General features: G+C 36.0%; 2 protein-coding genes across 4 annotated transcripts; one reads left to right on the top strand and one right to left on the bottom strand.

Annotated features, from left to right (window-relative positions):
• Positions 1-23,760: 23,760 nt before the first annotated feature.
• On the bottom strand, positions 23,761-34,489 carry LOC132626415 (protein argonaute 4-like). Of its 3 annotated transcripts, none has more exons than XM_060341276.1 (23): positions 34,332-34,489; positions 31,292-31,530; positions 30,996-31,201; positions 30,686-30,910; positions 30,468-30,604; positions 30,276-30,373; positions 30,099-30,196; positions 29,801-29,969; positions 29,597-29,713; positions 29,410-29,517; positions 29,263-29,322; positions 29,046-29,159; positions 28,782-28,947; positions 28,583-28,695; positions 28,337-28,474; positions 28,007-28,137; positions 27,385-27,450; positions 26,690-26,753; positions 26,475-26,586; positions 26,321-26,394; positions 24,466-24,560; positions 24,332-24,363; positions 23,761-24,198 (listed from the first exon to the last, which is right to left on the bottom strand). In XM_060341276.1, the coding sequence occupies exons 2-23, from the start codon at positions 31,517-31,519 to the stop codon at positions 24,023-24,025; spliced, it is 2,727 nt and encodes a 908-aa protein (XP_060197259.1). In that variant the 5' UTR covers positions 31,520-31,530; positions 34,332-34,489; the 3' UTR covers positions 23,761-24,022. The 3 variants fall into 3 exon arrangements, with proteins under 3 accessions (XP_060197259.1, XP_060197260.1, XP_060197261.1); XM_060341277.1 differs by having other exon boundaries at positions 31,292-31,562; positions 34,332-34,469; XM_060341278.1 differs by having other exon boundaries at positions 31,292-31,546; positions 34,332-34,438.
• A 22,465-nt stretch (positions 34,490-56,954) lies between these two features.
• LOC132628500 (uncharacterized) lies at positions 56,955-58,524 on the top strand. The gene is made up of 2 exons (XM_060344276.1): positions 56,955-57,980; positions 58,078-58,524. Exons 1-2 carry the CDS (start codon positions 56,955-56,957, stop codon positions 58,522-58,524), a joined length of 1,473 nt encoding a protein of 490 aa, XP_060200259.1.
• Positions 58,525-72,089: the final 13,565 nt, after the last annotated feature.

Raw genomic sequence — 72,089 nt, 5'->3', positions numbered from 1 at the left:
CATGGTTCTTGGCCAAATTTCTAATTCCTCTATATGAGTATGTTGTATCCAAGTGATTGACATTCCGAGCTCATAAGCTCACGATCCTTAACATGTATTACGATTGTACTACGCCCCTCATATGACGAGTAAGCCTAAGATATGGATGTAGCAATAATGACGAAGATAGTAATGACGATAATAATAATAATGATGCCAAAGGTGCCTACGGGCTATTATACTTATATGTGCCTATGAAAGGCTATAATGACACCCCGAGCTTATAACGCCGGGTAGGATATATGTATATGAATATGTATAAAGTATGTATACGATTACGAAACGCGCGCACACCTCTGCAGATGGTACGGATAACCCTGAAGCCTTGGTAGGGTCAGGTATGAGTAACCTTGAGCCTTGGTTGGCCAAGTATGTATGAAACACCGATCCTATGAGGTCGGGTATGCTATGTAAATGCTATGTATATGAAATGACTATGTATATAATATGAATATGAATATGAATGTGATAAGACTATGTATAAGAATACGAATAAGGATATGTATACGAATATGAGCACAAGTATGGTACGAGTACCTATTATGGAATACGGATGATGACGTAGGTGTACTAATACGTATGAAAAATGGAAAGTCCTACGAAAGGCAGGTAAGTACTATGACGATGATATTATTGTCTCCCCTCCTACGCTATTTCATATGTTGTTCATTATGCTAATATATCGATGTTGATCATGCTTTACATACTCAGTACATTCTTCGTACTGACGTCCTTTTGGTTGCGGACGCTGCATCATGCCCGCAGGTGCACAGGGAGACAGACTTGATCCATAGCTGCCTATTCGGAGATTACATAGAGAGCTCCATTTCCTCCGGAGCCGTATCTTTTGGGTACTCATTCTTTTGTGTATATAATTATGGGCATAGCGGGGTCCTGTCCCGCTAATGCGATATGTCATACACTTAGAGGCTCGTAGTCATGTATATGTGGGTAGAGATGTTCTCCATGTCGGCCCATGTTTTGTATATTTTCTTTTTGTTGGCCTCGTCGGCCTTGTACTTATGATGTGGCATAGATGTCTATGATATGTTAAATGATGATGGTCGTCTAATGGGATCAATATGATTAACGATAAGAAAAGCACGAATTGACTTATGGTTCACCTAGATGTTATGTTATGTACGATAAGGGGGTGCCCGGGTGGGGTAGCACCGGGTGCTCGTCGCGGCCCCCTAGCCGGGTCATGACATAGCCTTAAGAACTTCCTATCATACTTAAGCTTGCTTTGGTCCATTCACTACATGACGACATGAAATTTCCAAGGTTTAACACTCTTCCCCCCTTTTTGGAACATTCGTCCTCGAATGTTAAGCACTCGGGAATTCTACGAAAATTTTGCAAGACTTTCCCCTGTAATATGGCACTACTATCCTGTCACAACAACCCATAATAACATTTCCTCACAGGTCCACAACACAATAGCAATATAATTTTGCCATACACGACCAATATGCATAAAAAGAAGTACACATACCTCATAATCCTGACGTTTCATCGTGGATCTCTTCTGGGGGTTGGAACAAATGCGGGTATGCGGATTTCATTTTCTCTTCCGCCTCCCAAGTCATTTCTTCCCAGTTGTTGTTCGCCACAAGACTTTGGCTTAAGCTACTTCCTTATTTCGAAGTCTCCGTACTTGCCTATCTAATATTGCAATAGGCACTTCTTCATAGGCCAGCTTTTCCGTCACTTGAACATCATCTATCAGAACAATCCTTTTAGGATCTCCAACACACTTGCGGAGCATTGAGACATGGAAGACTGGATGGACTAATTCAAGCTCTGAAGGCAAGTCCAATTCATAAGCTACATGACACACCTTGCGGATAATTTTAGATAGTCCAATGTATCGAGGATTTAACTTCCCTTTCTTGCCAAATCTCATCACCCCTTTCAGTGGCGACACCTTCAAAAATACCCAATCATCAACCTGAAATTCCAAGTCTCGCCAGTAATTGTCCGCATGAGATTTTTGGCGACTTTGGGCCGTCAATAATCGGTCTCGGATCACCTTGACTTTTCCTACTGCTTGCTGAATCAGCTCAGGGCCTATTAGCTGCACTTCTCCTATCTAAAACTATCCAATTGATGATCTGCACTTCCTTCCATATAGAGCTTCATACGGGGCCATTTGGATACTGGAATGGTAGTTATTGTTGTATGCAAACTCGATTAGAGGTAAGTGGTCATCCCAACTACCACCAAAATCTAGAACACATGCTCGTAGCATATCTTCCTAAGTCTGAATAGTGCGTTCGGCTTGCCGATCAGTCTGCGGATGAAATGCCATGCTAAGCTTCACTCGAGTACCTAGACCTTCTTGGAAAGATTTCCAGAACTTGGTTGTAAATTGCGCTCCTCTATCTGTGATAATGGATATCGAAATACCATGGATTCGCACAATTTCTTTGAGATACAACCTTGCATAATCTTCTGCTGAGTATGTGGTTCTGACTAAGAGAAAATGAGCTGCTTTTTTTAATCTGTCCATAATCACCCATATAGAATCACACTTGCCTCGGGAACGAGGTAATCCCACAATGAAATCCATGTGGATCACTTCCCATTTCCAAGTAACGATTTCCATTGCTTGCAATAATCCTCCTGGCTTTTGATGTTCGATTTTCACTTGTTGGGAATTTGGACATTGGGCTACAAATTCTGCTATGTCTCTCTTCATGCCATCCCACCAATATATCAATTTGAGATCGTGATACATCTTTGTTGCACCTGGGTGAATAGAACACCGAGAATAATGGGCTTCTTCTAGAATTCGACGGTGCAATTTTGCGACATTCGGAACACATAGCCTGACTCGGTATCTAAGAATTCCATCCATAGCAATTTGGACTTCTCTTTTTCATGAGATGTGTCTCTATAATGGATCAACTGAGGATCTTCGTATTGTCGCTCTTTCACTTCCATATTCAGGGACGAAACTGTAGGATCATTAATACCGATTCCTGCATTACCTAAATCAATTAAACGTACTCTAAGATTAGCTAATTGATGAAGCTCATGAATCATCTCTTTCTTTTCCCGGAGGAACTTCACATAGGCTGCCCATTGATCGGCGGCTAAGCGCATCAGCTACTACATTTGTTTTTCCGGGGTGGTATAAAATGCACACATCATAATCCATCAATAACTCTAACCTCCGCTTCTGCTAGAAATTTAACTCCTTCTGCTTGAAAATGTATTGAAGACTGTTGTGATCTGTATAAATATCGACATGCACCCCATACAAGTAATGTCTCCACATTTTTAATGCATGAATGACTGCAGCTAATTCGAGATCGTGAGTTGGGTAGTTCTTTTCAAGTTTCTGCAGCTGTCTCAAATCATAAGAAATGACTCTACCGTGCTGCATTAGCACACATCCTAGTCTAATACCGGAAGCATCAAAGTATACGACATAGCCATCTGGCCCTTCTGGGAGCATTAAGACCGGAGCTAAAGTTAATCTGTCCTTCAACTCTTGAAAACTGCGTTCACAAGCATCATTCCACTAAAACATAGCTGACTTTTGGGTTAGCTTCGTCAACGGGGCTGAAATAGTGGAAAATCCTTCTACGAACCTTCTGTAGTACCCTACCAATCCCAGAAAACTACGAACTTTTGTAGGCGTCGTAGGCCTTGGCCAAGTCTTCACAGCTTCAATTTTCAAAGTGTCGACTCGAATGCCATCATCTGAAATAACATGGCCCAGAAATGTCACAGAATTCAGCCAAAACTCGCACTTTGAAAAGTTTGCATATAATTCTCGGGGGTTCGAAGAATGCCAAGAACAATTCGTAAATGATCTGCTTGTTCTGATTCTGTGCGAGAGTATACTAGAATATCGTCAATGAATACTATCACAAATAAATCCAAGAGAGGCCTGAATACATTATTCATCAAATTCATGACCACTGCCGGAGCATTAGTCAACCCAAACGACATCACCCATAATTCATAATGGCCATATCTCATTCTGAAAGCTATTTTGGGAATATCTTCTTCTCTGACTGTCACCTGATGATAACCCGACCTCAAGTCTATTTTAGAAAACCACTTGGCACCCTGTAGTTGATCAAACAAATCATAAATCCTTGGGAGAGGATATTTGTTCTTTATTGTCACCTTGTTCAACTGCCTATAATCGATGCACATTCGTAGGGAACCATCTTTCTTTCTCACGGATAAGACTGGTGCTCCCCACGGTGATGAACTGGGTCTAATAAATCCCTTCTCAAGCAAATCTTTCAACTGTGCCTTTAGCTCTTTTAATTCTGCCGAAGCCATTCGATAAGGAGGAATGGAAATAGGCTTGGTGTCCGGCAACACATCGATAGCGAAATCAATCTCTCTTTCTGGAGGAAGGCTTGGAAGCTCATCTGGAAATACATTCGGAAATTCATTCACTACCGGAACGAATTGGAGAGTTGGTGACTTTGCTTCGGTATCATGAACTCGGACTTAGTGATAAATACAGCCCTTAAATATCATCTTTCTTGACTTGAGGTAGGAAATAAACCTACCTTTTGGAGATGTTGTATTACCCTTCCATTCAAGCACGGGCTCTCCCGGAAATTGGAATTGAACTACTTTCATTCGACAATCCACACTGGCATAACATGAGGCCAACCAATCCATACCCATAATTACATCAAAATCTAGCATTTCCAGCTCAATTAAATCAGCTTCAGTCTGGCGGTCGCATATCACAACTACACAATTTTTATACACTTGTCTAGCTATCAGGGGATCACCAACCGGAGTAGATACCTCAAAAGGTTTTATTGGGTCTGGTTTCACCCCAATACGACCAGCAACATACGGAGTAATATAAGACAAGGTAGAACTCGGATATATAAATGCATACACATCATGGGAAAATACGGCTAATGTACCTGTAACCACATCCGGGGAGGACTCAAGATCCTATCGTCCGGCTAAAGCATGCACACGGGGCTGAGTGGCGCCTGAAGTAGATGCTCCCCCTCTGCCTCTACCTCGACCTGCTGGAATCTGGGGAGTCTGCCCTACCGGGCATACCGAATAACCAGCCGCTGATCCTGTGGGCTGAACCCCAGCTATACCACTCATCGACGGGCACTCTCGCATCATGTGCCCAACCTGACCGCAGGCATAGCAAGCATCCGAACCTTGGCAACACTGTCCAGAATGCAATCTACCGCACTGGCTGTATCGTGATACTGGGGGTCTCCTCTGGCTATAATCTCCCCCAAACTAAGAATCTGAGGCCCTCGAACTCTGACTCTATCCTGAACGAAATGAGCGATCAAATCTCCTACTTATAAATCAAGGAGGTGCACTAGTCACCAACTGGCCTGAGTGTCTAGAATGTGTCTGCCTTGATCCCCCTCTATAATCACTGCCTGCCCCCATAGATATGTCCCTCTTGCTTTACGTTCTATCAATATCACGATCACCCCTTTGTGGAGGTTGTTGTCCTTCTAGATTCTAGGCATGGGCTTATATTCGGGAAATACCCATCCCATCTTGCAACGAAGCCGTCAAGCAATCCTTGAATAGATGTAGCCCTAAGCCACTCATAAACCTGTGTACCCTATCTCTCATATCAGTCACCATAGTCGGGGCATATCTAGCCAATGAATTAAACTGAAGGCTATACTCCCGAGCACTTATATTTCCTTGCTTTAGATTTAAGAACCTATCGGCTCTAGCTCGGCGGACCTCGGGTGGCAAATAGTAGCGGATGAAAGCATCTAGAAATTCTTGCCACACGGGAGGAGGCGCATTTTCTTTTCTTGAAATGCGAATGCTGCGGTGGATGTGTGGGCACACTAGGAGGGATAGAATTAGGAATAAAGATATCTGAGACAACGTGGGAGTGGCATCGGTGGAAGACAAGATGCGAAAAGCGAGGCTGAGATGGTTTGGGCATGTGAAGAAGAGAGACACAGATACCCCAGTGCGGAGGTGTGAGAGGTTGGCTATGGATGGTTTCAGAAGAGGCAAAGGGAGGCCGAAGAAGTATTGGGGAGAGGTGATTAGGCAGGATATGGCACAGTTTCAGCTCACCGAGGACATGACCTTAGATAGGAGGTTGTGGAGGACTCAGATTAGTATAGAAGGCTAGGTGGCTAATCCTTTCACCATAGTAGTTGTAGTTTTTCTCATTTGTTTATTGCCATTTGATCTGCATTTGATTGCTGCTTATATTTTTTGGGTCGTTGTACTTTGGTTATCTTAGTTATCTATAGTAGTTAATGCTCCTTTCTTTCCGGACTATTCTACCATGACTTTCTCGCTTTTTTTATTCCTTGTTTTCATATTGTTTTCGATATGCTTGGTCCTATCTAACCTTTTGTCTTGTTTTTCCTCTCTTGTTCTCCTCTCTTGAGCCGAGGGTCTTTCGGAAACAGCCGCCCTACCTTTCAAGGTAGGGGTTAGGTCTGCGTACACTCTACCCTCCCCAGACCCCACATGGTGGGATTATACTGGGCTTGTTGTTGTTGTTGATGCTAGCCAATTATTGTACCACAATACTGCCACATCTCAGAGTCTATAAGATGCCAACTTCACAGATTCAGTTTCGGAGGCATGAATAATCCTCAATGTTCTCAGCATCTCATCAATGAAACCTTGCGGGTCTTCATTCGGCTTTGACCTGAAGAACTCGGAGGATTCAAACTCATAAAATCACGGGCTCTGGTACTAGCTGCCCGATCACTTGAACTCACATTCTGCCGCTGTTCCTGGGCGGCAACCAACTGTATCAATAGATGAATGGCCTCGGTCACTTGTTGACCTGAAGCGATCGGTGGAGGAACTGGAGCTGAAGATCCTCTTTGTTCTTCTACATTGGGCGGGGTAGAGGAAGTATTAGATAGAGCCTCATTATGTGACTCTACCTCTTCTATATTCATTGGCGCCTCTCTTGCTACCCGCCGTTTCATTGTAGCCTTGCCCTTCTGGGCGGCTGTAACTTTTCCCTTTGGCGGCATCTCTGAAATCATAGCACACTATTAGGGAGGAGAAAATCTTATAATACTGCTCTATCGCACGATTTCTTAAGATGAAAGATGGTCATTTTTCCTAAATGTCCTGTAGCCTCCTGTTTATTAGTGTGGCGCGCAACACACCATAAACAAGACTCGACTAGACACGGCTCGTAGACACTTCCTAGGACTGAACTGCTCTAATACCACTTTTTTTACGACCCGACTATGGGCCGTGACGGGTACCCGGGGCTAACCACCTAGCACCACTCATTCTATTACTCGTCATGCTCAAATCATAAGAAAATCATCATTTTTCATTTGAGAACATAGATACTTTTATATACATAGGCCTTTCGGCTATCAAATGATATTATATATCTATATACAGTAGTAGCATCGTGAGACCATGTAACCTACACATGCGTATCTACGAGCCTCTACTAGAGATCTAGACATAGGGACGGGACAGGACCCCGTCGTGCCCAAAATATACATATATACACAAAAGAATGATCAAAGGAACCTCCGGAACAATGGAGTGCTCTCAAATCAGCTACTAGCTCCTACGAGTCTGGATCAAGATCACCTCCCTGTCTACCTGTGGGCATGAACACAGCGTCCAAAGAAAACGGACGTCAGTATGAACATTGTACTGAGTATGAGAGGCATAAGTAATAATAATAACACGTCAATGAGATGAAGGAAGCATCAAATAAGGAGCAAATGTATCTGACTGTCAATAATAAAAGAAATAATGCATGTTGGCTTACTTCATAATCATCATCATATCATGTATGCATAAATGTATAAGCTGCCCATCCATATAGGTACGGTGTGATAATCATTAGCCTGCGTCCAGGCCTCCCGCGTCCGGGGTACCATCTCATGCAGCCCACTAGTGGTGTTTGCCTATGCCACCTAGACATGGCGTATACGCTGCCCGCCTTAGCGGTGTCTGCCCGGCCATATAGGCGCGGTGTAATGTCATCAACATTTACTCATCATAATGCATGCATAGAAACTCAAAGACAGCTATACTTTATTGAGGTGACATAAGGTCGTGAACCCCTGATTCCATTATGGAGCATTTATAAGCATTCTGCCTCACCTTGAAGGAAATAGCATATAAGGCGAGTGTATACAATAAACAACATCATATCATGAACTCTAGAATCTTTAGACTTAAGCTCATCGTCATCATTATTGGGCTTAGAATGTATCGCTTATCTCATATGTCTACTCATGAGCATGGACTCTTAATTTTTTTCCGGGATGTAGAGGATTCATGGAAAAGAAGGAAAAATCATGCCATAGGATTCATGCCATAGAAAGAAAGGACTAGCCTCACATACCTTTTTCGTTTAACTAATCTATCACTTGCTTGCTCTCTTTCAATGCCCACGTTTTTACCTTCAAGAGAATTCTCATTAACATTAGCTAATCGATTACTTAAACGTGCTTACTAAAGCTAAAGAGAATTGGGAAGCATTTCCTTTGTTTATACAACTTTTCCCCATATCGTATATCAACTCCCAAACATCAATAATAACATTTATAATATCATCATCAATGACTTTAGTCAAATTCATCATTATCCAATTCCTACAATTTCCTCTCACGGTCATCCATAGTCATAATCACACTAGCTTCTATTGTGATGACTAATTGTGGCCCCTTCTTCCTATTTAATACATGAGTTTTAATTGTTCATGGGCTTGGGCCCTTTTTAAATGGCCATGGCCGGCCACCTACTATAATGGGCCTCTTTTTTTTTCTAGCCCAATTCACTTAATGGGTCTTAATTTGTAATTCCCGAAACTAATTTCCAAAATTCCCAAATTTTGCCCTTGGTCCTCCTCCATATTTCCACATCAACATTTTTCATGAACAACACATATATTAAATAAAATCAAAATATGGCCTTATTTCTTACAAGTCAAAATTATTTCAAATTTTCCGAATATGCAAAAATACGGGATATAACAAAAATCTTAGTGTATGCATTCTAAACCACTAAATATCCGTCTTATATCCTTAAGAACTTCCTATCATCCTTAAGCTCACTTTGGTCCATTCACTACATGACAACATGGAATTTCTAAGGTTTAACAGATTAATCACGCCAAGTAAATTCTTCTTATTCCTAAGTGAATTTATTAAAACAAAGTTTAAAGCTTTGAGTCCTTGTATTTATTCTTACCAACCCTAATTATTTTCCCAAATAAATCAAGGTTTATGGCTTTAATCAATATTTGCAACCATTAACTATGAATGAAGAATGAAGAATAAATAAACCCTAATGATCCATTATGTGTATATCAATCACAAATCCATCAATTGGGTTCACAACCCTAGTACGGGAAATTAGCTACTCATAGAGGAAGAAAAACAATAAGAAATAATGGGAATCATAATGCTTACAATTGATTGCTTGGAATTGAAGAGAAATTAATTGCAATTGTTTGTAATCTCCCAAAAAGACTTTAAAACTATGAGTAACTAATGCTAAGGAAAATAAAACTGAGTTCTGTATTAATTGTCTTTACAAGAAACCTAAATAACGTATTTATAAGAGTCAAAATCGTGCAAAATAAGATTGACAAAATTTCCCCCGGCGGACCAATGTACGGATCGTACATTTTATACGGTCCATAGAATCAGTGACAGTTCTCCGTAAAATCTTCTCCAGGTACGATCCACTTTTACGAACCGTGAATATTATACGGTCCGTATAACCTGCATGTAAATCCTCTTCTCTTTAAGACTCTTCTGCAACCAACCTACGGTGAGATTTACAGATCGTAAATATTATACGGTCCGTACTTCTGCCTGACTTCCGCTTCATGGCTGAGCCCTTTCTGTTAAGCATCCATGATGGAATTTACGGACCGTGAATATTATACGGTCCGTATGTTCCTCCGTATAAATCAGGCTTCAGTTAATTTTCTTTCTTTGAACATCTTTTTACTCCATTTCCACGACTTGCTTCCGAAATACGTTAAACATCTGCAACATGTCACAAACACATCAAAAAGACCAAGACTTGCTCAAAAACAAGTAAAACTTATAGCCAAAAAGCATCGAATGTGCCATAATTTCACGGCACATCCGTTACCTCATGACAAATAAAGATGTAAAATCGAGGTTGATACGTTGAGTCCTTCTCTTGCAAGAGTTTTACTTCGACGTCAAAGATAGAAAGAGTTGTGAAAATCAAGTGGCGGACCATTTGTCTCATCTTGAAGAGGGTAGACGTCTATTGGATGGCCTAGAAGTTAATGAGTCATTCCCGGATGAGCAAGTAATGGCGGGGTCATATGATATGATTCCATGGTATGCCGACTTTCCAAATTACCATGCTAGTGACATCATACCGTAGGATTTGAACTTCCACCAAAAGATAAAGTTTTTGAGTGATGTCCGAAAATTCTATTGGGATGAGCCATATCTATTCCAGATTTGTGCCGACAACTTCATAAGGAGCTGTTGTCACGACCCAACTCGGGGCCGCGACGAGCACCCGGTGCTAGCCCACCCGGGCACCCTCTTAGCTTACTCTTATGCTTACATCTAGGTGAGCCACATAATTATACATACAATTCCATTCATTCGTCAACTAGTCCCAATTGGACAACGGTACATTTATATCACCATAGGCATCTATGCCACATCAATGTACGTGGGCCAACGTGGCCGACAAAATGATATACAAAACATAGGCCGACAAGGCCGGACATGTCTAACCATATACACATAACTACGAGCCTCTAGGAAGAGTATAACGCATCACATGAGCGGGACAGGACCCCGCTATGCCCATAATTATATACACAAAAGAATAAGTACCCAAAAGCTATGGCTCCGAAGGAAATGGAGCTCCGCTATGTAATCTCTGAATAAGCAGCTATGGATCAAGTCTGTCTCCCTGTGCACCTGCGGGCATGACGCAGCGTCCACAAACAAAAGGACGTCAGTACGAAGAATGTACTGAGTATGTAAAACATGATCAACATCAATGTAGAAGCATCATAGACAATATATGAAGTGGCATAGGAGGGAAGACAATAATATCATCATCATGGCACTTACCTGCCTTTCATAGGAACTTTCCATTTCTCATGCGTATTTCATAATAGGGCTCGTATTCGTATACATAGTCTTTTCACATTCATATTAATATTATATACATAGTCATACACTTATATACATACATAGCGTGCCCGACCATAAGGTTCGGTGTTTCATACGTACTTGGTCAACCAAGGCTCAATGTTATTTCTACCTGGCCCTACCAAGGCTTTAGGGTTATCCGTACCATCTGCAGATGTGTGCGCGCGTTACGTAATCATATACATACATATATATATACATCCATATACATATATTCTACCCGGCATTATAAGCTCGGGGTGTCATTATAGCCCTTCATAGGCACATGTGAATATAATATCCCGTAGGCACCTTTAGCGTCATTATTATCATCATCGTCATCACTATCATCATCGTTTTCGCTACATCTCTATCTTATGCTTACTCGTCAATGGGGTGCGTAGTATATTCGTAGCACATATCGAGGGTCGTGAGCTTATGAGCTCGGAGTGTCAGTCACTTGAATACAACATACTCATATAGAGGATTTAAGAGTTTGGCCAAGGAATCATGCCTTATGAAAGAAGGGTTAGCCTTACATACCTTTTCGTCTGACTATTCTACACTTGCACGCTTCCTTCCAATGCTAGCGTCTATACCTTCATTAGTATCATAACAATGGCCATTAGTCATTCACGTTATCCACATTATTTAGACTCCTTAATTTGCCTATAATTCACCCATATTCATGGTCATAACATCCAACTTCGTCCATTCGTCTAAAGTGTCTAGTTCATGTTCTTAGTAACATTTATAATGCATTCATATCACAACACAACAACATTCATGATTCAATTCAAACTATTCCTCAAAATGCCACTATTCATCATTCATGACCTACTTGACCATATTTTCTACAATCCATGTATTTCAACTCTTCAATACCTTAAACATCATGTAAAAATCATGAATCTTACCTTAGAAGTTGTAGGAACAAGCTTTGGTTAATATTACTCCACTTTGAGCAAAACCCTAGTTTTTCTCCATTTGCATTTCTTGACTTGAATGGTATTTAATGGCTTGCTTACACTTGATTCACTTGTTTATGTTGTTGGTGGCTTATAGTCCTTGAAAACTTATGAAATAAATGTAGGGAGATGATTCTAGAGAGAAGTGGTGTAGTGTTGTAATGAAATAAAACAAGTGTTGGTCCCTTTATTTAATGACTTGTGAAATCTGTGCTGAGATGAACAGTGGTCGTCCATGGAGGTTTACGACCCGTATTCCACTATACGGCTCGTCCTCCATGGGCGTATTTAACCATTTCCAGAACCAGAAGCTGGGCTGCCTTCATGGTGGTTTACGACCATGGTTTACGGGCCGTAAATCACTTTACGGTCCGTCCACCTGGTCGTATTTTACCATTTCTTGACTGGGCAGAAAGTTGAAACCTTGCATGGCAGTTTACGACTGCCAGTTTACGGACCGTATTGCACTTTACGGTCCGTATTTTGCAATTTACGACCACTGGGCAGTTGCAATTCTGCAACTTCCCATATTTCTTAGACTTCTCATTTTAATCACCCCCGTCCATGCACATGCATTGCTCACCTTGTATCTCATCTTAACTTAGCCAACTTCCTCGTCTCACATCGGATACTTTCGAAATCTCGCCTAAGGTCATCAAACGTCGTTTCTTGCTCATAGACATCATGCACTCATATTCATCACTAGTTCATCCACTTGCGTACCAATGGAAAAAATTTCGAGGTGTAACAGCTGTATACCTGAAGTAGAAATGATGCCCATCATCGAAGCATGTCACTCATCACCGGTTGGTGGACACCATAGTAGCTCAAGAATGGCAACTAAGGTTCTTCAAAGTGGCTTTTATTGGCCAACAATCTACCAAGATGCACATGACTTTGTGTCACGACCCGGCTAGGGCCGTGACAGGTACCCAGGGCTAACCACCGAGCACCGCTCATTCTATTACTCATCATACTCGTTAAGCGTACATTCATTAATCTCACACTTCTATTCATAGGAAAAATCGTTTTTCATTTGAAACATATTTACCTTTATACACATAAGCCCTTCGGCTATCAAAATAATATATATACAATAAGGACATCATAAGACCATGCTACCCACATATACGTATCTACGAGCCTCTACTAGAGTACCAGACATAAGGACGGGACAGGACCCCGTCGTGCCCAAACATATATGTACACAAAATCATAAATCAATGGCACCTCCGGAATAATGGAGTGCTCTCAAAAGTCTGCTTATCGGCTTCTATAAATCTGGGTCGCCTCCCTATCTACCTGTGGGCATGAACACAGCGTCCAAAGAAAACAGACGTTAGTACGAATATTGTACTTTGTATGTAAGGCATGAATGAAATGAACATAATAGAGAAATCATAAGACATAAGATGTAGATATAACCTGCGTCACTTTTAAGGGTGGATACCTTTCATGCCTATATCATATATAATCATAGCACATGTATCATCATAGCGCATACATCATCGTATCATATATATATGTATATATATATCATAGCACCGTATCTACTCATACACATTAAACATTATCCGTATTCGGCCACGTAGTGGCTCGACAATATCACATACATATCTCCTGGGCTTTTCATACATTTAAATACATAGTAGTATCATACCCGACTATATAGGTTCGGTGTCTTATGTACCCATCTATAATAATCCTTGGTGTTATACGTGTCTGGCCCTACCAAGGCTCAATGTTGTCCGTGCCTGGCCCCCTACCAAGGCTCAGTGATATCCGTACCCAGCCCTACCAAGGCTCAGTGGTATCCGTACCCAACTGCAGTGGTGCGCGCGCATTATATATATATATATATTCTACCCGGCCATATAAGCTCGAGGTTTCATAATAGCCACACATAGGCACATATACATAAAAGCCCATAAACATCTTTAGCATTATCACTATTATCATCGTCATCATTATCATCATCACTATCAACATCGTCATCGTTATCATCACATATATCTCATAAGCTTATCATAACCTTTCATAGAGCATGTATTTGAATTTAAAGACAATCTATGAAAATCATATCATATTCGTAGCATGGACTTTGTAAAAATATCGCATGATAGACTTTATAATCTCTAAATTTAGGCTCATCATTACCATCATCGTATCTATGGCATATCTCTTACCTTTATCTCATATGGAACCCCCTACGAACATAGACTCATAACTTTTCAGAACATTGGTCATAGGACATGCATTAGAGCTTATAGACAATCTATAACAATGTAGGGGTGGTATAAGGTCGAGATCCCCCGATTACATTATGGAGTAATCATATTCATCATATCTCACCTTGAAGGAACTAACATTTTAAGGTGAGTGTACACCATGAACCACATCAAGGGATTGTAAGTAAGATCTTTAACTTGATAGACATCATATCTTGCTTTAGAATCTCTAGGCTTAAACTCACCATCATTATTTTCGTATTCATGACATATTTCTCATCTTTATCTCATAAGAAGCTTTTTATCAATGTTGACTCATAGTTCCCGAAATGTAAGAAAGTCACGGAGAGGTAGGGAAATAATATCATAGGAATCATATAAGGATCATTAGCTTCGTAGTAATATCGTATCATGAGCTTTAGGACTTCTAGACTTAGATTCATCATCGGTATTGTCATGCTCGTAACGTATCTCTTTTCTTTATCTCGTATGAAGCTCTTTATACTTGTAGATTCATAATTCTAGATATGTAGGAAAATCATGGAAAGATAGGAAGATTCATACCATAAGAGTCATGCCTTAGAAAGAAAGGACTAGCCTTACATACCTCTTTCGTTTAACAATTTCCATTGCTTGATTGTTCTCCTTTAATGCTCACGTTTCTACCTTCAAGAGAATTCACATTCATATTAGCTAATCGATTATATGAACGTTCTTACTAAAGCTAGAGAAATTTTGGCAGCATTTCCTTTGTTTATACAACTTTTCTCATATTACATATCAACTCCCAAACGTCAATAACAATATCCATAATATCATACTCAATAATCTTCATCAACCATACCTTATTCAATTCTCCTACTTCCATTTCGAGGGCATCCACAACCACGGTCATAATACAACATTACCTTCATCCCCATATAATGTTTCTCCTATGTTCATAATATCATTTATAACATAACTATACTCGTAACATACGAAGAATCATGATTCGTATTAAGCTACAACTCAAAAATGTCACTATTCTCATATTTGTAACCCATTTTCTATTTCCTTCTATAATCCAAGTGTTTCAACTTTTCAATACCTTAAATAACATGAAAATACCATGAAACTTACCTTAGATGGTGTAGGAATAAGCCTTGAGTTGAAATACTTCACTTGAGCAAAACCCTAGTTCCACTTCCCATGAAATTTCTTAACTTGGATGAACTTAAATAGGTTTCTTACACTTGATTCACTTAGTTTGATGAAGTTGATCATAAATTTCTCTTGTGTTCTTGTAGATGAAGAGTGGAGAGGGTTTCTAGAGAGTTCTTGAAGTGTTGGATGAAAAATGAAATGAAATAATGACTTGGTCCCTTTTTAATAGCGTGAAATCTGATATGTCAGGAAAATTATACGGACACTTATACGGTCCGTATAAGTGACCGTGAAATCACCCCTTTAACCACTCGGTTCTGTGCTCATTATACGGCACATTATACGGGCCGTATAATTTTATACTGTCCGTATAAGTGATTGTAAAATCACCTCTTCAATATCTTGCCTCTGTGACCATTATACGGTATATTATACGGGTCGTATAACTTTATACGGTCCGTATAAGTGACCGTATAATCTCACCAATGAGGGACTTCAATGTGACAATTCTGCGAACCATTATACGGACCGTATAACATTATACGGACCGTATAATCGATCGTATAACTCATCTTTTCACTGATCTTGTTCTCGTCGCTTGGTGTGATCTCCAATCCTTATGGAACCTTCTTGACACTTGTTTATCACCTCATTAACAATCTAAGGGACGTTATAATTCATCTCCAAGACGCTATTTAATCATCATTAACTTGCTGCTCGTAAATCCTTTCTGATATACATCGCATGCCTTGCCCTGTCTTGGCAAACTTTCTCCTCTTACTACGAATGTCTTTGAAATCTTAATTAGGGTCATCAAATTTCATTCCTAACTCATTGAAACACCGTATATTCCGTGCTCTTCGTTAGTCTATTCACTGTGCATCAACGGGAAATTTTTCGAGGTGTAACACTTTGTGAAAGCTTGTGATCAACGTCAAAGGCATGGGGGAATCTCAAGGAGGCATGAGCTACCGATGACACTGACTCTTGAGGTTGAATTGTTCGATGTATGGGGCATTGACTTTATGTGTCCATTTGTGAGTTTCTACTACAACAAGTACATTCTTGTGGCGGTGGACTACGTGTCTAAATAGGTGAAAGCCATTATGCTCCCTAATAATGAAGGAAGAAGTGTCACCGCATTCTTGAAGAGGCATATTTTCTCAAGGTTTGGAACTCCAAAGGCAATCATTAGTGATGGGGGCTCTTATTTTTGTAACCGGTTATTCAAGACTCTTCTTGAGAAGTATGGAGTCAAGCATAAAGTGGGCACCCCGTATCATCCCCAAACAAGTGGACAAGTTGAAGTTTCAAATAGGGAGATCAAGACCATACTCTCCAAAACAGTGAATGCTAACCGAGCCGATTGGTCAAAGAAATTGGATGATTCTCTATGGGCTTACCGAACGACTTACAAGACACCACTTAGCATGTCTCCTTATCAATTAGTTTTTGGCAAAGCTTGTCACCTTCCGGTGGGCCTTGAAAAAGTTGAATCTAGATTGGGGTGATCCCTCAAACTTGAGGATGGAACAACATAATGAGCCTGATGAATTTCGATTTAGAGCTTATGTTAGCTCTTCACTTTACAAGGCCCGCATGAAGCACTTCCATGATAAGAAGATCTTGCAAAGATAATTTAGCCTCAAGGATCGTGTATTGTTGTTCAATTCAAGGCTTCGGTTGTTTTCCAGAAAATTGAAATCCAAATGGTCCAGTCCATTTGAAGTAAAGCAAGTTTTTCCGCATGGAGCAACTGGAATTGCGTGTCCAAATGGAGATCGTATCAAAATAAATGGGCAGCGGGTCAAGTAATATTTGGGCCTCCCAAATGAGTTGGAGACCAAGAGTATTGAGGAGATCTACCTCAATGAACCATGAAAGACAAGTAACTACGTCGTGCCACGATGAAAAATCGAGCGCTTCTTGGGAGGCAACCCAAGTTGTTATTTTGTTATTTTGTTTTGTATGTGTGTTTTTATTTTCATGATGTTTTGATGCTTGTTTCAGTGTTTAGAAGTAAACTGGATTTGTATAAGGAATAACAAGGAGAATATGCCCAAGTGTTGGGAGGGTGAAAAGAGTCAAGGATTCAAAAACAACTCGGGCACACTATGCTGTAACAATGCAGCTTCCCAGGTTCAACCTGCTAAGCCGCATGTGAAGTCGCGAGTGTTGCCATAAGAGAAAGAAACCAACAACACTCTGACAAGGAATGCGGTTGAACTGCAGTCACTCAAACACAGTATGCGTCACACATCCTAAGCCACAAAGTGTACCACTAGGTAAGTGAGGTGGGGTCAACTGACCCGACCCGCCCCGCGATGTTTCTTTTAAAAAGCTTTAGAAAAGAAAAAAATGGCTATTCGATCATTTTCAAAAGGGCACTAAGCCGTTCCATCTCCTTTCTCTTCCAATTACTTATTTCTCATCTATTCCACACTATAAATCTTCTTGAGTAGGTATTCCCAAAGATTGTAAAGTGCACAAGGCCTTAATCTCTTCATCATCTGTGACATTCAGGTATGCACTTTCTTACTTTTATGGTAGATGGCAAGAAAAAGAATTATGCTCTAAACTGCCTGGTAATTAGTGATGCATGCTAAGGAAACATTGATAATCATGTGAAATCACTGATTGGAAGTTTTGTTCCTAAAAAGAAAGGATTCAAAAAATGGGAAATTTGTGTCTATGGGGCCAAGAATTGGTGTTTTGCCCTTATACTTGTATGGTAGTGAATTATGGGGAAGTCTGAGTACCCATTGTGTCTGGAATTCACTTGCATTGATTTTTGCCTACTACATGCTCTATGAAATGCCCGAATGACCATTTTTCTTAGGAAATAGTCGAAGTGTTCTACATTGTTCCTTTCCACTTGAATTCCTGGCTTCTCCCAATGATAGACGGTGTGATGACCCTCTTAAGGCAACAAGTCTTGTATATGTGTGTATGGGGGATTGGATATCATATGTTTGAAGGGATAACAGTGGGTTGTCACACTTTGCGGCACAACATGCGACTCGTATGTCAGACATGCTGAGTCACAGTTGCATCGCAAAGTGTGATAGCAGTGCATACAAAGCTATACCTCCCGTTGTCACCTTCTGCGACATTACATGCAAGACGTAAGTCATGCTATGCGTCCCGCATGTTGTGCTCACAGATGGTGTCAACAACAACAATGCATTGCTTGGATTTTCATCTGCTATTTTGGTTTTGTATTTTGCAATTCAGATCATCATAAATATAGTTTGCACATGTTCTTGCAGGATGGAAAGAACCAACCGATCAAAGAATACCCCCTAGCTGCGGATAAGCAGGCAAGTGGGCTGCGAAACAAAAGGCCCCTATGGCCGATGTCCCTCAGTTTGAAGAAGGGGCATCTACAGCTACGGTTGTCCCACAAGCATCTCAACCTGCTAGAGTAACAACGGGGGGGGCTGGAAAGTGATATTGATGCCGAGATGAGGCAAAGAAAGGCAGAGCATGAGCTCTGGTTTTTTGTTGTGGGATCCAAGGCTCTGTACTATTTGTGGTGCAAAGTTAAGGATGACGGAAACCTTACTCGGGGACTCCATGAAGAGAAACCTTACTCGCGGATTAGTACAGAAGCTAGAGGCTTAAAGGTGGGAGTCATTCCTGAACCCTCCAGGAGAGTACTGCCAAACATTAGTCCGTGAATTTTATGCCAACTATGGGGCCTTGTTGAACAACAAACAAGGGCGTCGTCAACAAACGAGGGCGTCGTCAACCGAAAAGATTAACTGACCATATTAATTGGGTGCCAGTGAGGGGTGTTGCGGTGGATTGTTCTACTGAGTTAATAAACCTGTACATATGTGGGCGTCGGGAAGGTGAATTGAGGGGGCGATGGCCACCTGCTTATTTTGAGTATACTCGGCAAAAAGAAGTTCCAACTGAATATCGTGAGTGGGCATCGTCGGTTATTTCTACTGGGACACCCAACTGGATAGATCAGGCAGTCGTCATCCCCAAGAGTACCCTCAGCCTTCAAGTTAAGTTTTGGCTGTCCATCGTGTCCTCCAAAATCCTACCATGCAAGAAAGATACTGGAATTTCCATTGAGAAGTCAGTCCTGATCGTCTCTCTCATGTCAGGGTATCTAATAAATTTGGGAGAGATTATCCAACAAGAGATAAAGGAATGGGCCTAACATAAAAATACATCATTGCCCTTTCCTTGCATGATCACTGCCCATTGTCAAAAAGTTGGGGTTCCCTAGTTAGAGAGGATTGATATACCTTTAACAGCAGATCAAACTATTGACATCACAAGACTCGAACCCGGGGTCAAAAGGAGAAAGGAGGCTGAGCAACCTCAGGGATCAGTTGCAGAGCTAGACCCACACATTATTGGCATTCAGAGTCAGAGCACGACTATTCCTGCTGCCCACTCGGGTCTCGAGCTTTCAGGCACTCTGGCAGCAGCTACAGACACAACCCCTTCCACCTCCAGGGCCACCTCCTCAGCTTCAGCATCGGGGTCCAATATCCCAAGGGAGGGTATGCGATTGATCCGACTCGCAGATGCCAAAGTGAACAAGCTGGTGAATGAGCTACCTGTGTTTATCAAGGATGAAATTGAGCTTGCATTGGAACCATATGCTACATCACTTGAAGAAGTGAAAAGGGAACAGAATAAAATAAACAATCGGTTGCAGTCACTTGAACTCCGATTGGAGCCAGTCGAAGGTGGCAGTGTGGAGGACCTACCCTCTATTAGAGCTGATTTGGCACAGGCCTGTGCAGAGAGTTAGGTGTCTGACCCATCCCATATTCCCTATCTTACCATCGGCGGTAGAGTTTTTCGCCAAAAACCCCACCAAGCCACAAGATGACCTTGCTTCTGAGGAAGCCGATGAGGAGGAAGAAGAGAATGAGAGTGAGCACGACATTGATAATGATGATGAGGATAGGAGATTGGATAGAGCTTGCAAGGATTCCTTGGCGGCCGGAGTTGATAGAGATGATATATGTTACACCCCGTACTTCCAAATGAACGTTTGCTAAATTTAAGTACAAGTTCGTGGAATGATGATCAAGACAGCGCGTAGTTGCGATTATACTATCGTATTGCGGTGAATATTAGTTGGAATTCAAGGCAAATATTGGAGATATCATGGTACTAGCGAGAATAAGGTATGAATCTCTCCTTATAGATATGGATATAAGTTTATTTATGGAAGTAGAGTTGTTGAATAATTGTATAGTGGATTTGTTGGTGGAAAAATTGGACAAATGTCCTGTGGGATATTTTATGGAATATATTGGTATTGATAATATTGTGGTTGATATTGGTATTGTTGTTGGTTGCTGATTATGATTTTCGGCTAGGCATATAAACAGGGGAAATGCTGCCCGAATTTCGGCAGATTCAAAAAGGGATTTCATTTAAATGTTTGAGACAAGTGTGTGGAAATGAGTCTAATTATAGTATGAATGATTTATATGTAGACATACGAGCTTGGGAGAATAAACGTTGGGTGCCTAAGAAGACCGAAAGGTATGTAAGGCTAAACCCTTTCTTTCTAAAGGCATGATTCCTTGTTATAAACCTTTGTACTATATCCATAATATCGTTGCTTCCACAAATTCTAGAAGCCTATGAATCTCATGATCCTTATGATATTATTGAGCTTATTCCTAACCTTTGAAATTATTCATTGTGATTGATCTCACCTTATGATACTTGTTCCTTCAAGGTAAGATATAGCGATGGCGATAGTTCCATAATAATAATAATCCAACGAGTTTGGGAAGGTATCTTAAGGAATGTTTTGTGGGACATGAATAGAGTACTTGTTACATCTCGAAAATTTCGAATTGTCGCCTTGTGAGTAGGCTAACGGGAGCTTAAGGTTATTATGGAACCCTTATGAGATTAAGGAAAGTATTAGATAGCTTAAAGTGCATACTATAAGATTTTGAAGTCATATGAATATGTGAAATTTAGTTTGTTGAAGGAAGGGAAATGTAAGTCGTGTTCGGAAAGGTTTTCGCTGTAATTGAGCTAATATTTATTTGGTAATGTCTTGAGGGGCTGATATAGGGCCTATTGAATAGTTAATGAAGTGTTATATAAGTGCCAAGAAGGTTCCACAAGGATTGTAAGTCAAGCGAATCAACGAGAGAAAGTTCGGATAACTGTCAGTTATACGACAACTTATACGGTCCGTATAAAGGGGGTCCATATAACATGACCCTTACAGAGAGGGATATGTTCGTGGTGGTGTTATACGGTCCACTTATACGGACTGTATAATATTATACGGACCGTATAAGTGATCTGTATAAGTCCATGGGGCAGATTTTTATTTTTTGTTATAAATAGATGACCCTTGTTCTTTTATCTGATTTCCCACATTTCCAAAAGTCTTGAGAGCTCCAAAACCTTTCTCTAAGCATACCCCACTCCAAACTAAGAGAAAACAAAGATCAAGAGGCAAGAATCAAGATACCTATGTGTTAGTAACACGACCCGCCTAGAGGGCCGCGACGAGCGCCCGGTGCTAGCCCGCCCGGGCACCCCTTGGCTTACACTTCACTTACATTTAGGTGAGCCACATAATTAAACATACATTTCTAATCACCATTCATGCTAGTCCCATTGGACGACAATGCTTTCATATCATGGTTGGCATCTATACCACGTCAATGTACATGAGCTGTCAAGGCTATCAAAATAATATACAAAATATAGGCCGAAAAGGCCAGACACATCTAACCATATTCACATGTCTACGAGCCTCTAAGAAGAGTATAACATATCACATAAGCGAGACAGGACCCCGCTATGCCCATAATTATATACACAAAAGAATAAGTACCCAAAAGCTATGGCTTCGAATGAAACGGAGATCTGCTATGTAGTCTCTGAGAATATAGCTATGGATCGATCCTGTCTCCCTGTGCACCTGCGGGCATGACGCAGCGTCCACAAATAAAAGGACGTCAGTACGAAGAATGCATTGAGTATGTAAAGCATGATCAATATCAATATAGAAGCATAATAAGCAATATAAGAAATAGCACAAAATGGGAGGCAGTGTTATCATAGTCAGAGGCACTTACTTGCCTTACATAGGATCTTTCCAAGGAAAACACACACTAAGTTAATCAGACCTTTAGTAAGTATTTATCGTGTCTCCTGAAAGAAAGAGGTTGTAGCCATCAAGTCCAGGATCAGAGTCGGGGTTCATTGAGAAAATAATTTGTTTGAAGTATTGGTGTAGCTGTGAGTAGTATCTCATTCTCATTATCAGAAACATATTCATCTAGATTACTCTGAAGACAAAAGATTGATAGAAATTTTGACTTCATCTTCTACCCATCGATCATATCCTCAGTCTTGATCCTATGAATGGATAACTTCCATCTTTTTTGGGTGATGGATGCATGAGAGAAGCTAGTGTCTAGATCACCCTCTTTAGCCCATCTCAAGTAGACTTCCAATCTCCAGTAAGTTCCTTGTATTTACAGTTTTCTACTCAGATTGGCCTTTTTCTCGTGAAGAAGTTCCATCCTAAGTTTTACATTGTTGTTAATGAAGTGTAATTTTTATCCTTCCTTCCTCAGAAACATTGATTACCACGTACACAAAAATAAGGAAAAAATATGACATGGCGCCTTCGAATGAACTTCAAATATGATAAAAGATTCTTTTATGACCGATCCTAGAGGAAAGAGGTTTAAGCGTTAATACAAATATATGACTTAACAAAAATCCATAACGCGTTATCTAGAATATTACAGAAATTGTTTATTGAGAATTACATTCTTTAATGTTGTAGTTAGGTCAACGAGCAAAAAAATTTTTGTTCAAGTTATCTTTCACTAAAAAGGGAAAATTGATGATGGAAAAAGCATTCGAAGTACTATCCTCTCCTCTTTCAATTTAATGCCACCATTCTCGGCGGAACTCCTACAAAATTTCGCCACTAAAACTCAGTCAATCATACACAGCAACTTGTTCTTTCCCTAAGTACAACAATTTCAAACAATATCATTTACTACAAGATAAAGTTTCACAATGTGTACTGATACGTTAAATATGCATCCCTCTTTAAGGATGAAAAAGAACTGGTACGTTAAACTCGGTAAAAGGGAATTGATATTCTATTCTGACATAACATAATACCAGGAGACAAGTCCACCATAGGAACCTCTTGAGTATTTAACCTGTTTGCAAGTCCAAAAATAAGAGCACTGAAGGCATAAAAACTACTGCAAACCGACAATGGTCTTTTCCCACAACTTAGCAGTTTTAAACCCCACCAAAATAGGGTATACAAAACAAAATAAGTGAAGAGTGTCCACAAAGCAAAAGATGTTATGGGAGGGGTTTCAACATGGTCCTAAACCGATAAAGCAGAGCATAGTCATTCACCTAAAGAGTAGAGTTTTAAACCAGAAAGGAACTATTCACAAACCAAGTATCCATTAACCACACTTAAAAGCAAGCAGGTGACGGGCTAAACAAGACCTCAGCAGAAGAACATAGAGCTGGAGACTTTCTCCTCAAGCTTTGGAAGCTGGGGAACAGCAACAGCTCCAGCATTCGTCACTCCACCACGCATAGAGGACGTTTCTGATGTATCCTCAAACTTCATCCACTGCCCCATCTGAGTTGCAGCCAGATGAGCATAACAGATAGGAGCAACTGCATGTAAACACAACGAATTGAGTACAATAAGTGCAACGAAAAAGAGAAGGTAGAAGAGTGATGTATTGTATTTATTTTAACATAATCAAGGTCTTGGCACAACTGTATTTACAATGGAAATGAGACTTACCAACAGATATAGCAGTGGTGCTTCTCTGGTACCTGCAAGGTTTGATATGACAATATTGTTAATAGCAACATTTGGCAGTAAACCTACTGAGAAGAAACTAATAGCTGCTACAAGATACTTAATGCAATACTTACACATATGAGAGATTATGAACAAGCTCCTGCAGATCATCAGCCGAGAAACCAAGTTCATCAAACAACACATGGTAGTGTGTAGGACGAGTGGTACCCTACAAAATAATCATTGTCAAATAAGCATATAGATCACGGACCCCAACTTATATAGGATTGTGGCACAGTTGATTGATTAATTGTAAATGATTCAACAGCATTCAGCATACAGATGCTAGCTAAGCTTTGAAAGACGAAATACTGCATTTAGAAACCAACATTCAGCATATCGACAAAAAGATATATGCCAATGCAACCAAAAACAAGGGAAATTGCCCATAAAAGGTTGGACAGACTGATCTAAATGGTTCTCCCTCACCCACCCTAACACACAAACAAGGAGAATTACACACAATGACCATGCAGATAATGTAATACAGCATCTGCCTCCCTCCAAATCCTAGAATCTGGTTGAACCTCCAATCACCAGAAAGGTAGATGTCCCTCCCTCTGTCCCCTTATTTGACCCAGCAAGCACCAAAAATGGGAACATTTCCTGTTTTATTCTTCCCTTCCCATTGAATGAAATAATAGTGTTCTCCAAAAATATCAATTATACAAAGAAATTAGACAACTGAAAGTGGCCAGAAAGCTGTCATTGGACTCGGGAGTGGGGCAAAAAACCTTTTGTACTATAGATTAAACTATGCTGCACCAGCATCCTAATTAGCAAGGACCAAGCTACTAAATAGGATCTGAACGGTAGAATCAAATATTAGCAGCTTACAGTTTCCCATTGCAAGCAAATCACATGATACACACGTGATTGAACTACAAAACTTTCAAGGAGTTAGGATCAAGCTTTTCTCAGCCCTATTTCATATAAAAATTCAGAAGTTTTTCAGCTTAGGGGAGGATCTTTTAACACATCAAGTTATTGTATAGGACAAACACACTGCAAACTCAAAACAACAATACAACAACAACAACAACCCAGTGAAATCCCACATCATAGGGTCTGGGGAGGGTAGAGTGTACGCAGACCTGACTCCTACCAAGGACCCCCGGCTCAATAACAACATAAAAGGAAATCAGATAAGGTTAGATAAGGTTAAGAGATTCGGATAAGAGATTTAAAGCGATATGAAAATGAAATAATGCAAGCGACACAGATAATACAGGATAATCAGAGCACAGAAAATAACCGATAATAGCAGAAATCGAAGCAGATGACACAGGATAACCAAAGAACAAGAAATAACAGATAATAACAGATAATAGCAGAAATCGGAACACAAGAAATTATATTGCAATAATGCGACTACTAATAAGAACGGATAACGAGACTATCTACTAGCCTTTTACCCTAATTTGGGCCCTCCAAACCCTCCTATCTAAGGTCATGTCCTCGGTAAGCTGTAATTGCGCCATGTCGTGCCTAATTACCTCTCCCCAATACTTCTTCGGCCTACCCCTACCTCGTCTGAAACCATCCATGGCCAACCTCTCACACCTCCGCACTGGGGCATCTGTATCTCTCCTCTTCACATGCCCAAACCATCTCAATCTCGCTTCTCGCATCTTGTCTTCCACCGAGGTCACCCCCACCTTATCCCGAATATCCTCATTCCTAATCCCGTCACTCCTGGTGTGGCCACACATCCATCTCAACATTCTCATCTCAGCAACTTTCATCTTTTGAACGTGAGAGATCTTAACTGGCCAACACTCCGCCCCATACAGCATAGTCGGTCTAAACTCAAAACAACAATAGAAGAGAACAAATGATGAACCAAAAGAATAATCAAAGAATGAAGTACCAAAAACTAGTACTACGAAAAGAGAGATGGAAAAGAAAACTAAAGAACATAAGACTTACAATCATCCCAGCATGGGCGCACAAATAGAAGTCATAATTCCTAGGATGACAGACTTTGTTGTCTATAATTGTGCCTGCACGAAGTGAATATGTAAGCAAGCAATTTCATCCGGTGCATTAGTTGCAACAAATATCTACTGACTTCACGTGGTACCTGGAGGAACATTATTCGGATCATTCGGCTGGAAAAACTTAGTGTGGTGATTCTTCTGGGCAACTATCACCACAAATTTGGGGTTCCACTTCTCATCCAAAAATTTGCAAGCCTATTAATCAACAAATGAAACCAATGATAACGTAAAATTATATATTGGTTTCCCTGAGTCAAGCTCACTATTCATCAAGATATAATTTATCAGGCAAAAGCACCTCAATGATCTGATCCAGCTCAACATTCAACACTTGATTGAATTGAGATTCACTGACTCCGTCCCTGAAATTTAAACAAGATAATTAATAACTACGATTATATCAAACCTTTGTCACTTGTACTAAGCCCCAGGGCGCACGCATGTACGAAGTTTATTGCTCTAAGACAGAGAATTACAAAAAGTGGAAAAAGAACAAGGTTACATCATGAAAGACAACAAACGGTGGAAAATAATATCAGAACCACAAGTACCACATAATGAACTGCAGATGAAGAATTTCATCTCAGGAAAAAGTCAAACTAGGAATATCAATCTACACGGCCAACAAAATACATGTCATATATAAGCTACTCTCAAATTGTTTGCAACCCAGAATCAGCATCAACGAACACTCAGACCATGACCTTACAAATATTTTATGTGGCTTTCTCCAGATGAGAGTAGCTAACATCTCAGGTGCCTGTATACTGTTACAAGAAGGTCCTTTTTCAAAGTTTTTATTCATGCCCAACTGGGTCATCGACTTTAATTTCACTTTCATCTCATGCCAATGCCAGTATTTGGAGCATTTAGTCAACATAACATAGATACTGTAAACCTAAAACAAACATTTACACAACAAAATGGCACTTGTATATAGCACAAAATTCGCAGGAATTAAATGGAATATAAGAGAGACGGATGGAAAATCACCTGAATATGATTATATGCTCAGGCTTCCTTTTTCCAGAACTCACATAAAAATCAAGCAAAGCCTCCCTGCAATTCAGTAGCATAATTATTTCTGGGAAATGCTACAATAGAGTAGATTCTCCCTACCTTCACAAGGTAGGGGTACGGTCTGCATACACTTTACCCTCCCCGGACCCCGCTTTGGTGGGAATATACTGGGTATGTTGTTGCTACAGTATATTATTCCAAACTAAAGCATACTTTATTCACTGGGACCACTGCTTTTATCTATAGCTACAAGCATAAAATCCAATCAATTTAGTATCCACATGATGGATCAAAATGTTCTGTTAAACTAACACACTCAAGACCCAAAAAGTTAATATTCCACATGCAAATCTAACTAAAATAAAATATTCACTAATGCAGCTTCCCCGCCCCAACACGCATTAGGCCAAAACCTTGTCAAGGTAAAGAGCACTCCATTCGAGACCCAAAACAAACAAGGAGTGAGCACCACCATAGAGGTTGATTTGCTCTCTTGTGTACATTAAGTAATTGTGAGTAGCTTAAGTAATTGTGAGTAGCCCCAACTGAAGTCCCCACCCAATAAAAAAAGGCAAACCTGAAAAAGCAAACTCACCTCATTATTCCCTCATCTTCAGTGTCGGAAACACGTTTAAATAAGTTGTCTATCATCTCCACTTTAGGAGACTGAGTGCGAACTGAAGCTCTGTAACGAGATATCGAAGGCCACTGCCTTGAGCTGACAACCTGGTCAAGTTACCAATGAACAGACAGAGAGAAATCATTATAAATTTCGAGAGGGAGGAAAATGCCACATATGTCCCTTCAAGTCCTTGTAAACATTAGGCGACTGCTTTTTTAAGTACCAAAACAAATAAATAATCATAGATCTGATTGGTTAAAAAGGAAACAAAAATTTGATTTAATGAAACTTGACAGATCATACCGCAGCAATGGACGGAACATCAGATTGGCCAGGAGAGCCGTGGGACACATCCATCCCTAGAATAATGGTGGGAACCTTAGATACCATAGGGATCGAAGGAGAATGTTCAACAGTCAACATCGAATTTAAACCACCAAGCTGCCACAAAGAAATAAGATGATTAGGAACACAAAGAAGCAAGGAAAGGTGGGAAAAATTAGATGGCTCAGAATGATAGCACACAACTGATGGGCTCAGAACTCTCACCTTTGCATTTATCTTCAGGAGGACATTTGTGATATATTGATCATTGACTCTTGTGGGAGCTATACATTGGGTAACAATGCCATACTCAGCCAGATTCTTTCTCTTCCATGGTCCTGTGAGTTCAAATAAGATATTTCACATCAGTTATCTAACTGTTGGAGGTATCTACTAATCAAGAGTACAAGCACATCATACTAACCGTATACATCACAGTTTTTCCTCTCGGGAAGCAGACAAAGCAGAAATTTCGGTGCCCCAGGAAGTTTAGACTGGACTTGTTCAAACATTTTCTCAACTCTAACGAGTGGTGGAGCCCTTCTGACTTGTGGAGACTCTTCAAAAACATCAAATGGATCTTCCACCATCTAAACAAGTTTTATTTAAAAAAATAAAAAAGGAACAATGATCAGTCTTTTATCTTCACAGTCAGTTTTCTAGTAATTACGAATTTGAGGAAACTTACAATTCCTTTCAGCTTTCCACATTTAATCAGATCACTGATTAGCCCTTGTATATTACAGCGTGCAGAAAAATTGACAACAGCCCAGCGTTCTATCTTCGTTGGATCAACAAGTCTCTGCCATTACATATAAAAGGTGAAAAGAAGATTCAAACGAACAATGAGGCTTAAGTATATAGATCCAGAGGAAAATATCATATCAAAAGGAGGAGTTCTGAACCTTATTATTGAAATTCCATCTGCCGTTGCGAGGGACAAAGTCATCATTACCTGTCTTCAACTGATGAAATATAAAAAGTAAGGGCAGACTGAATTTCCAAATTCAATACATGAGTTCCTAGCCGAGAAGTGATTATAAATTAAATACCTTTGGGGGAGGAAGAACACGTCCATCAACTTGAGTGAAGTTACTGCTAATTGATATTCCACAGGCACGAAGCAGGGGCTCTGCATCATATTGGTTGATCTTGAGAGCCTACACCAATTCACAAAATAATTAGTGCCTATTTCACCAGAAAACTGTGGTAGATTCTTTCAATTTAGGAAAAACCTACATTGCTTAGGACATTCATCCTCTCCTGAGGCTTTTGCCTAGATTTCTCCACCAATGAAGACCTCTGGAAAGTGGACAAAGATTTTGTGTATCTTTGTAACGACACCAAAGAGCAGAGCTGAAACAATCAGAAAAAAACTTGATGTTATCGTACGAACAGGAAACAAGTAAACATAGGCCTCTAATTTTAACCAGAGGCTTTTACCTCAATAGGGAAATAGGTTGGCCGTTTAGGCTTCCCCACATTAATGCAGGGTAAATCAGCAGAATAACGCAACTCTATGTTCCGGTGGTTGACAAAGTAATCATACACAGTAATTTCTGTAGTTTGGACCTCACCGTCCACATCTTTCCCTTTCTGCTTCAGGGTAAACCTAAAATGGAAAAAGAAGATGAGTTTTAACCATCTTGCTTCTGCAAATTAGATACCTGCAAGCGCTACTTAATCAAGGCAAGGTTAGATAAGAAGCAATAATGAATGAAAGAAAGAAATGAATGCGTACAATTGCTCACGACAAGGTCTGTCACTTAATCCAGTAATCTTGTACTCTTGATTAGTGGGACTTGTCTTCACCCTCAAATTCTTGAGTACACGTTTGGCCTAATAAATTGTGTAAACAATCCCTGCTTAGCTACAATTCACATTAACTAGATAAACAGAACCAGAAACAAGAATCTACCTTTGCCCAATCCAGTGAAAAAGGATCTTTAGCATTTTGATTTGCTATCAGAAAGTCCACTACAGGCCCAGGCTGGATAATCATTGTTGTAGACACATCTGCAATTGAAGCAAAAGGAGAGCATTAAAATCACTGTGCTATCATAGAAATATGAAACGTGATACTTGAAATATTAACAACTAGAGTCATTACCAATGTTCAGGGACAAGCCACTCTGGGTGGTCCGGAAGCTGGAATGGAATCCTCGACAACCAAGGACACCACCTCCAACATCAACAAAGTTCTTCGGATCATTGTGAAAAAAGGATTGTCTAACAAGCAAGCAACCCCTGATACAAAGAACATGAACTAAATGAAGCGAGGAAATAGAGACTTGAACCCTCAAGTGAAAAGAAACAAAAATTACATACTGTTTTGCAGCATGCTGCCTTAAGATGATATCCAAAACTCTCAAGGCCTCTTGAGAGTTCTCCGATTCTTGACCACGCAGTGCGTTTGCAATCGCCTGCATCGGGATTTTTGCAGCAAAACTGATCTCCACCTTGAAAGTTTTGGACTGGTAAGGACGCCTTAGCCTTTTCCTGTCATTGTCATTTGGACTTCCATGTCCACCAGGGCTGCTATTACCATTGTTCCTGAAGATGAAAAGTGGTAAACAGACAGTCAAAACTGGTACAATGACTGGGAAACAAGTAAGATTCAGGCATCTAGAAAACTAACCTGTTTGATGTCACGTCCTCTAGGACAACAGTAAACTCCATCTTGTTTCGAGGCAGTGCTCCAATGGTAAACAAGCTTTTTTCGCCGTCGTAAGCAAACTCCTTACCAGCTAACTCTGTATCATAGGTCTCGTGGACTCTATCTAAGACCTTTCTGCCAACTCCCTTGCCATCTACTGGCCGACCATCTTCATAGAAAAGGGCCACCTGTCAAAAAAAAGAGAGTTTAACAAGGGCAGGGAATTATAAACTATAGAGAACCAAAAAAAAAAGAAGAAGACGGGTACATAAACATACACTGTAGTGAAAGAAGTGCCCATCCACATTGGTCACATTCACTTTGAAGTGATTAGTCAGGATTTGAATCTTCTGTCCCTTGTTTCCAATGCCACGTCTGGCCATTGGAACACGTAGAACCTTCTTCTTCACAGGCTCTAGTTCTGTTTTAGCAGGAGTGAAATCTGGTGGAACAGGGGGAGGCGGCGGCAGACCCTCTGCTGCTCCATTCGTTTCTTCTTCAGCCATATCAAGATCCTCTATGAAGTAGAAAATCTGAATTTCAGACAAACTAAAGCAAAGAAGCCATGCAGAAAGAACAAATAACATATCAATGGAAGAAAAACTAAAAGCATAGAAGCACATTCAGTTCTTACTACAAACTTCAACCTAAACAAAAACATGCAGACTAGAATAGACAAAGACATGCAGTAAACCATATTAAAGGTTTTGAGCCCAGAAGTAAAACTCAACAACACAAACTTGTTTTTGGCACTAACTCTAACAAATGTCATAAAAAAAACGCTGAAAGAAAAACCTACAGAAACAAACAGGTGTTATTTAGAGAGAGCAAATATAAGCAGGTCTTTAGGGAAATACTAGCTAAGCTGCTTCATTCAATTTCAAACCAATGGTTTTTCAGCAAAACATCAAGAAGACCAAACCCTTCAAACCTAAAACAGACACACTTGCAAGACTGCCACAGGAAGGGACCAAATCACAGCATACTATAAACAGAGAAAAGATAGCTGAGTGGAAAACGTAAAAATTCACAAACAGAATAGCACAAGTATATCAATTTCAACAAATCAATCCATAATACACACAAGCAAGATAATAAAATCACAAACAGAAAGAAAACCTCTGATATTTCACACACAAAATCAAGGTTTGTTTCTTTGTTCTTTATTTCATGTTAACTTTTTGTTTCTTTTTTTGAGTTCTTTGTCTTCTTCTATTCCACGTTTAGAAAATACATTCCAGCAGAAATACAAGTCATCTCACTAGATCCACAAAACCCCAGAAATTTTTCATTTAAAAATACTACAAATATCAAAAAGGTTTCACTAACTATTCAACCACTACAACAGAGTAATGTTCAACAAAAAGTCCAACATACCCATTGTATTCCCACATGGTGGGGTCTGAGGAGGGTAGAGTGTACGCAGACCTTATAAATGAAGCCATATAACATGCAAGGCAAGAAAACCTCTGAGGAGGGTAGAGTGTACGCAGACCTTATAAATGAAGCCATATAACATGCAAGGCAAGAAAACCTCACATAAAAGGAAGATACAAATACACGGACTTCTCAGAGTTAAAACTCTTCTTTTGTTAGTTTTTCTCTCTTTTTATTTTGAAATGTTTCTACATTCTTCAGTTTCTGGTTTTCGAAAAACATTTCAGCATAAGTTCAAACAGTCAAGAAACTTTTCATCAGAACAAAAATCAAACAAACCCCAAAAAAAATTTAAGGGTTTTAACAGACTTCAAAGACCCCAGAACTTTTCTACCAAAACACTCACAAACTAAAGCAGCATTGACAGACTCTTAACCAGAAAACACAAAATACTTAAAAAATGCATCAACATAACACACATGCAAGCCTTGAAATCCAAAAAAAAAAAAAGGAAACAAAGAAAAACCCTGATATTCCAAGACTTAAATCCACTTTTTCCAGTTCTAACAAAGAAAAATCAACTTTCAGCAAAAAAAACCTGATATTCCAACACTTAAATCCACATTTTCCTTTTTCTTTTGTTTTTTGTCTTCTTCAGTTTCCAGGTTTAAAAAAAAATCTTATTTCAGCAAAACCTATCAGACGCATCAGAAAAAAAGAAAAAAAACACAAACCCCAAAGTTTTTCAACCAAGAACACAAAAACCCCAGAGTTTTTCGACAAAAAACACTCAAATAAAGAAGCATTGACCAATTTTTAACAAGAAAAAACACAATACTTCAACAAAACACCAAAATTTGCTTTACAAATCATATTTCAGTGAAAAAAACCGAAATTTTTGGACTAAAATCGCTCAAATTAAAGCAGCATTGACCGACTTGTAACCAGAAAAAACACAAAATACTTCAAGAGATCATCAAATTTTACTAAAAAGACACATGCAAGCCATGACATTCCCAAAAAATAAAACAGAAGGAAAAATCCTTATATTCCAACACAAAATCCACTTTTTCGACCAAAAAACACTCAAACCAAAGCAGCAAAAATTAAATTTCAGGAAAATCCCATCAACCTTCATCAGACAAAAAAAAAACAGAAAACCCAATAGTTTTCGACCAAAAAACAGTCAAACTAAATCAGCATTAACGACTCATACCCAGAAAAACACCAAAATTTAACCATAAGGAGAGAAAACACAAACCCCATGATTTTTCGACCAAAAAACACTCAAATAAAGCATCATTCACCATTTTTAACCAGAAAAACACAAAATCTACACAAAATACTTCAAGAAAACACCAATTTTTTGTCATAAGAAAAAACAATACAAACCCCAACAGATTTCGACCAAAAACACTCAAACTAAAGCATCATTGACCGATTCTTAACCAATAAAAACACAAAATACTTCAAAATGCATGAAATAATACACATGCAAGCCAAGAAGTTTAAGAAAAAAACAAGATAGAAAGAAAAATCCTCATATTCCAACACTTAAAATCATATTTCAGCAAAAGAAACATCAACCTTCATCGGAAACAGCAGAAAAAACACAAACCCCAGAATTAAAAACACAAAAAAAAACTATCAACCAAAAACAAAAAAACCCGGAATTTGTAGACCAAAAAACTCAAACTAAAGCAGCATTGACCGATTTGTAACCAGAAAAACACAAAGTACTTCAAGAAAACACTAAAATTTGCTACAAATCCTATTTCAGCAAAAACCCATTAACTTCCATCACGAAAAACACAAACCCCATAATTCTTCGACCAAAAACACTAAAAACAAAGCAACATTGACCGATTTGTAACCAGAAAAAAACACAAAATCCACAACAAATACTTGAAGAAAACAAATAATTTGTGTTAAGGATTATACCTCGAGCTGAAAGGAGGCAGATGAATCAAAGAAAGAAAACCCTAATGAGAACACGAGAAAAGAGAGTGACAATGTTTTATGAGAGAGTAAAAGTGGACTGAGTATTTAGTACTCCCAACAGTTACGACTCTGCCTAAAATACTGCCTTTTCCCTTTTTTGTGTCTCTCTCTTTGATCCCCACGTGTCCCTACTTATAATTTATGGAGTAATTTCTTATGTGTTAAAATTTAATTTGTATAGAGTAAATAGCGGAAAAAATTTAAATCACCAAAATATAATTATTATGGAGATTATTGTTATCCATGTTGTCTATATAAACACTTCTTTTCCTGTTTGTGGCTCCCACGTGTCCCTCCTTGTAAATTAGAGTATAATTCCTTGTTGTGAAAATGTAATTTGGGTAGAGTAAATAGTGGAAATAAATTACTGTATTAAAATCACCAAAATATAATTAATATATCTTTCCTTTTCTATACACTATTTTTCCTTTTTGTGTCTCTCTCTGGTCCCCACGTGTCCCTCCTTATAAATTAGTATATTTCTTGTGCGTGAAAATTTAATTTGCATAGAGTGATAGTGGGAAAAAAAAATGACCAAAATATATAATCCTCTTATACATTAGTACACTTTATAAATTATTATACACTTTTATACAAAGTTGATATATTGTCCAGATGTATAATGTTATATATTGTGAAAAGTGACTATGCGGGATGTAATTTAAATATGATTATTTCATCTATTTAAAAGTATTTATTATAATTATATTATTTATAAAATATTAAAAATTAAAATCCCATGGGCTTACGCCCCACTGGGACAGACGTAAAACGTTCCCATCTTAGACTCTCGCCTTTTAAAACACTAATTGAAAATAAATATTAAAATCACCAAAATATAAATTATCATAGAGATTATTGCGATCCGTGTCTATATAAACAAACACTTCTTTTCCTTTTTATGTCTCTATCTGATCCCCACGTGTCCCTCCTTGTAAATTATAATTCCTTGTTATGAAAATGTAATTTGTATAGAGTAAATAGTGGAAATAATAAATTACTGTATTAAAATCACCAAAATCTGTACACTATATTTTTCCTTTTCGTGTCTCTCTCTGGTCCCCGCGTGTTGCTTGAGTCTCCGGCGTATTGCACCCGTAACATACCGCTTCTTTTGCGATTTACACCCCGTTCTACTTTTTTTTAACGATTTGCACCTTAGTCTATCTATTTTTTTGCAAAATGATGAAACCACTCTTTTTTATTGTTGCTCACGGGGGCAAAACTGGAATACAATTAATAAAGAGAAAATAACACAAGATTAAAAAAGAGCTCAGTAAAAAAAAATGATGGTATTCCAAATGAACCAGATGAATAATGTTAAAATTCCAAATGACAACTCAAATTCCCACTTCCCTCTGGTCAGCTTTTGGCATTCCAAATGAACCAGATGAATAATGCCAACTCTCAACAAAAAGGGCGATTCTTGGTCCAAATATTGTTAAACCACCAGAATTCTTGAATCAAAATGCAGAAACGGAGACGATAAATCCAATGACTGAGATTTCATAATTTCAATCCCTTTGCATTTGCTCTGGCTTGCGGCGACACGTGCAAAGAAGTTTCCATCTTCCAAAATGACGACATTCCAAGCGGTTGTAAATTGCCGTCATCGTCTCCAGCTGAAGCGTATACTTCAGCAATGCAATTCAGAGCATTCCAACTTACGTGTCTGCAGGGGAAGTTTTGTCTAACGCAATAGACTGGGGCACAGAGCAAATGAACAAAAACATGAAGGCACACAATGACATTACGGTGAGGAAGTTCGTAGATGATTGGGAGATGGTGTTTTCCGTTGGGTAATTTCGACTGAGCTATGCTGACAGTGGGGAGCTCGCCGAGATTTCCAATGTAATACAATGTTTCAGGTGGGGCAGACACGTTGCCGTTCGAAGCAGGCAAGCACAGAAATTGGACAGAAAGATATCAATATTTTCAGGGAGCGAACAAGGAGGAAGCGTCGATTTGGGGCTAGGTGTTATCGCCGGAAACAATGGAAGGCCTGGAGTTGGATGCAGAGTTCATCCACTATGTTACTGGCTATTGAATATTACTGTAATTTGGATGGGCTAATTAAATTGTGACCAGCTTTGTCTTAAAGGATGAATGAAACAAATTATTTGCTGTTTTTCTTGTGATTAAGTTAATTTTACTGATATGGATTTGATAATGAAAACTTTGAAATTAATTTAATGTTGATTAGAGAGTGCACCCTTTTCATTTTCGTTTTGCACGTAGTTTGGATAGGTTAGTATTACTAATTGCTACAAAAATGTTATTCATGAGCTCCTTTTTAATGTGTGTTATTTTCTCTTTATTAATTGTATTCCAGTTTTGTCCTCATGGACAACTATAAAATGGAGTGGTTTCATCATTTTGCAAAAAGATAAATAGATTAGGCTGCGAATCATTAAAAAAAATAGGATAGGGTGTAAGTAGAGGTGTCAACGGTTCCAACCGGAACCGGACTGGGAACCGGTTAGGAAACCGGCCGGTTCCGGTTCCAAAACCGGAACCGCCTAACCGGCTCCGGTTAACCGGTTTTAAAGTCCAAACCGGAACCGGTCCGGTTTGGACTTGTTTAAATATTTTTTTTTTTTGTTTTTTGTATTATATATATATATTTGTATATTGTAGGTATATTTACATATGTTATACAACTTTATAATTAAAGTTTAAATATTTACTGACTAACAGCCTAACAGCAAGTCAGCAATACAGAATATATATACTATATATACAATATATACTTAATATATATACTATATATATGTATAACTTAATATGTATACCATATATATGTATAACTTAATATATATACTAAATATATGCATAACTTAATATATATACTATATATATGTATATATATGTACTATATACTATATATAGGTATAGCTTAATATATATATATATATATAGGTATAACTTAATATATATACTATATATACATATCTACTATATATACAATATATACTTAATATATATACTATATATACAATATATACTTAATATATATACTATATATATGTATAACTTAATATATATACCATATATATGCATAACTTAATATATAGTAGATTTGTATCAACACACTTTTATTTATGTAAGAAAGATTTTTACAAGGGAGGGAGCTGGAGAGAGCTTGTGCTTGGGTAGTCCAAGACTTGCCTTCTAACTTAGAAAGATGATCCTTATATAGCGGATCATGAATACAAAACAACAAAATTAAAAAGTAAATGGCCGACAATCTGATGGCCCAAATAAAAAGAAAGGCGGAAAGTAAATAGAAAAGTGGCCGAAAGTGGCCAAAAGTGGAAAATATAATTATTACAACTTTTAATAATTAAAGTTGCTTTATAAAAGCAGATTCCCTCTTTATAAAAGTAGCCGCCTAGTGGCGGGTCCCACCACTCACTTCATTGATGTCTTGTCTTTGTCTTTTGTAGTGCTGGAAGATTCTTCCGATTGGCTAAGAAATTGGGCCGCAAATTTCTCGAAGTCTTGTGTATTATCTGGACTTTGGGATTCTCCTGCTAAGACCTGTGTATTATAGTCTTCTTCTTCTTCATTTTCATTGTCTGTGGTATGACCAACGGATGCCATTGATGTGTCTGACATAGCTTCCATATTAAGATGCTGCATTAAATTGGATTTAAATTCCTCCATATAAGTGGCTATAAGCTGTTCTGGGGGAATTGCTCCTTTCTTCATTTGGATTTTTCGAGCAATGTGCTCGAAAGGACTGGGAACTTCCTTTTGTCTGGAATTAATGGAGTCCTTATAATGTGCAATAGTAGTTTTAATCTGATTTATTAAATCTTGTCCTGGGATAGTACCATCCTTTGATTTTTGAAGTAGTTTTTTCCAGAATTTTGTATAAAAAATCCTGTTTAAGCAAGGCATATTTTGAGGGGTATAACCCACTTCAACTGACCATTTCATAATCCATGGAATGGAAAATTCTATGAAGAAATACATATTAGATATTTCTTCAGAGAAGGTAATATTATTTTCCAAATCTATTATTTTTGGAGAAACATCAACCCATTCAGTATATAAACTTTTGAAGGGTTCTGGTAAAGTTTTTACAGTTGGACCATAATGGATCCACCATTGATAAAACCAATTTGGAATTCCCTGTTTATAAACATTGGCACATATTTTTATAAATCAAGAATGTTTTTTATTATCATTCTCGTATAAAAAAGCTTTATTAAAGCTTTCCACATAGTCCCAATAATTGAATTTAACTGGAACCTTTTATTCTGGGTGGATATAATCTCTGTCCTTTAATGGACTTATTCCCCATTCATTTGGAGAAAAGATCTTTTTTATTATAATTTTTGAAAAGTTATAAACTTTCTTGGTATTAGCTGGATAAAAATGTTGAAATTCAGCTGATCCTGTATTAGAAAGGACCATTTCATAATGCATCCGATATTTATAAGTCGGAGTGGCGTATGACGCTGTATCAAAATACCTTTGCATTATTTGCCACGGTTCCTCCTTCCATTGGAGGTCATCATTCTCAAGGAGAATTATTAACTCTCGTTGAGTGTTTTCTTCGTATGAATCAGTGTCCCCATTATCATCGATGATGAGAGCACTGGAATATGATGGAGGCATATTATCCCCTTTCCTTTGTGCTTCTATGAAAGCCAAATATTCAGCATAAGTAATTTGCTTCTGGGTATTACCAGAAGTTTCTGCAATATTTTCGGCTATTAGCCTTCTGTTGCCCATTTGAGCAAGAACAGTACCTCTGCTTGTTCCTTTTTGTCCTTTTCCCCTTCCTCTATTAGAGGGAGGTGTCAACATTGGTCTCATCCTGCAAATATGGAAATAATGGTTATGAACTCAAATATTCTCTAGTGAGAATATCAGGGAGACTATTATCTGATCCTTTTTTATAATGAATTTCAAAATCAAACGGTGCTAAAAGAGCTTGCCATCTAGCAAACATTTGTTTAGAAACATCATGTTTGCAATCTTTATTAAACATAATTTTGGCTGCTTGACAGTCAATTTTTATTAAAAACTTTTGATTATATAAATCACCTTGAAATTTAAGAACACATTTTACTATAGCAAGAATTTCTTTTGCTATAGTAGCATAGTTCTTTTGGCTATTATTCCATTTTCCAGAATAAAACTGGACCAAATATTCTTGTTTATTAATTGGAGAAAGTTGTTGAAGAATTCCTCCATAGCCAATATCAGAGGCATCAGTTTCAATAATTTTTTGCCAGTTAGGATTGGCTAAAGCAAGACAAGGAAGATTATTAACTTTCTCTTTGATTTTTTGAACTGCTTGCGTATGAGCATCAGTCCAGGGTTTTGGAATCTTTTTTAGTCTATCATATAAAATAGTTGTATCCTTGGCCAAATCTTTATAAAATGGTGAAATATAATTTAAGCTTCCAAGAAATCTTTGGAGCTGAGTTTTATCAATAATAATATCAGGAAATTTAGAAGCAAATTCTATACTTCTACTGATAGGAACAATTTTTCCTTTCTCAATATTATGTCCAAGAAATCTGACTTTTGTTTGAAAAAGTGACATTTTTGGCTTAGATATAACCAAACCATTTTGAATAATAACTTTCTTGAATATATCAAGATGTTTGAAATGCATTTCAATAGTATTTGAAAATACCAAAATATCATCAATATAAACAATGATAAAGTTGCTATAAGCCATAAAAATATCATTCATAATCTTTTGAAATTCTGAAGGGGCATTCTTCAGTCCAAAAGGCATGACATTCAATTCAAATTGTCCTATTGGGACATTAAAAGCAGTCTTATATTTATCTGCTTCGGCTATTTGGATTTGCCAATAACCTGATTTTAAATCGAATTTAGAAAATATGATCGCATTATGAAGGCGATCTAATAGATCCTTTTTATTAGGAATAGGATATCTAATCCATTTTAAAACTTTATTAAGGGGTTTATAATTTATTACTAATCTTGGAACACCTCGTTCCTGTTCAGCATGTTTATTAACATAAAAAGCTGTGCATGACCATGGAGATTTCGAAGGTCTTATTAGGCCTTTCTGTAAAAGAGAAGAAATCTCATTTTTACATAATTCCAAATATTCGGAATTCATTTGACATGGTCTTGCTTTAGTAGGAATATCTTTTTCAGAAAAAGATTCTTCATATGGGAGAGTGACAATGTGTCTTTTCCTGTCCCAAAAAGCATTAGGATGATCATTACAAATTTGTAAAGAAAATTGATTTTTTATAAACTCAATTTTTTCCTGTAATTTAGGATTTTGTAAAATATCTTCAATCTGAAGAGTATAAATTTCTTGTTTAAGAAAATTGATTTGCTGATGTTTATTTATCAACTTCTCTTTAATTTCATTTAAAATTCTTGTAAAGGGTTCAGTTATAAACTGAAATTTAACTGGTTTTTCATCATAGGTTCCTATAAAACCTTTGTCATCCATCCATTGAATAGGAAATAGTTTATGTATGAATGGAGTCCCTAAAATCATTTGATTTGAAATATCTTTTACCAATACAAAGTTTTCAGGAATGCAAACCTTGTCTTGGTAAATATAAGCTTTGGGTAATTTATAAGTAATACCCATCTTTTGGCCACTAGCAGACCGTAAACTATGAGTAGTTTTTTGAAAATATTTTGAAGGAATTAATCCTTCTTGAATACAACTTAAATCTGCTCCACTATCAACTAGAGCAGTAAATTCTTTTTTGAAATTGTAATCTATCAAGAGAGTAATTTTTATAAGAAATTTAAAAGAAGTAACAGCTTCTAATTTTATTAGAAAATTAGAGCTGGGATTACTGCTTTCTCCTTCTTCCGTAGCAACTGTTTCTACGGTGTTATCAACTGGTGAATCTTCTACTGTATTATATACTGGTAGTGTTTCTATGATTTTTCCTTTCCCTTCTAATTGCGAGACCCGGTAATCAAGGGTGGTTTGGTGCCTCCTAAGGGTGAAAATTTCTTGTTTAAGGTTATAAACTTCTCTTTCTAAATCTTGGGTAGTTGCCGGTGTACTTATAATATTCCGGCGTTCTTGAAGGAGTTTTTTAACTCCAGCCATAGTATAAGGTCCGGTAGGTTCTCTAACTTCTACGGCAGTTGGTTCCTCTTGGGGCCGCTGTTCTGAACCTATTTGGTCTATAATTTGGGACCTAAGATTGGGATCCTTAATATATTTAAGGAGATCAAAGAGGTTATTACCATCTAAAACATGGATACTATTTTCAGTAAATTGGGAGACAAGCTTATAGAACTCATCATCATCCTTGGGTTTAACACAAGGTTGCCCTAATTGGCATGGTTGACATTCTTCATCTGAACTGGTTGAGATATAACTTTCTTCTCCTAATACCCTAATATCTTCATCCGAATAAGGGTTTGAAGAACTATCATTTTCCTTACCAGAATCATTCTCTGGTTCTGGTTCTGAATTTAATAAAATCTTGTATAAAGATTCTCTAAGGTCATCATCTATGTTAAGTGCTTTAATCTTTTCCTTAACCTTGCAATTTTTATAAAAATGACCTACTCTGCCACACTTATAACAGGCTTTGGGATTTTTTGATTTAATAAAATCCTTCTTTTCTTTAAAAGACTTTTTGCGCCTAGCCTTCTTTTGTAAGCGCTTTTCTTTCCATTGCTGGAAGTCTTTATACTTTTTCTTTTGCCTATGAGGCTTTTTTGAAGATTGGGGCACATCTAACCCAAACTGCCCACAAAATTCTCCTAATTGTTGTCTTTCATTAAGACCATGGCGCTTGATCTGCTGGTTAAGCTGTATCTCATTACATAAGGCTAAACCTTCCTGCATACAAGTACCAATTAAGTTTCCATAAGTATAAGCATCATAATTAATGCTTCTATCTCCTTTTCTAAGAGCTTTTCTAACTCTTTCTGCAAAAAGAGAAGGGAGCCCATCTATAAACTTGGACTTCCAGTGGGAGTCATTACTCTCTGGTAATTCCATGACCCTGCAAAGAAAAACATCTTTGTACCACCTAAATGAGGTTAGGGTCTTACATCTAAGGTTTTGAAGCATGGTTCGTATCGATTCACTATTATCGGACCATCTTCCTGAAAAATGTTCAACAATATTAATGACCAGTGTATAAACTGCATTTGCTACTGGTGCTTCATGACCAGGTTCCTGCTTAACAGCTCTTAAAATTGCATTTCGCTGTGCAGCAGTTAGATAATTATCCCACCAACCTTTTAATTGGCCAGTGAAACCGGCTATAATCATATCTGCAATAACTCTTTCAGTATTTTTTATGGACTTTGCAGATAGTGCTGTACATTAACATCCTATGAATAGTACAATAAATCTGACGTTCAGTATAACCGTCAATATTCCATTCATATATTTTCTTACCACTATAACTATTGGAAATAACATGTTCATGTTCTTCTAATAAAACATCTTGAGGAGTTGGACGAGGATAGTAGTACATCATCTGGGTAGGCTTGACAGCATAATATTCATCAATTTTATTAATATCTGATGCTATACGAGACTTATAATCAATATCAGATAAATATTTATCATCCTCTGCTATTAGAGGAGTAAGCTTTAAATTTTTAAACTTTTCATCTAAAAGTTTTTCTAATTCTGATATAGGTTTTAATTTGAAATCATGAATTTCAGGAGGAGGCTGTATACTGGAAGTAGCAACAACTTCCTTCTGTTTCCCTTTATCAGAAATAGATGCCTTATGAATATTAGCTAAAAGTTTATCAACTTTTTCATGTAGTGAAAATATTTGTTCTCCTAAAATATTCATGTAAATATTAGAATAATTTTGTTGCCTTATTACCATATTAACATGTCTAGTAAATATAGGCAAGCCTTCATTTTCAATTAACTTTGAAAATGCTGAAAAGTGCAAAGTTTTATCATCTTTGCCTATTTGAAAAGATTGTTGCGGAGGAAACACTGTATGAATGATTTCTCCATTTGACAACTTATAATCTCTTTCTAAAATAGAGAGATAGTTAGCAAAATATTTTGCCATAAACCAAGGCACAAAAGATATAATCTTATTTGCTTTGGTAAGATCTTTATAAAATTCTTCCTGAAAAACCATAGTTTCTTCGGGTTTAAAATTATCAAAAAACCATTTTCTAAATGGTTCCCATTTGGGAGTATAAAACTCTTTGCTGATTTGTAATCTTGCGGGTGATCCCCGACTAAAATCAAGATTTTGTTCCTGATCCATTAAAAATAGGAAAATTCATTTCTGACTCAGTCAATTCTGGGTCTTGAGTACCAGTTACAATATTATCCTGGTTAATTTTTAAATTACTAATTCTATTAGAATCAATATCTCTCATTTGAGAAGTAGAAGCTCTTGATGGAGTCTGCACAATATAATCAACAGGAGATATATAAGATCTGTTAGAAGATAAAAATCTAGGTATATTAGAACGAACACTATTATGTTCATTTTCTTCTGAAGTTTCTGGTTCATGGAACCTTAATCTAATTGTCCCATCTGGGGCTTGTTCGATTTCTGATATTTCAGTAGAGATATTTTGAGGAGGTGCTGCTCCCTCAATGACCCACTCTTTTGAGAATTCTATTTCTTCCCACTTGATAGGTCTTCTAGTCATAATATTGGATTTACCAAAATTAGTTTCTATTAAAACAGTCTCATTTTTGAAATCCATAATTTTACACATAGGATTCATAGTATGTATATAGTATGTATGTACTATATACTATATATACTTACTTATATACTATATACACTTACTTATATACTATATATACTTGTATACTTACTTATGTATATATGTACTATATACTATATATACTTACCTGTATATATACTTACTTATATACTATATATACTATATATACTTATATTCCTAACTTAATAAAAGTAAAAATATGAACACAAGTAAATAGAAGAAAGCTCAATGAGCCATATATTTTATTCATTCTTGGATAATATTTATTTGCAAGTTGTATTTTTTTTAACTTGCAAATAATACATGAGTTATACAAAAATAGTAGAATAATAAAATCACCAATTTTGAACCATTTCGTTAATTTCCCCCACATCATATTCGGTCATGGAAATATCTTCAAAGTCTTCCATTTGGTCCGGTCCACTAGCTATCAAATCTTCAATTTCTTCCTCTTCGCCTTGCTCTGCTTCTGAGTTTTGGTTGCGTCGCTCCGATCTAATCCAATCTCGAATGCACACTAGTACTTGCAAGCTAAAGCCGGATAATGAATGTCTATGGTCTCCAATTTGTTGTCTTCCTTGGCTAAATGCGCTCTCCGAAGCCATGGTTGATACTTGAACCGTAAGGATATCTCGAGCCATTCTTGAAAGTACCGGATAACTTGTCTTGTACTTCTTCCACCATGCTAAGACGTCCAAGTCATCCTTGATATCCACATTTGGCTGCATCAAATAAAAGTTAAATTCATCAAAGTTTGCAGTAGAAGAAGAAGTTGGCTGTGAATGTAAAACTTTTAAACCCGACAAGCCCTTTTTGCTACTCTGAAAAGTAGTAGGGCGTGGAGCAACGGGTGTAGCACGTTCTTCCAAACTAGAATAATGAGTAAAAAAAATTCTAAACTCATCATCAATAGCGAGATCGGCTTCAGCTAAAGATGGTTGAACTCCCTCTTCAATTTCTAAAAATGTATAAATTTGACTAACCAAATTTTTAGTATAAGACACTTTTAAACAAGGATTTAAAAAGGGGAACCCAATATAAATAAAGTTGGGATGGGAAAAAAATACTTCTTAAATTTGATTATCATTTCAAAAATAGTCACTTGATAATCGGGTTTATATTTATACTCTTGTAAAACTCTAGCTATTTCCGCTAAGTAGGCTAAAATTCTGGTTACCGTGGGATAGAATTGTCTAGAAAAAGCAAGAGTTGCATTATAAAAATTTTCTAAGAGTTCAATACATTCTTTAACATCTTCCCAATGCCTAAAAGTTAACCAATCCTCACTATCAATATTATATTTGTTGTGAACTTGTTGTATGGGAATCCTATACTCATATGCTTGTTGTAGCATAATGTAAGTGTAGTTCCACCTAGTCTCAATTTCTACTTGAATTTTCCTAGGTCTAAAGTTATTTTCCGCACAAGCATTCTTAAAATCTCTAATTCTTCCCTTATTAGCATTACAAAAAAGAAACGCAACAACATTTCTAACTTTTTGAACAGAATCATCAAAATGCATAAGACCATCTTTAACAATTAAATTTAAAATGTGACAACTACATCTTACATGAAAAATATTTGTTAGAGGAGGGTTTATTTCTCTTTTTAAAAGACCAATTGCCTTTGTATTATTAGAAGCATTATCTAAAGCAATACAAAGTGTTTTTCTATAAATGTTAAAAAATCTCATTATAGTAGACATTGAATCGGCTAAAAAATTTCCATCGTGACGACCTTTTCCTTCGTCGTATAAGAAAGCTATAATTCTTTTTTGCATAACTCAGTTGTCATCAACCCAATGACATGTAATAGCAAAAAAATCTAAATGGTTAATACTAAGACCCAAATCAGCGGTAAGACAAACATTACAATTTAAAGAATTAAATACATGGCGCAAATAAAATCTATATTTTTTAAACAAATCTATAACATCGTCTCTACAAGTACTTCTAGGAATACCCTCAAATAACGGGTTATAACAACGTTGAATGTAAGTAACAAACCCCAAACCCGAGGGAAAGGAAAATGGTAAACAATCATAAGCTACCATTTTAGCTATTTCTACGCGTTCTTTTTTCTTGTCATACTTAAAATTTCTACCGGTTCGTGGGTCTATCGTCATTTGAATCCCCCCCACATTTGAACTCGTATACTCTCCCCAAACATCCATATGTTTGGTTCTCATATGAGCATTTAGTGTACCCGTTCCACCATCCTTACCAGTTCCTTGCTTAAAACTAAATACTTGTCCACATAGGGTACATGTAACTGATTGGTTTTCCCTATCCTTAGTCATAAATTTCCAAACTTTAGCTGTTGGCTTACGAGTTCTAGGCGGTTTGTCTTGTGTATGTGATTGTGCAGGACCTGTATCTCCTATGGGATTTTCGGGGGGTTGTGTTTCATCATCATCATCATCATCTAAGTCTTCATTAAAAGTGTCGGTAAAATGTTGTTGCATTGCCTCATGACCTAAAAGTGGATTATTTCCACCAACATCAATACCTAAATTAGGTGTTTCTTCCACAAATGTTTCCTCATTAAGCGCACCCCTAACAGTACGACTACTACTACCGGCACCACGTCTTAATCTCTTTGACATTATTAAATAGAAATAATTTAAATCACAATCAAATAAATCACAAGAAAATAAATTACAACAAATTAAATTGCTAGAATTAAATTGCGTAAATTAAATTTCGAAAAATAAATTGCTAGAATTAAATTGCGAAAATTAAAGATAGAGTTGGAACGAAGGTACCAAATTGCCGGTTTAATTTCCAACAAAGCGAAGACGGCTAGAATTGCAAATCCACCAAAGCTACTTCGGATTGTTGCAAAATCTCCAACTCCACCAACAATATTATAATTGCAAAATTAATAATTGAAAGTTGAAACTATAATAAGACTTTGTGGCTAATTATTGCAAAGTAACTATAATTGAGAGATTGAGATTTGAGAGAAAGATGAAGAAGAGTGAATTGAAATGAAAATGAAGAAGGGTTTATATAGGGGTGGGGGAGGGGTTAAAGTGTTTTTAAAAAAAAATTTGGGGGCCAAAAAATAAGAAAATGACCGTTTGGCAACGGCCATTTTTGCAAATGGACCGTTGCCAACGGTCCATTACCGAGGCCCAACGGCTATTTCGTTTTTTTTTTAATTTTAATTTTAACCGGTTCCGGTTTAAAAAAATTTGGAACCGGACCGGTAAATTAATATCCGGTTAACCGGAACCGGTTAACCGGCTTAACCGGTTCCGGTTCCGGTTTAACCGGACCGGTTACCGGTTAAAACCGGTTAAGGCAAACCGGTTGACACCTTTAGGTGTAAGTTGCAAAAGAAGATATACGTTAGGGGTGCAAAATGCCATAGACTCGTGTCACTCCTTATAAATTACTTCTTGTGTGTGAAAATTTAATTTGTATAGAGTAAATAGTGGAAAAGATTATTAAAATCACTAAAATATAATTATTATAGAGATTATTGCGATCCATGGCATGCTTGTACACAGGGCGACTCAACGAAATTGGTGGCCTAAAGCCAATATCTATAAGAGGCCTTAAAAATATCTAATAAAATTTTACATATTTTTATTCTAAATCCTTTTCTTTTTCCTTTTTTTGTGAAGGTGGTATATAGTTCATCTTGTATATCTTGATTATTCACTTAGTTACATACTAGCTTCACTATTAGAGATATTTAGTAACTCTATTCACTAAAATTTAAATAAACATTTGTGTAAGAAACATATATAGACAGTTACGATAATATTTTTCTAACTTCTCATAATCTAATAATTTCAATTTCATAACATATGTAGATGTCAAAATAATTTCATATATTTAGAACAATTCAAGTCTATTTTGAAGTAAAAAATGGTCTAATCCAGTATTTATAAGAAACAATCAACTCTACAAGTGACTTCATCTTTTTATAATTATCAAAGTAGTCATCAATTTGTTTACTTTGATATATTGCATAATGTTTATTACTCTCTAATTTATGTGAAGGTGTTTGATTGGACACGAAGTATAAGAGAAAAGAAAGATTTTTGAAATTTTTAATTTAAAATACGCCAAAGAAATTTTGTGGCTATAAATCATCTCATAAAAGGTAAAATGAGATGTCATTCTTTTTTGGACTAACTAAAAAATAAAGAATGTCACATAAATGGGACGGAAAGAGCATAAAATTAGAATTATTTATTTCAATAACCTCTATCACATTTCAAGAAAAAAAGTATAAAATCTAGTCTCTTTTATTCATAGTTTTATAATATATAAATTATGTATATAAAATAAAATAAAATTGGGGCCTTAATCTTGCGGGGCCTAAAACAACTGCTTTAGTTGCTTCCCCCTCCGGTTAGCCCTGCCTGTACACTTCTTTTTCCTTTTTGTGTCTCTCTTTGATCCCCACGCGTCACTCCGTAATAATTTCTTGTGTGAGAAAACGTGATAGTGAAAAATAATAGATCAAGTCATCTAAATAATACTCCTTATAAATAATTAGATAACTTTGGGATTGGTACGAGGGATATGGTAAATATTCCAGCACTAAGTTTGGATTAATTTTATATAAAGTTTGGCAGTATGTATAAATTTATCTTAAAATAAATATATATTCTATCTTCTACTAAACGAAGTATAAAATATAGCTCAAACGTAATGATGGGAAATTCCATTAATCTTGGTATTAATTTATCCCACCTCGCAGATGAAATAAAAGTCTTATGATTATAGTAATTTCCGGATAATTTAGTCCGCGTATTAAATGACCCCTTAGGTGGTTTGGTAGGAGTATTAGAGAAAATAATATATGTATCAGTTTTGACATCATTAATCCCTTGTATTAACTTTTATACAATTAGTTATATACCTTATTTTGATATTATTCAATATATAAATAATACATAGCAAATCATGGTACTAGCAATACTAAAACTATTTATATATGCATAAACATCGTTAAAGATTAAAATTGTCCTTGAAGTCCCTATAAGTTAAGAATATTTAGGGTATTTTTGTTAACAAATAGTATCCTTTTAGAAATTATGCAATGCATTATATTTTCAATACACTTCACCAAACAGTCGATAAGAAATAATCTTAACATAACTAATCGTTGTACTATTAATACATTTTATTCAATATTATTTTTATACACTTTACCAAACAATCCCTAAATATTTACCCGCATAAAAGTATTTATACCAAGCTAATAAGTACAAAACATATATGGGATATGACATCATTACCCCCTCACCTAGTAGCGTTTTTGCTACGACACACCTTACCTAATTTTTGGTCCTATCACCCCCCTAAACTATTTAAAACCATAATATTTTACCCCCTAAACGCTGACGTGGCAAGGGGAGTGAGAGAGTGAGAAACATAAAAAACGGGAAAATTTAATTTTTTTTCTTAAAAATCTGTATTTTCTTAAAATATGAATATAAATCTAGTTTTCCACATTTTAAAAAAATAATTAATTTTTTCAAAATTTTATAAAAAACAGTTTTTTTTTTTTAATTTTGACAAGAAAAACACTTTTTCCGGATTTTATTTGAAAAATAAAAGTGTCCTAAGAAAATGAAATCATGAAAATCAAGATCTTTTAAGACATTTTAAAAAATATAATCAAGCTTTCCATATTTTTAACAAATCCGTTTTTCCATATTTTTAAAAAAAATTCATGTTTTCAGTTTTGTTTTTTAAAAAAAAAAAAACATATGGGTTTTAAAAAAAAATTAAATTTTCAATTTTTTTTTATTTTTAAAAAGGGTTTTAAATTTATTTTTTTAAAGAAAATTCAGTTTTTTAATTCGCGGTTTCACTTTTTTTTTTTTTTTTTAAAAAGGGTTTTAAAAATAAATTTTTTAAAAGAAAAATCAGTTTTTTAATTCGCATTTTCATTTTTTTTTAAAACGGGTTTTAAAAATAAAATTTTTAAAATAAAAATCAGTTTTTTATTTTTTTATTCTTAAAAATTGACATGTAAGCTGAATTTTTCTTTTTAAAAAAAGAAAATAAATAAATGCACACGTGGTAAGGAGAGTGTATGTCACTCTCCCATATGAGAGTGGACATCAGCGTTTAGGGAGTAAAATATTACGGTTTTAAATAGTTTAGGGGGGAGATAGGACAAAAAATTAGGTAAGGTGTGTCGTAGCAAAAACGTTACTAGGTGAGGGGATAATGATGCCTTATCCCAAACATATATCTTGCATGTACTATATTTTTTAATACTTAACTGTGGTTATAATTAAGTAATATTTCATCTAAATTTATTAATTCTTAAAATTAATTATATAGTTAAATCATAGATGCAAACACCAGATACAAACAAGTATTTACGGATTGCAGTTTGTGACTTGAAAAATATATTGTAAAGACAGACATGTGAAATGAGTCGTTTCACTTAGATCTTGTTTACATTTATTATAATTAAGACGTGTGAAAGTTAAAACAATTTAGAGGTCAGGGAGTAGTATATTTAACATAATTTTTGTAAGTAATTTTAAATAGAAGAATGTGAGTATAATTATATTTATGTTATCTTTTTATTCTTAATATCAAAATTCAATTTGTAAAAAATATAAAAAATTGATAGTGCAAGTTAGCTGGCTCTGGTATCACAAGCTTCGTGATTCTTTTTTGAACAATGGATAATGGACTTTTTGTCCCTTTTGACGAAAAAAAAAAGCTCTTCAATATTTTATTACATCCTCTAAGAAGGGTACAATAGCTTTTATTTAATTTTAAAGGAAATAACCTTTTTAAGATTGTTCGACTATTGTTTTGGATTTCTCGACATCAATAAAATTTTGAATTCAACTTTGTTTATGTCACTGTATCCTAAAAGATTGTACATCACGATAGGGAAGGTGGAAGGAGAATTTGTTCAGTCTTGAAGAAAAAGTAAATGAAAAACTTGTTGTATAGAGCAATTTGATAAAATGGACACCACTAACTTTTATCTCCCCTTATGAATTCTAATTAGATGGTGATAGAACTGAAATTTTAGGTAAAAAATAAGTATTGACACGATAAATGTATCATGTACTATGTTACATGACTTTATTTTGATGAAAATACATATTATTTTTGTGTTATTAATGATTATTTATATGTTTAGTAATTCTATATGTATCATCAAGAAGTGTGGTGAAATAAATGAAATTTTTGCATTCTCAATTAGAGATTACGGATTCCTAAAGAACTGTTTCGTTTAACAAGCTGTATGCTACAATAATTTGAATAGTTGAGTGTTGAAAATAATTTAATACAAAATAATTATGCCAAAAAAAAAAGAGTTTTAAATATCTACTAGTAGACTAATGACATTGATAGAAAAAAATCTTATTGTGTCTTCATAGTTATCAAAAATCTACAGAAGTATTTTGATGATTATCCTGTAAAGACAAAAGTTACAATCCGCAAAATTGGAGTCTTGAGATACTTCTAGCAGATAAAATTAATTTCATCGGATTAACCTTTCTCTTATTCTCCCACCAACTTTTTTCCTTATTCAAATACTTAAATTAAAGAAAGTAGTTACAGTACCCGCAAAGGTGGCTCAATTGGTTGAGCGCGGGTCTTTCATAATGGAGGTCTCAGGTTCGAAACCCTCTGTCAACGACAGCAGGAGATTTGCCTTCTGGGTCGAGCTCGTCGCACGGGGCTTGCCTAGTGCGGGTTACCTCTCCCGTGTGGTTTGCGAGCTATTACACAGGAGTTGGGTTTACCCTGTGCGCACCCAAAGGGTATCGGCTGCGGGTTCCCATGTCATCAAAAAAAAAAAAAAGTAGTTACACCGAAAAAGGTCCAAAAATACCCACCTATTTTTTTGCCTCAAAAATATCCCTCAAGCTAACACCCTAATTTTGATGATATTTTTTTTAATTTTAAAATGCCACGTGTCTTGTTTTGATTGGCCACATATATTATTTAATTTAAAAATTATCCCACCCATTTAATCTAATTGTCCTCCTTATAACCTCTTCACGTTGGGCCATGCTTGTCCTAACATTCGTCCTTCTCCTACCAAGACCATAGTCATTTCTTTTCTGCCAATGCATTTCAAAGCCAAATTGTTAGCCACAACTCCATGACAGTGATCCATTACAAACAAGTTTACAAAAGGTAAAATGATGGACAGAGAGAAACATAAAACACTCTCCATTTTTGACCTCAATAACAACTATATCCTCCTCAATATATGTTTTTGCATGATACCAACTATGAAATTTTCGAGTATTAGTTATGGATTAAATTTATCACACAAACAGCAAACAGGAGAACCTAACATTGGCAGATACACCATTTTCCAGTTGCTACTAAATGAAAAAACAAGATAAATTCACATATGGGTTTAATTTTTAAATTAAATAATATATGTGGCCAATCAAAACAAGCCACGTGGCATTTTAAAATTGGAAAAATACCATCAAAATTAGGGTGTTAGTTTGAGGGGTATTCTTGAGCCAAAAAAATAGGTTGGGGGGTATTTTTGGACCAAATAGGTGGATGGAGGGGTATTTTTGGATCAATAGGTGGATGGAGGGTATTTGTGACATTTCCCATACGTTAGGGGTATTTTTGAACCTTTTCCGGTAGTTACACCTATATTTCTCCAACTACTCCCGTTTGCAATTTGAAATTGAGAACATTTTTTCTGAATTTATTTAAATATATTCTACTAGTACCTATTCCGTGTAACGTAAATAACTTAATTAAACTATTCCGTGTAACCTAAATAACTTAATTAAGTTTTCAACTGTAATACTCACTGTTGGTGTTAATTGATTTTAATGATTAACATACTAAGGCCATCTCCAACCAGTGGCAGAGCCACACTATGCCGAGGATGTTCATCCGAACCCCCTCGGCAGAAAAAAATTACTGTTTTTACGAGGTTAAAATTATTTTTTATGTATATATAGTAGATGTTGAACCCCCTTAGGCTTCTTCGTATGTTTACTTTTTTATATTTTAAACCCCCTCGGTGGAAATCTTGGCTCTGCCACTGTCTCCAACCCACCTCCATTTTTACCTCCAAACTCCATTTTGGAGTCAAAAATGGAGGAATTTTGCTCCAACCCAGCTGAAAATTTGCCTCTATTTTGGAGGGTGAACAGTGTCACTCCAAATTTGGAGTGACACTATTCATCCCCTCCATCACTATTCCCTATTATTTTTTATTATTTAACCCTGATAATTTATCATATTATATATACCTAATTATGTTTATGTAATATCTTTATAATTTTAATTTTACATCTTAATTTTGGCGTATAATTTTGATAAATTAATTTTCGTGCATATATTATTTTTATGTAAAATTGAAAGTTAATTTTATTATAAGTTATAATTGTATAAAAAAATATATAACCATCACAAAAATGAAATGTGCAAATATAAAATATAAGATGTTGCTAAAATTGAAAATAGACAAAGATGCTCATTTTGCACTTCGTAATGCATTAATAGATCATTTATGGGAGCATACTATGTTGGAAAACTATATACACTCCACACAAGATCGCAAGTAAATCATTAGACAGTGACATGAATCAAAAAGAATAGTAAGGATACTTACCTCAATCCATTGTAATAATCGATAGAAGGAAGTCATGATCTTCTAAGTCTTGTTACTTTCTTTACGGTACTTCTCTTAATGGGGCAGAGAGGAAAATAAATCAATAACAGATTTAGGGACACCAATATATAATAGCGAGACACCTTTTTAGAAGAGACATAACTCTCCAAATGTAACCTTTCAGAAGAGGTGCAACTCTTCAGTTATGAACCCATTAATTATAATTGAAAAGTTAATTAGGTTCTACGCATATAAAATCCATACCTTATAACATAAGATTTATATATAGCCCAATAAAATAACACTTTATTAGATCAAAAAAATGAGCGTCTTTAATCGATAGCAATCTATGTACAATTATATTAAATATGAGAGTCCACTAAATAGAGAATTTCTAATATACTAGAGGTGGAAGTTGAAAATTTAAGTAGTATTTAAACTATATTTTACCATAATGTAGAATTATCTTGTATCTCAATGATTTCACTTTTATTTGAATTATCCGTTAATATGTATAATCTATAATATTTGCTTACAAATTATATTATTTAAAAATTTATGATATAAAATAATTTTATTTTAAATGATTATATAAGAAAGAAATATGAATTATATGGGATGAATATGTAAAAAAGAAAAAAAAGAATTTGTTTAATGGAAATAAGAAAATAAAATTTAAATAAAAGATAATAATATAATATAGAAGAGAGAGAATAATATAAAAAGGAATATTCTTTTTTGAAGTAAAAAATGGAGTAATGATTGGAGTTAGTTTACTCCATTTTGGAGTAAAAATTTGAAGTGAAGAGTTGGAAATGGCCTAAAATAGAGCCTGTTTGGATGGGCTTATGCCTATAAGCTGCTATCCTAACTTATTTTTTTTGGCTTATAAGCTGTTTTCAGCTTATAAGATGTTTTAGATAAGCTAAGTCAAATGGACCCAATTATTTTTTTGAGCTTATTTTAAGCACAAAATGACTTTAAGCCGGTCAGCCAAACACTCAAAAAAGCTGAAAACAGCTTATAAACAACTTATAAGTCAATCCAAACGGGCTCATAGTGTCTAGACAAGGATATTGCAGCTCAATCTTAATTTTTGTGATGTTTGCTTAGGTTAGCATTTAATCATGGGGGGAGAACGTCGTGGGACCAAAAGGAAAAAAAAACACATTTTTATACTTCTTTCTCAAGTACTGTAATTCAATATGAACGTGGCAAATACTCAAATCATAAAGATAATCCAACCCATCAAATTTGAGTATGTAAGTCTCGAATCATATTTTCAAAGCGTGTTATGGATAGTTGGATACTGCTTATGACTTGATGTAGTTTGGTTGAACTTGGAGGATTTGGGCGTCACGCCCTAAAACAAGTGGACGACATCTGATAAGGTCTTCACTGTTGTTGTTGTCGTCCCGAATTCATCTAAATTCACTATTTTCAATAAACAACAACAACATACTTAGTATAATGATATAATCCCATCAGGTGGGTATCGGCAGGGTAGAGTGTACGCGAATCTTACTCCTACATTGAGACGGCTAGAGAGGTTGTTTTGGATAGACCCCTGACTCAATGAGAAATGAAAAAAATCAATAATAATAGACGATACTGATAAGCAGCGATAGCAATAAGATAGTGAGATAACAGAGTGAAAGAAACAGTCAGGTCAAACTCACTACTTTTTAACATGGAACATAATTTTATGAGTACAAATTTACTAAAATTGTAATAATAAGTAGATCTGAAACTCATTAGTTTAATATTACAATAGATTCAATGTTAAAAATCTTAAAAGCCGAACGCACATAAAAGTTAAATTGTGGATATGTCTATGGGTACCATAAATCCATACCAAGCAACCTATAATTATGTGCATCTACTCATTTCATGTCCATATACATACATCATTCACCGTTTATTCTAAGAATAATACATAATTGAGAAAAGACATGTTTTAACCCCCAAACTTGGCACGAAAAATCAGTTTGGAAACTAAACTTAACTTCTATTTATTTACCTCCCTTAACAACTTACGTTTTAATTATTTTCCCCCTCTAGTGACCCAGACCAGTTGAGGGCTGGGTAGTGTTAGACACGCGCGAGCTAATTGGTCCACGTCATTATTTAATTCCCCAACTTATTTTTACCCGTCCCCACATAAAAAACCCGACCCATCCCAAACAGAAGACCCAACGTCGGTTCCCAATCGACACTTTTTTCCCCTTTTCACTTCTCAACCAAACCTTCACTCTACACAAACCGATCATTGCAAAGTTAAAAATCCAAAATATACGTAAATCTTGTCGTTTCTGAGTGATATTGAAGATTAGTTAGCCACAAAGGTACACGATTCTTGTTGTTCTCGTTAGGGTTTGTCTAGATTTCGATTTTACTGTTTTTAAGTTGCAAAAAATTTATCTTTAACTTCGTTTTTTTTTTTGTGTAAATGGTAACTGAATCTTGTAATTTTTCATTTGTTTTTAATTTTAGGTTTTGTGAAGAACATGGACGATGTGTTTGTGACTTTGAGGTTTAACCACAGAGGTAATTTAGAAAAAACCCCTCGTATTAAGTATGTTGGAGGTAGTGTGACAGATTATTTTAATGTTGATCTTGATAAATTCTCTTATTTTGAGCTTGTTTACTATGTTAAAGAAATCGGTTATAATGTTTCATCTTGTTGTGTATATATTAGACCACCTAAATGTCGATTTGTAGTAGAAGTTAAAAGTGATAGGGACATTATTGGTATTGCACCTCAATTAAAAAACGAAGATATTGTTGTAATTTTTGTGACTCATCTTGTTGAGGAACCTATTGTGGTCCCCCCTCCTCTTCCACCTATTACCCCTGTGGGTGGCGAATCTTTTACTGCTTTTGATAACCCCACATGTGAAGATATAAATGAAAAGGTTGGGGCATGTGAGGGTAGTCAAACATTTGGGGGTAGTGAAGGCTTAGGGTTTGAAGAGGCTGCTGGTCTTGATGAACCCTTGGGTGGGACATCAGCTGCTACTGCAGCTACTGCAGCTGATGATGATAATGATTATGACTTAGAAAGTGAGAGTGAATCTGAGGAGTCTGACAATGTAGTGGTAGAGGAAGGTGAAGAAGAAGAATTTGATAGTGATGTCCATGAGGAGGATAGGAATCTAAGGAAAGATAGGGTGGCTCTAAAATCAAAAAAAGAAGAAAGAAAAGGTTAAGAGATCTGAAGGGATAGATTTAGGGCCAAAGGGTGTAGATATGGGACATGATGAATATTTATCTAGGAGTAAGAATACATTTGAAGGAAAATTGGGTGGGGATGAGCCATTTTATGACTCAGATGAACCTGTTAGCTTTGAAAGAGAGACTGATGATGAAGCTGATGACGAAGATGTGGTTGAAAAGCCTACCAAAAAGTCAAGGAGACCAAAAAGAATTAGAAATAGGGTTATTTTTTATCCTAAGTGTAAAAAAATGGTTTGGGAGACTGGTCTTGCATTTGAAAGTGCTAAACAGTTTAGGAAAGCACTTACTAGGTATGCAGTTCAAGACCATGTAGAGTTGGATAAATATGTCAATGAACCAACTAGGGTGAGGGTAAAGTGTACTGTTGGCTGTCCATGGTTATTGTTTGCCAGTTTTGATTCTAGAACAAATGATTTTGTTGTGAAGAATTATAATCCTGTTCCCAAGTGCAATGGCACAACCAAGAACAAGTTGGTAAATTCTTTGTATATTTCAGAAAGATACAGGAACAGAATTATTTCTGAACCTGGCATTAGAATTTTTGAGCTTCAAAATTTGGTAAGAAAGAAATTAGAGGTGTATATTGGTAGGACTGTGGCAAGGAAAGCCAGAAGCATTGTTTTGCAACAAATCATGGGTGACAATGTAGAGGAGTTCAAAAGAATTTTGGATTATAGGAATGAGATTTTAAGGACTAATCCAGGTAGCACATGTGTGGTTAGGCTGAGTGAAGAAACTTTTGAAGGTGGAGTCAAAAGGTGTCAGTCCTTTTATATATGTTTTGATGCCATGAAGAAGGCATTCAAGGCTGGTTGTAGGAGGGCAATTGGGTTGGATGGGTGTTTTTTAAAAGGTGTTAGTAAAGGGCAAATGCTTGTGGCTGTTTGTAAGGATGGGAACAACCAGATGCTACCACTGGCTTGGGCAGTGGTTGAAGTTGAGAATACTTTTACTTGGAGATGGTTTGTCAACATTCTAAGGCATGATCTTAAGCTTGGAGATGGGACTGGTTTGACAACTCTTTCAGATATGCAAAAGGTAATGTATTCTTGGTTATTGATTTCTGAATTTTTTTCATTCTCTTTAACTTATGCTGCTCTACTGTCACCTAATTTTTTTTTACATGTTATTGTAGGGTCTGGATATAGCCATTAAGGGTCTGCTGCCAAATGCAAAACAACGAATGTGTGCAAAACATGTGCTTGCCAATTTTTCCAAAAAATGGAAAGGCATAGAGATTAGAAACTGCTTCTGGAGATGTGCTAAGTCCACATATGAGCAGGAGTTGCAAAAAAATTTGGATCATATGGAAAAGTTAGGTGATGAAATAAATGGAGATTTGTTGTATTACAACACAGATAGGTGGTCCAAGGTCTACTTTAACTACCTCAGCTGTTGTGATAGTGTTGACAACAACATGGTCGAGAGTTTTAATTCCTGGATTTTGGGGCCAAGGCACAAGACCAATATCACAATGCTTGAGGAAATTAGAGTCAAAATGATGAGAAGGGTAGGACAACTAAGAGAGTTTTCTGAGACTTGGATAACAAACATCAGCCCAATGGCTTTGAAGGTATTGTAAGAGAACACATCAAAGTCAATGAAGTGTACTCTTGAATGGAATGGTGAATATGGCTTTGAGGTCAAGGACAGCTGGGGTAATAAATTCATAGTAAATATGAACAGCAATACTTGCACTTGTAGATCTTGGATGCTGAAAGGTATTCCCTGCTGTCATGCCATAGCTGCACTTCATTTCAGAAAATTGGAACCTATACACTATGTTGCACATTGGTATACTAAGGACACTTACCTCAAAACATACAGCTCATTCATTCAACCTGTTACTAATATGGCAATGTGGCCAAAGTCAACCAATCCTCCTGTCCTCCTACCTGAGATTAAAAAGCTGCCAGGTAGGCCAAGGAAGTGTAGAAGAAAGGAGTAGACAGAAAACAAGACAGGGAAGCTGTCAAAAAGAGGTGTTGAGATGACCTGCAGCTTGTGCCATGCAAAGGGTCACAATAAGAAGGGTTGTCCTATGAATCCACAATCTGTCAGAGGCAGAGGAAGGGCAAGGGGGAGAGGGACAAGTACTAGTTCAACAAGGTCAAGTGTTGGTTCTTCTACAGTACCAAGTAATTCCCAACCAAGAAGAGGAAGGGGAAAACCAAGAGGTTTTGCCAAATAGGTAAAAACTTTCCTTGTTATTTACTACTTGATTAAATATTACAGTCTTACATTTAGTCTAACTACTTAAATATGAATTAGGCCATGGCTGTTGCATTTCAATCTGGAAGGGGTACAAGACAGTCGTCTACGTCACAGGTATTACATAGCTTGTTAAATTACCACTTAATCAATTTTATAATTCTAAGTGTTTGACACCTTAAATGTGACTTAGGCTACTGATGCAAGTGCACCAGTTACTGGAAGAGGGGCACCCTTTAAGAGGCCAAGAGTTGTGGGAATGGGAGTGCTTCAGACCCAAAGTGGTTTCAAAATTGTCAATGTAAGTTTGCAACCTCATTAACCATTTACTGCAAACAATCTAGCCTAATGGAGATCTATTTTATTAATGCAGCCTGGAATGGCAAATCAATCTGCAACCATGCCTATGAATTCAGCAATAGTCACTAGTAGTCTTGGACATCACAAACCAAGACCAGGAGGACTAAAATGGAAAAGGAGTCCAGCTATAACACAACAAGGTCTTCAACAAATGAGTGGACAAAAGAGAATGAAAACAAGGGCCAAAGCTGTTGAGTTGAACTCTTTAAGTCAAACAAGTTCATCAACTGCCCAGAAATGAAATGGAAAATGAAATTGAATTAGTTTAGTCCTGTATGTGTATGTCTTTGGTACTGACTGTTATGCAGCAGTGACTGCAGGTTTTAATGTTGTTTTTGTGAAATAATTATGGTACATTTGTCAATTATGTTTTTATGAAACATATTAAGCAGCCGTGTCTGCAATTTTGCCCTGTATTGACATTCTATTCTTGCAATATTAAGCAGTTGTGACTGCAATTTTTACCTGTATTGACATTCTATTCTTGCAATATTAAGCAGCTGTGACTGCAATTTTACTGTATATTTCCTGGTTTTGTGACAGTTCAGTCTTGATATGTTGTGTATGACATTAAATGCATAGAGAAGCTGCCCAGCTGTGACTGCAATGTTGTGTATAACACTAAATGCAGTAAACTTTTTTGAGCAGTGTTTAAACATTTGAGCAGTGTACGTTGGGAAGTGTACAGATTTGAGCAGTCAAACACATTGAATGGATGCAAGTAAATGCATTATACAGATTTGAGCAGTTAAACACATTGAATCTGAGTTAGTAAATGATGGTAGTTGGTACTTGGGAGTGATGGTCAAAACCAATGAATCCGAGACAACATTAACTACTTGATCATACTAACACTATAACTCAACTCAATTATAAATCGGAAAAGGGCCAAAATTACCCCTGAACTTTGAAAAATAGTTCATCCATGCCCTTCGTTATACTTTAGGGCCAATTATACCCTTACCGTTATACTTTAGGCCAAATATGCCCTTGAGTATAACGGAGTGCCACATGTCGGTCTCTCAGTGACCAACTTGTTTCCCCTCTTATTTTTCATCCGGATCAAACAAATACAGATCCGACCCAATCAATTTAGTACCCGACCCATCAATAACATATCATACCCAAATAAACCTAAACCTAACCCATCAATAACACATCTAAGGCTTCTCTCTCTCTCTCTCTCAAAAAAATGCATACCACCTCTCTATCGTCTTCAACCTCCATTTCATCATCAAATATTGTACATATATGCGTTTATCTGTTGTTGTTGTTATTCATAAGGTTCTTATTGGAAGAAGGTTCTTCATAAACTCTATAATCTTCGTTTATTTGCTACTGCTACTGTTGTATTTTCAGTTTTTTAAAGGCTTGTTGCGGATTGTTAAGTCTGAACATAAATGGATGTTGATTTTTTTTTTTTTTGAAATCTGGGGTTTTACTCAACAGTTACTCTAACCCCACCTTCAACCTTTTCGCGATTTTCAGTGAATTTAAGTCTTACAATGTCCGGTATCTGTTGGATTTTTGTATCTTTAATTTTTTGTTTGATTTAAAGTTTGAGTTTTTACGGTTCTTTTTTTTTTTTTATGGTCTTGTGGGTTTTGATGGTTTTGCTTTTCTTTTATGTGGGTTGGTTTTGATTCTTGATTTAACTTATTGAAAAAGAGCATCCAACAAAAAAAAAAAAATGGAAAAGGAGCGATCTATTGTTTCTTCTTTTACTTTTGTGGGTTTTGAGTATTATTGAATTGGAAAAAGAGCATCCTAAGGTAAGTGCTATTATTGAATTGGAAAAAGAGCATCCTAAGGTAAGTGCTATTATTGAATTATTTGTCCAGAGTTTTATTTTTGTTGTTTCATTAAAGTGTTGATCATTTTTTCGTATTTTATTGGTTTAGACAGGCTGAAAATTGTGGTTTTTGGGAGTGGCAAGATAATTTTCTAGACAATGCTTTATTGGAAATAAGTGATTTGAAGGATAAATTGGAAGTGGCTACGGTGAAGATGGACAATTTAAGAGAGTCGTTGAATGCGGTTAAGCTCGAAAGAGACAACTTGAAGAAAAAGGTGCATAACTTGGAGGCTATAAATAACTCTCAAGTGAACAAATCAAGGGAATTGGAAGAGAAAATGTTGTTTATGATTTCATTGGCCGTATTAGTTGAATTTTTTTGTCGCTAATTTGCGATGAATTATGCTTGGTCTAGTAATAGAAGTGCACTAAGCTTTAGAGGTGACCACAATGGTGTTAGTGAGGCAACCAATCTTCCAGTCTCATTAACAAGCTTAACTTGGTAAGGGAATGATGCAGTTACTACCAGTCAGTTGGAGGCTAAAGCTCAAGAGAGGATTGGGAAATTGAATCCAAGAAGGGGACCTAACAATTGATTTAGCTTTATGAAATGTTTTTTTTTTGTGAATTATGGTGATGTATTTACTGCTTAAGACAGTACTCTTAATTTGCTAATTATGTAATGGTCAAATTAAATGGATGCCACATTATGACTTGGGGTGTATTAGTTTTTGGGGTTATAGTGTGGCAAAACTGTGATGAAATGTGTTAAAACTGTGTTGAAATGTGCAAAACTGTGATGGTTATGTGCAGAAACTGTGTTGAAATGTGCAGAAACTGTGTTAACTGTGTTGAAATGTGCAGAAACTGTGTTGGTTATGTGCAGAAACTGTGTTGAAATGTGCAGAAACTGTGTTGGTTATGTGCAGAAACTGTCATTGTTAGCAAAATAAGCAAAATAAGTTCAATGAGGCAATGATGATTTTTCATTCTTTACTCATCAGATGGTTGAGAATCAACTTTGTATTAAATGAAAGATATATAATGAAAATCTATCTTGTAGGCCGTGTAGTTCTATTATATTTGACAGACTAATACCTATGCATCTAACACCTAGTTATGAACATGGCCAGGTTTTAATTATGCCATTCAGAGAAATGGCAACAAAGCACTTAATGTCTGGAACTATGCAGTTAGAATTTCTTGTGCACCATGCTAAGGAGGTTGCAAGGTTTTAGTTATGCCATTCAGAGAAATGGCAACAGAGCACGTAATACATTAATGTTTTCTTAGGACTTTGAATTTGAATCATATACAAGGCAAAGTTTTGCTAAGTGGAATAATTACATAGAATTCAACCATAATCGGACAGGTATGCAGCAACAAACAATGATGACATTCCAATCACACAAAATAGCCATGACCATATTGTAGGTCCATCCAAACTCCTCTTTTTTCTTTCTTGCCAATACGCGATGGTTGCAGCAAAACAAAAAGACACCATTTAGCTCCCATATGATATCATTTATAGGAGCAGTTACAGGCACTTCATTCAAGTATTGGAAACAAAAGATCATAGCTTTAGAGAATCATAGACACAAAAAGCTCCCAAAAAGCAAATTTACCCATAATATTAGCAACACTAAATTAGCAAGTTTACACATACAATAACAACAATAAACTAGCTTACATACCAAGACTTCGACTCCTAAACAAACACGTCTACTCCTAAACATCGTCATCTACCAAAACAAGCCTTTCACTTCTATTACTAGACCAAGCATAATTCATCCCAAATTAGCAACAAAAAAATCCAACTAATACAGCCAATAAAATCATAAACAACATCTTCAACTTCAACATCTTCTCTTTCAATTCCCTTGATTTGTTCACTTGAGAGTTATTTATAGCCTCCAAGTTATGCACTTTTTTCTTCAAGTTGTCTCTTTTGAGCTCAACCGCATTCAACGACTCTCTTAAATTGTCCATCTTCATCGTAGCCACTTTCAATTTACCCTTCAAATCACTTATTTCCAATAAAGCATTGTCTAGAAAATTATCTTGCCACTCCCAAAAACCACAATTTTTAGCCAGTCCAAACCAATAAAATACGAAAAAATGATCAACACTTTAATGAAACAACAAAAATAAAACTCTGGACAAATAATTCAATAATAGCACTTACCTTAGGATGCTCTTTTTCCAATTCAATAATACTCAAAACCCACAAAAGTAAAAGAAGAAACAATAGATCGCTCCTTTTTCATTTTTTTTTTGGTTGGATGCTCTTTTTAGATCAGTTAAATCAAGAATCAAAACCAACCCACATAAAAGAAAAGCAAAACCATCAAAACCCACAAGATCATAAAAAATAATTAAAAAAAAAGAACCGTAAAAACTCAAACTTTAAATCAAACAAAAAATTAAAGATACAAAAATCCAACAGATACCGGACATTGTAAGACTTAAATTCACTGAAAATCGCGAAAAGGTTGAAGGTGGGGTTAGAGTAACTGTTGAGCAAACCCCAGATTTAAAATAAAAAATAAAAAATCAACATCCATTAATGTTCAGACTTAACAATCCGCAACAAGCCTTTAAAAAACTAAAAATACAACAGTAGCAGTAGCAGTAGCAGATAAACGAAGATTATGGAGTTTATGAAGAACCTTCTTCCAATAAGAACTTTATGAATAACAACAGTAGTAGATAAACGCATATATGTATAATATTTGATGATGAAATAGAGGTTGAAGACGATAGAGAGAGGTGGTATGCATTTTTTTGAGAGAGAGAGAGAGAGAGCCTTAGATGTGTTATTGATGGGTTAGGTTTAGGTTTATTTGGGTATGATATGTTATTGACGGGTCGGGTACTAAATTGATTGGGTCGGATCTGTATTTGTTTGATCCGGATGAAAAAATAAGAGGGGAAATAAGTTGGCCACTGAGAGACCGACACGTGGCACTCAGTTATACTCAAGGGCATATTTGGCCCAAAGTATAACGGTAAGGGTATAATTGGCCCTAAAGTATAACGAAGGGCATGGATGAACTATTTTTCAAAGTTCAGGGGTAATTTTGGCCCTTTTCCGATTATAAATAGGCATTCTTTCTATCTCACTTTCACTCAACTCAAATAACTCTTAACAAATATAGTGATATTAAAGAGGCAGCCTTCATCTAAGATGGATGACATGGAAATGGCCGCATGTTTTGACAAAGAATTGACAAAATCGTACGTCGAAAAAGACGATTTCGTAAGTGTAGTCGTATTATATATTTTCAATTGTTCTTTTACCTCTTTTGGTAATAACATGTTTTTTTTGCAGATCCTTCCAACTGATATACTGGAATTTCTTCCAAACATCGACAAGGACGCTGTTGTTCATTACGACGATCATGAGTATAATATGAAATACAAGGTTGGCGTATACACGCGCCTCGCTCAAGGCTGGAAAGCCTTCATTGATGCTGCCGGATTAGGGATAGGAGATGTGTTGTGTTTTAAGGCATGTTTAGATGAGAACCGCATAGTGTTTTTTGTTCATGTAAAGGAGGATCCGGAGATCGTAATGATAGATTAGGTCGCCAGATTCTCTATTTAAAGTAATTTATAAAATTTCTCGACTTTTGCTATCATTTTCAAGGTAATATTTTCCATAACAACAAAATTCTTCAACAAGAGCATAAAGTTCTTCCATGACATTTACATTACAACAAGAGCATGAAGTTCTTACATTACCTACTACGCGATTACAACATACAACAACATAAGTTCAGTTGATTAAGGAAGCCGCCAAAAAGCCAATAAATATTCCCCACGAAATCAAAAGCAACATCCTTGTATTTGCAAGTTTCTCCTCTAAATTTAGAACTTTTTTCAAGTCAAATTGCTGTTTACTCTTCAAGCCAATTAATTCCTCCTTCATTTTGTTCACTTCAATTAGATGTCTAGCCTCAAAGGCAATTAATTCTTCTTGCAATTTGTCCCTTTCGATTTTGACCGCATCACGTCAAATTTTGAACATTATTCCACTGAATCTCAGGGAACAATTCATCTTCCTATTCCCAAAATCCACAAGAATTGCCCTTAGGCCTCGGACATTTGTAGAATTTTCGTCCGGGATTACTAGGAGTCGATGAAGTGAGGTGTTTTGCAATGGTGCCACATTACATTTTACGTGAGATGAACAGCTACCTTGAGACATTTGTGAACCCACAATATTTTTGAATTACCACAGAAAGTGATTATGGACAGAAATTTGAAGGAGAAATTTGGTGGAGAAATTTTGTGGAGGAAGAATACATATATGAAGGAGCAATGGTGTGAGCAAGAGGAATTTCATGAATGGAGGAAAAAAAAATGAGGCTGATTAAAGGTGTGATGAAGATGAAGATGAAGAACAACTAGGGTTCTAAAGGGTGGTCGGTCGGGTGGGATTAGAAAGGGGGAACAGTATTATAACCGTTATCCTCGTCGATTTTATTAAAAAAAAAAACGATAACAAAAATTAATTAACGCGCGGGTCAGGCACTGTCAAACACGCGCCCTGGTCTGGGCCACTAGAGGGGGAAAATAATTAAAACGTAAGTTGTTAAGGGGGGTAAATAAATAGAAGTTAAAATTAGTTTCCAAACTGAGTTTTCGTGCCAAGTTCAGGAGTTAAAACATGTCTTTTCTCTACATAATTATTTCCTAACCTTGTAGTATCTTCTTAGACCAAGACACTCTAACTTTGAATCCGCGACTTAAATAGCACAAAAAAAAAAGTTGAACCAAACTAGTACAAAAAAAAAAAAGAACATAAGTAGTATTCACGCACGAAATTCGTGCGTGAAATGACCAAACTGCAAAAACACAGTTTTGGCCTTTCACGCACGAATTTCGTGCGTGAATGGGGTCACCCAAAAAAAAAAAGAGAACATTAGTAATCACGCACTAATTTTGTGCGTTAATGTTGGAGCTTTTTTTTTTTTTTTTTTTTTTGCGTTACCTTTCCAATCACGTTTTTTTTCATACTTTGGGCAAAGATTAGTCATGTTTTAAAATCCCAAAATATCAATATTTTATATAAAACTTAATATTTGTTTTTGCGTACAATAATGTCGGCTCATTACATGAAGTCCACCTAAACGTTTGGATCGTCGTTTTAGGGGTTCTAAAGTGCCCCAAAGCAAGTTTTGAAACTTGTAATATTTATAGGGTTTTGATTTAAGTGTTTTATTATATTTGAATGTGCAAATTTAAATATTTGATTTAATAATAATTCATCCAATACGAGAGGTCTATACTAATTAAAAAATAATTCATTCCATTTAATTACAATACAATTGAATTAGTATTGTAATTAAATGGAATGAATTATTTTTTAATTAGTATAGACCTCTCGTATTGGATGAATTATTATTAAATCAAATATTTAAATTTGCACATTCAAATATAATAAAACACTTAAATCAAAACCCTATAAATATTACAAGTTTCAAAACTTGCTTTGAGGCACTTTAGAACCCCTAAAACGACGATCCAAACGTTTAGGTGGACTTTATGTAATGAGCCGACATTATTGTACGCAAAAAAAAATATTAAGTTTTATATAAAATATTGATATTTTGGGATTTTAAAACATGATTAATCTTTGCTCAAAGTATGAAAAAAACGTGATTGGAAAGGTAACGCAAAAAAAAAAAAAAAAAAAAAAAGCTCCAACATTAACGCACAAAATTAGTGCGTGATTACTAATGTTCTCTTTTTTTTTTTTGGTGACCCCATTCACGCACGAAATTCGTGCGTGAAAGGCTAAAACTGTGTTTTTGCAGTTTGGTCCTTTCACGCACGAATTTCGTGCGTGAATACTACTTATGTTCTTTTTTTTTTATACTAGTTTGGTTCAATATTCTTTTTTTGTGCTATTTAAGTCGAAGACTCTAACTTTGAATCAACTTGAAGTTAGTTTATTAAAGCCCTTCCGACCATTTTGGCACCTGCTCCTAGGTAAAAGCTAGGGCGTGTATAGTACTCTTAAAAAAATATCTATGCTCCGTACCTTTTAGAGCCGTTTAATTAGGGTAATTAGTAAATTTTACATTACATTATTAATTTTTTAATATGAATATTTTTTATTAAAATAACACTTATTATGGGACGGAGGGAGTATCACATTTTTCTATCCTTATTTTTTGACCAGATGATTTTTGTACCCTGCTAAAAATTACTAGTACTAATGATTTTGTATCTCAGAAGTGAAAAATAAGCTTGAAATGAAACTACTGTGACTATTATTAGGTGCCGTTTGGCCATAAAAATTATTTACTTTTTTCCGGATTTTTTTTTACTTTTTTTCGAAATCAGCGTTTGACCATGAAAATTCCGAATACAATTTGAAGTTGTATTCCGGAATATCAAAAACTCAAAAAACTTATTTTTCAAATTTTTTTCATTTTTTCACTTTTTTAAATTACATTTCACCAAAAACTATAATTTCAAAAATTATGACCAAACACTAAAATTTTAAAAAAAGTTTTTTTTTTTTTTATATTTATGACCAAACGGCACCTTAGTATCAAACAATTTAAGTCCTCATTTATTACGCCAGTCAATTTTATTAACATCATTGCAAAAGACAGTATGCTACTACCGAAAAAGACTAGTGAAAGAGCATTTCCAAGGAGCCCACTAAGGTTGGCGATTGTGCACGCACAATACACGAGGACTTACATTGATTATTTTATGAGCTTAGTTGATATGTATCGTGAGTATAAAGTATAAACCATTCTAAAGTATCATCTTGTTACCTTTATTTAGTTAGAGTTTGATCACAAAATTTGTGAAATTTGAAACCAAAAAAAATTGTATTTGAAAAATAATTTTTGAAACTTAGTATATTGGACATCCATTTTATTTGAAAAAAATTTAACATTTTGTAAGTTGAAGAAAATTTTCACTCAAAAGCTGGTCCATTTGAAAACTATTCAAATTTCATGGGCAAACAATATGTCTTCCAGAATCTATGGCCAACGGGAGCCTATTATAACAGATTTTCCAGAATTTATGGCCAACGGGAGCTTATTATAACAGACTAACAAATAACGTATCTTATTTTTAAAATTTTATATACTCTTTTATTTTAAAAATATATAAATAGATTTTTTAAATATCTGATTATATAAAAACAATTTACGCTGAATATAAAAATTTAAACTACTACTCCCTCTGTTTCAATTTATATGAATCTATTTTCTTTTTAGTTCGTGCCAAAATGAATGACCTCTTTTCTAATTTGCAAACAAATTTACTTTACGAATAATTTACATCCACACAAATATTCAAAACTTATTTTAAATCATAAATTTAAAAGTCTTTCTTGTTTCTTAAATGTTGTGTCCAGTTAAATGAATTCACATAAATAGAAACAAAGAGAATATTTTATTATAAGAAGAAAAAAACCGAAGCGCACGAGAGATATGGAGCCCGTTTGGATTGTCTTATAAATTGCTTATAAGTTACTTATAAGTTGTTTTCAGTTTTTTTGAGTGTTTGGCTGGCCAGCTTAAAGTCATTTTGTGCTTAAAATAAGCTCAAAAAAATAATTGGGCCAATTGATTTAGCTTATCTAAAGCAGCTTATAAGCTAAAAAAAATAAGTTAGATTACCTCAACTTATTTGTTTTAGCTTATAAGCTGCAAACAGCTTATAGGCATAAGCCTATCCAAACAGGCTCATGGTCCATTTTTGGATTCCTCTTATCTATGCTTTGATGAAAGATTCCTTTTTTCTCGTTAATATATGCCATTATGTTCCCCATTATCCCTCTTTTGTTTAAATTCCTTTTTACCCCTATAAAATATTCATATTCACCGATAGGCCCCTCTTCTTGTTGTGTCGTCATGTGTGGTCCCATTCCTTACCAGCCGTTACGATTTCTGATCTGACACAAAACATGTGTCTGCACGAAATACTTGCCTTTTGCTTATTGGTAAATCATGCAAGAATGGCAAATTAAAAGTTGATTTTTTGAAACAATGCAAAGATTTGTTTTCATATATGGTGAATCATGTGCAAAGATTAATGGCTTCGTTTGACCAAATTTTTGAAAAGTTAAAAGTGTTTTTTCTTCTTTAAAAAATGATTATTTTAGAGATTTTAGTTATTCGTATTTTCGTTTGGATATGTGATTTTAAAACATGATTTCAATTTTTTTAGTTATTCCATTTTGAACAAAACTTCTATTTTAACTTAGAATTCTGATTTTATTTCTCAAATTCACCTCAAAAGTAAAATTTCAACTTCAAATTTGTGATTTAAAATTTTCCGATTTCAAAACTTAAAATTTTTAGATTTGAAATCAAATTTGTGATTTTAAAATTAATTATTTGACCCATTTTAAGTTTTAGATTTGAGGTGTTTGATCAAGTTTTTAGGAAAAATAAGTATTTTTGAGTAGTAATAGTAACAGTTTTTCATAAGCTAAATAAAGTTAGTTTTTTCCAAAAGCACTTTTGAAATCTTGGTCAAGCACAAGTTGTTCTAATTTACAAAAGTATTTTTCAATTTGATTAACCAAACACAAACTGCTATTCTTTAAAACTATTTTTTAAAAATAAGCAGGTTTTAAAAATTTGGCGAAAATCAACTTTTAGATCATATATTGATATAACAAAAATTGTTTTTAGTTATTTCAGTACTTAATAGGATTTGGACATGCGATTTCATGTCATGAGATGAAATCAACGTTTGGACATGCGATTTTATCTCATGATTTCATCTCATGAGATGAAATTCCAAATCATCCAAAAATGTATGATTTGGGATTTCAAATCATGATTTTTAAATGTAAAACTTGACCCATAAGTTTATATTTTATAAAAAAGGACTCATAAGTTGGTAGATATTTTTAACAATTACTCCCACCAATCATTTACCAACCTCATTAACTTCTACCAACCTTTATTTATGTGGGAGGATTATATTAAAGAGTAATTACGTCACTATTCATATTAAATTTTCCTTTTTATTGAACTAAAGTTTGATCAATTGATGTTGTATTTTTTAGAAAGACTTTCTAGTAGCGTAGTAATTTTGTTATGAACTATGACTTGCTCATTTGGTAAGATTGAATTTTTTTTAATAATTTTCACAACTTGTGGGGTTTTTATGTCTATAAGAAAAAATACAACTTAAAAAATCCAAATTGTATGTCCAAACATGATTTCATCTCATGATTTTAAATGTCCTTAGTTATCTTAAATTGTGCAAATATTTTCGTTACTCCAAACTACTTTCAGCCAAAAAGACAAAAAAAACTTTTCTCACTTATGGACAACAAATTATTTGATCAGAGCGTATATTACTTTATACACACTCCTGTGTATTTTCTATCAAAATGAAAAAAGAGTGCTTTCCCCTTCTTACGGACTTGGCATGAAATGATGACAATGCCAGATTTAGAGCCCGTTTGGATTGGCTTATAAAGTTGCTTATAAGCTGTTTTTAGCTTTTTTGAGTGTTTGACCGGCCAACTTAAAATCATTTTGTGCTTAAAATAAGCTCAAAAAAATAATTGGGCCCATTTGACTTAGCTTATCTAAAGCAGCTTATAAGCTGAAAACAGCTTATAGGCATAATCCCATCCAAACAGGCTCTTAGCTGTTTTTTTTTTTTTTAAAAGAGAAATAACAACAAGAAACTATTTCGAAACTAGACAAGGGAATGAGACCCCAACTACATCTGCAGCAGCACGTGAAGAAATGCTAGAAGGCACGTATGAACGTCATTCAAAGCGAGACTCTTGATTAAACTCCAAATTGGCTAACCTATCAACAATCGAATTAGCCTCCCTGTAAATATGGGCAACAGAGACCACTCAGTTCCTAGCCAAGAGGTATGAATTTGGTTGATAATATCACCATTCTGATGAGGTATAGTTCTTCTAGCCTGCAAAACCTGAACTACACTAGCATTATCAATTTGCAAGACAACTCGGTGTCAATCCCTATCCCAGGCTTCCTGAAAGCCAATAGGGACTCCCCATAGCTCTGCTCTAAATGACTTACAAACTCCAATTTTGACTGGAAATCCTCCAAACCACCTTCTCTTTGAATCACGAAATACACCTCCTGTAGTTCCCATCAGAATATTTCTTCGAAGAGCCCCATTTGTGTTCAAAGCCACCCACCCAGCGCTAGGAGGTGACCAGACGAACGAAACTATGTGCTTGCTGTTAGACACTTCCCCAATATTCTTCATCGAAAGCTAAGAAGTAACACAAGCTCTAACCATGGGTTGTTATCTTTTTGTCCACCGAAAGATACTCATTTAGAAAAAGAGCATTATTACGCCACATCCAAATTGACTGTAAGGAAAATTTACAACAATTTATGCATGGATTTGATATGATTTGAATATTTTTAGCTAATTAAATAAAAGGAAAAGGGTAAAAATGTCCTTAACTTATTAAAAAATAATTAAAAATATCCTCTTTTTACATGTTGAATCAAATTTGTTCTTCTTTTCACTATTAGATAAAAAAAATGTCCTTAAATGCATTAGAAATGACTAAAAATGTTCCTCTTCCACTTATTAGCTAAAATTTACCCCTAACGTTATTTTCAGATTTAAAATTGACCTTCAATTATAGGTATAATTGTCACGTCCCAAACCTGAATAGGACGGACTAGCATCTACATGCAACTACTTTGAATGTGTAAAGCCTCACATGGCATAATTCTTAAAGGAAAAAGACATATATAGATAACTCCTGAACATAAACGTGGCCTCTG

Source organism: Lycium barbarum, chromosome 2 (genome assembly GCF_019175385.1).
Source record: "Lycium barbarum isolate Lr01 chromosome 2, ASM1917538v2, whole genome shotgun sequence".
NCBI classification, from domain to species: domain Eukaryota; kingdom Viridiplantae; phylum Streptophyta; class Magnoliopsida; order Solanales; family Solanaceae; genus Lycium; species Lycium barbarum.
This window is presented reverse-complemented; position numbering and strand designations above follow the sequence as displayed.

Coding starts and splice junctions, on each gene's coding strand:
- LOC132626415 (XM_060341276.1), bottom strand. CDS start 31,519: ATGGCTGAAGAAGAAACGAATGGAGCAGCAGAGGGTCTGCCGCCGCCT. Junction 31,202..31,291: donor GGCACTTCTTTCACTACAGT/GTATGTTTATGT, acceptor TTTTTTTGACAG/GTGGCCCTTTTCTATGAAGA. Junction 27,451..28,006: donor GAAGATGAGGGAATAATGAG/GTGAGTTTGCTT, acceptor ACTGAATTGCAG/GGAGGCTTTGCTTGATTTTT.
- LOC132628500 (XM_060344276.1), top strand. CDS start 56,955: ATGGGACATGATGAATATTTATCTAGGAGTAAGAATACATTTGAAGGA. Junction 57,981..58,077: donor CTCTTTCAGATATGCAAAAG/GTAATGTATTCT, acceptor ATGTTATTGTAG/GGTCTGGATATAGCCATTAA.